Source organism: Castanea sativa, chromosome 6 (genome assembly GCF_040712315.1).
Source record: "Castanea sativa cultivar Marrone di Chiusa Pesio chromosome 6, ASM4071231v1".
In the NCBI taxonomy this organism is placed as follows: domain Eukaryota; kingdom Viridiplantae; phylum Streptophyta; class Magnoliopsida; order Fagales; family Fagaceae; genus Castanea; species Castanea sativa.
Window position 1 is genome coordinate 44,645,951 of NC_134018.1, and position 72,089 is coordinate 44,718,039.

The following is a 72,089-nucleotide window of genomic DNA, read 5'->3' on the forward strand; positions in this document are numbered from 1 at the left end:
AAAAAAAAAAAGATAAGAAATAAAGGTAAAGGAATATCACTCCACAATACACAATCTAAATAATTATAATCCACTTAATAATATAAAATTTACAAAAGAAAAAAAAAGTGAAATTTTTTTTTTACCTAATACTCAATTTCTGGAAAGTAAAGTACTATACAAAAAGAAGAAAAAAAAATGTTAAAGATAAATCACTCCCCTTCCACACTCTAAATACTAATTTTTATCTTAAATATTTATAATACACTTAATAATATAAAACTTACAAAAGAAAAAAAAAAGTGCAAGAAAAAATTTACGCAGTATTTATTTTCTTAAAAGTAAAGTACCATTCAAAAAAATAAAGATTAACCACTTCACAGTTCACAATCTAAATATTAATTACTATCTTAAATATTTATAATTCACTTAATAATATAAAATCTGCAAAAGAAAAAAAAAGTGATAAAGAAAATTACCTAATAATTGATTTCTTGAAAATAAAATATCATACAAAAAAAACATAAATCAATTCAAAGTCCACAATTTAAATATTAATAACTATCTTAAATATTTATAATCCTCTTAATAATAAAAAAATCTACAACAACACAAAAAAAAAAAAGTGAATATAATTTACAAAAGTTTAAAAAAAAAAAAAGTGAAAATAAATTACCTAGTAATTGATTTCATGAAAATAAAGTACCATAGACAAAGAAAAAATAAATAAATAAATTACTTTGCAGAACACACTCTAAATACTTGATTTATAGAAAGTAAAGTTCAATACCAAAAAAAAAAAGATAAATCACACCATAGTCCAAAATCTAAATATCAATTACTATCTTAAATAGTTATAATCCACTTAATATTATAAAATTTACAAATGAAAAAAAAAAGTGAAAAAAAGTTACCCAGCACTTGATTACTTGAAAATAAAGTACCATACAAAAATTTAAAAAAAAAAAAAGACAAATTACTCCACAGTCCACCATCTAAATACTAATTATTATATTAAATATTTATAATTCCCTTAATATTATAAAATTTACACAAGAAAAAAAATGAACAAAAAATTTCCCAGTACTTGATTTTTTAAAAATAAAGTACCATACAAAAAGAAAAAGAAAAAAAGAAATCACTCCACATCCACAATCTAAAAACAAATTACTATCTTAAATATTTATAATCCACTTAATATTATAAAATTTAAAGTTGAAAAAAAAAAGTGACAAAACAATTTACCATTACTTTATTTCTTTAAAATAAAATACCATACAAAAAGAAACAGAAAAAAAAATGATAAATCACTGCACAGTCTACAATCTAAATACTAATTACTATCTTAATATTTATAATCCACTTAGTAATAAAAAATTTACAAAAGATAAAAAATAAAAATAATAAAAATAAAAAGTGAAAAAAGAATTTACCCAGTACATGATTTGTGGAAAAGTAAAGTATCATACAAAAAGAAAATGATTTTAAAAAAAAAAAAAGATAGATCATTACACAGTTCACAGTTTAAATATTAATTAGGAAAAAATGCAAAATTGACCCTCTAACTTTCACATTTTTTCATTTCAGTCATCTAACTTTTAGTTTTGTCAATTTAGTCCTCTAACTTTCAATTTTTGTCAATGCAAGACTCCGTTACATGGCTGTTAGTGGCTGCCATTAGAACCACTGAAACGACGTCGTTTTGCACTTTTTTTTTAATCGGAATTAAAAGAAAGATATGAAAAATCTGGAAAAACCAAGCAGAGGCCCAATCCTATCGCTTGGATGGTCTCTCGTCATCCTCTCCACCATCATCATCGTCATCCAAATCATCTTTATCCGACCTCTTTCTGTTTGCCGGAACATCAACCTTCCCACCATCTTCGTCTTCATCCCCTCATCGATTTCTTCCTCCTCGTCACCGTTCTCCTGGCTCAAAATCACTAGCATCTTCCTCATCCTTGGCACGAGCTATTGGCCTAACAAGGTACTCGGTTCCCAGATCCTCCTATAGATTAGTTCATAAATGTCATAGAAAGTTTACACAGAAGAAGTCAGAACATAGGAAATATAAACCAAGAACTGAACAAAAGGGAAAGACAGAAAACATGTATCAGAGCAGAGGTGGATAGCAACACAAACCAACCAACATACAAATAGACAACTGAGGAAAATTACATTAAGGTTCAGAAATTTCTTCAACAAACTACCCAGTACAGTGCGTGCGTAGTTTTCTTTTTAATGGGTTCTTCAGAGATGTGAGATTTTAAAGGTCAAAGATTCTTAATCCCTTCAACCAAGTCAATAAAGTAAGGATTGTGTTTCTTCAAGAAGAAAGCTTCCAGATCCAGATTTTTCTTATTTTCTTTTAATTCCAAATTAAAAAAAAATGCAAAAATGGTTCAAACGGCAGCCACTAACAGCCATGTAACGGAATCCTGCATTGACAAAAATTGAAAATTAGAGGACTGAATTGACAAAACTGAAAGTTAGAGGACCGAAATGAAAAAAGCTGAAAGTTAGAGGGTCAGTTTTGCATTTTCGCTTATTAATTATTATCTTAAATATTTATAATCCACTTAATATTATAAAATTTACAAAAAAAAAAAAAAAAAAGTGGAAAAAAATTTGTATCCAATACTTGATTTCCTGAAAATAAAGTACAATACAAAAAAAGATAAATCAATCTACTGTCCACAATCTAAATACTAATTTTTATCTTAAATATTTATAATCCACTTAATAATATAAAATTTACAAAAGAAAAAAAAAAGTTTACCCAATAATTAATTTCTGGAAAGTAAAGTTCTATACAAAAAGAAAAAGAAAAAAAAAAGATAAATCGCTCCACATTCCACACTCTAAGTACTAATTACTATCCTAAATATTTGTAATCCACATAATAATATAAAATTTACCAAAGAAAAAAAATGTGAAAAAAAGAATTTGCGCATTATTTAATTTTTTAAAAGTAAAGTATCATACAAAAAAAATAAAAAATAAAAAAAGATAAATCACTTTACAATATACAATCTAAATACTAATTATTATCTTAAATATTTATAATCCAATTAATAATATTAAATTTACAAAAGTAAAAAAAAGTGAAAAAAAAAAACATTTACCCAGCACTTGACTTCTTGAAACTAAAGTCCTATACAAAAAGAAAAAAAATGATAAATCACTCCACATTTCACGATCTAAATACTAAATACTATCTTTAATATTATCTATAATCCACTTAATAATATAAAATTTATAAAAGAAAATAAAAAGTTAAAAAAAAAAAAAAGTTTACCCAGTACTTGATTTCTAGAAATTAAAGTACAATACAAAAAGAAAAAAAAAGATAAAGATAAATTACTCTACATTCCACACTCTAAATACTAATTACTATCCTAAATATTTGTAATCCACTTAATAATATAATACCGAAACAAAAAAAAAAGTGAAAAACAAATTACGCAATATTTAATTTCTTAAATGTAAAGTACCATACAAAAAAAAAATAAAGATAAATCAGTTCACAGTCTACAATCTAATTACTAATTACTATTTTAAATATTTATAACCCACTTAATAATATAAAATTTATAAATAAATTAAAAAAAAGTGAAAAAAAAATTACCTAGTACTTGACTTCTTGAAACTAAAGTCTTATATAAAAAAAAATAAAAAACGATAAATCACTCCATAGTTCACAATCTAAATACTAATTACTATCTTAAATATTTATAATCGACTTAATAATATAAAATCTACAAAAGAAAAAAAAGTGAAGAAACAATTTACCCAATAATTGATTTCTTGAAAATAAAATACCGTACAGAAAGAAAAAGAAATAAAAAAGAGAAATCACTCCATAGTCCATACTCTAAATACTAATTACTTTCTTAAATATTTGTATTTCATTTAATAATATAAAATTTACAAAATAAAAATAATGAAAAAGATTATCTAGTAAATGATTTCTTAAACATAAAGTACCATACAAAAAAAAATATATATATATATATATATATATATATAAATCACTCCATAGTTTACATTCTAAATAATAATTACTATCTTAAATATTTATAATCCACTTAATAATATAAAATTTACAGTATAAATAAAAGTAAAAAAAAAATACCCAATACTTAATTTTTTGCAAATAAAGTGCCATATAGATAGAAAAAGAAAAAATAAATAAATAAATCACTCCACAGTCCACAATGTAAATGTTAATTACTATCTTAAATATTTACACTCTACTTAGTAATATATAATTTACAAAAGACTAAAAAAAAGTGAAAAAGAATACCTAGTACTTGATTTCTTTAAAATAAAGTTCCATAAAAAAAACAAAAAATATAAATCACTTTGCAGTCCACACTCTAAATACTAGTTTTTATCTTAAATATTTATAATCTACTTAATAATTAGAATTTACAAAAGAAAAAAAAAGTGAGAAAAATTTTCCCAGTACTTTATTTTTAGAAAGTAAATTACCATGCAAAAAGAAAATGATAAAAAAAAAGAAGATAAATCACACCACTTTCCACAATCTAAATACTAATTATTAACTTAAATATTTATAATCTTCTTAATATTATAAAATTTACAAAAGAAAAAAAAGTGAAAAAAAAATTTATGTTGTACTTTATTTCTTAAAAATAAAGTACCATATAGAAAGAAAAAAATATATAAATCACTCCACACTCCACACTCCACAATCTAAATACTAATTACTATCTTAAATATTTACACTCCACATAGTAATATATAATTTCCAAAAGAATAAAAGAAGTGAAAAAAAATTATCTGGTACTTGATTTTTTGAAAATAAAATACCGTACAAAAAGAAAAAAAATTGATAAATCACTTCACAGTCCACACTCTAAATACTAATTACTATCTTAAAGAAAAATAAATGAAAAAGAAATTTACCCAGTACTTGATTTCTAGAAAGTAAAGTACCATACAAAATGATAAAGATAAAAAAAAAAATCACTCCATAGTCCACAATCTAAATACTAATTACTATCTTAGATATTTCTAACCCACTTAATATTGTAAAATTTACAAAACAAAAATTACCTAGTGCTTGATTTCTTGAAAGTAAAGTGCCATACAAAAAAACAGATAAAGATAAATCACTCCACAGTTCACAATCTAAATACTAATTACAAAAAAAATAAAGGTAAATCACTTCACCGTCCATAATCTAAATACTAATTACTATCTTAAATATTTATAATATACTTAATAATATAAAATTTACAAAAAATAAAAATAATTTACCTAATACTTGCTTTCTTGAAAGCAAAGTCCTATAAAAAAAAAAAAAAAAAAAAAGATAAATCACTTCATAATCCACAATCTAAATACTAATTACTATCTTAAATATTTATAATTCACTTAATAATATAAAATCTATAAAAGGAAATAAAAAGTGAAAAAAAGTTACCCAATAATTGATTTTTTGAAAATGAAGTACCATACAAAAAGAAAAAAAAAAAAGATAAATCACTCCGTAGTTCCTACTTTAAATACTAATTACTATCTTAAATATTTGTAACTCTTTTAATAATATAAAATTTACAAAATAAAAAATAATGAAAAAAATTACCTAGTACTTGATCTTAAATATTAATTACAATCTAAATACTAATTACGATCTTAAAGATTTATAATCCAAATTTTAATATAAATTTACAAAAAAAAAAGTGAAAAAAATTACCCAGTACTTGATTTTTGAAAGTAAAGTACTCTATAAGAAGAAAAAAAAATGATAAAAATAAATCGTTCCATAGTCCACAGTTCACAATCTTAATACTAATTACTATCTTTCTACGGTACCGCAAAAAATATGGGATACCGTAAGATGACCCCAATTTAGAAAATTGTTATCTTATATGGCATTGCGATCTAGAGTATATACTACTGTAGGCGCACAATTGCGCCTGGACCCAAAAACACACGTGGGCTCAGGCCCAATGAGCCTTAAACAATGAAATTTGTAGAGTGTGGACTCGCAATCTAGTTTAATGATATTCGAAACTTGATGAACAAGCTAAAATATTACAGTGCTTACAAATAAAAGACAAACTGGGCAAAATAAACCTCCTCGGACATAAGCCGAGTACAAATTATATATTATTTGTCTTTTTTTTTTTCTTTCTCAAAGGGCACAATTCTTAATATTCCTCCCTCCTTCTTCTTTGCCTTCTTTCCTCCTTAAATACTTCTTCTTCTTCCTTCTTTATCCACGTGTCACACAAATCACCCTATTAGCCATCTATCCCATCCACCACCTTCTGGGAGTCTTTAAATAACAGCAAGAAGGCTGACTTCTACTATTCAAGGGTCACTCCCCCATTAATGCGGCCAGGGAGGTAGGTGTAGGGTCTTTAATGTGGAGGTAGCAGCCTTTTCATAAGATATTTCCCTCACACCGTTGCGTCTGGAGGGCGCCTAAGTCCCCCTTTTAACCAACGGTTTTTACGTAACCCTGCCTTGATCTTTCTGGCGAATCTCAGGGTCATCGTGGGTCTGTCCGAGAAGATACTCGTCCTCGAACGAATCCTCGGACTCTCGACTCCTGGGCCAAGTTACAGTTCTAAGAGGCTTTTAGTCTAAAACAAACTAGCGCCCATCAACAAAGCCCAATGCCCAAACACTTACTTAGGTCCTTTTAGTCCCCACAATAGCCCCTCAAAACTTTATTTTTCCTCATCCGAGGAGAAAAATAGGGTTTTGATCTGACCAGAGCTCCCTCCACACGTTTCGTACATCACCATGCGTGTGGGGGTCAATTCATTCCTAAAAAATGCCGTTTGGCACTTCAATTTCCAGAACGCGCGCATTTATGACTGTAAGTTACACCCTGTTCCCCATGTTCAACGGTGAGATGAACATCCAACGGTCCTCATCACCTCCTGAAAATTTGGGCGAGAAAAATCCAACTTCAAGGCCGCCTCCCGCACATCATGACGTTTGGAAATCTGCGCCCTCATTTATTTCTTCAGAATTCAATCACATTAACGCGTTAATCATCATCTTTTCTCTTTAGAAACCCGTGGAAACTCGCATAACTGCAAACTCGTAAGTCCTTACTTTCTCTACCTTTTTCTCCTCAGATTCTGTCCTCGGCTTCCTTCTTAACCATATTCCTTCTTGAAACTTGCCTTTTCCTTTCTTTTAGATGGGTAGATTTAAGTGTTTAGTTGATACCGCTGTTGGGATGGAAGGCTTTAGGGCCAAATACCGCATTCCCAGCGACGTGGGTTTGAAATATTGTCCGGCAGAAGCCGTAGGTGATTCTAGGAAAACGGGAGAGGTCATTATCCCCATTATTGCCTTCATAGAAGGTGGGATGACCCTCCCTATGAGAAACGTAACTAGGGAATACCTTCGCAATCACAGGTTGTGCCTAGACCAATGCGCACCCAATGTATTTAGGGTCTTAGGAAGCGTCGACGCTCTAAATGAGCAGATGGGCTTGAACCTCACTTGGCATGACGTCATCTTCATGTATGAGTGTCACAAACTTACAAAAGTAGGTTACTACATTAAATCACGGTCTAGTGTAGTTAGGCTGATTTCCTGTCTGCCCAAGTCTAATAAAGGCATGAAAGACGACTACCTCATCGCCTCAGGCAACTGGCATGATGGCCCTCACTGCCCAGTCGTATGGGGAGACCCAGGTGTGACTCTTTAGGAGTCAATTTCTCTACCCCGTACTTCAACCTCAAAATTTTCTATTTGTTCATTTCCTTTTACACATCATCCAATTCGATTTCTCATATGCATTGCAGATCTAACCGTGCTTGGCTTTGTTGGTATTCTTTCTTACAGATAAACAACTCGTGCGCCCTCGTTTAAGCCACTGCAACGTTGCTGATCTGAATCGCGTCCTGCGCTCAGAAGTATTTGTGAGTGAAGACTTGCAACTTAGAGCGGCCCATTTAATACTAGGGTACGACCCAATATCCTCAGATTTCCAGGAGATAGAGAACGCGATTATCGTGGGGGATAGGAGGCATAAGAGAATAAACGTAGCAAGGCCGCACTTTCTTGCCGACCACGACATCCCCGACGACCCCAACACCATCCTATACACGCAACCCATCGCGGCGATCCCTTTCTCGACGCACTCTCAAGCAACTGCTATTCCGGAGGTGAAGGAGCAAGTATCCTCTTCGCACACGTTGGACGACGAGATAGACCGGTTTCAGCTCGAGGACGTTGAAAGACCTCGAGGGAACCAATTTGTCGTGCTATCTAACGAGGAGGAAAAGCCTACCGAGGCCTCCGGAGTTGCAGGGTTAGTTGTTGCCCATCCAGAAGACGATTCCGAAAAGGAGGACATGGACAAGCTTCAAGGCCTTCTAACTAAGAGAGGCGAGAAAGTTGCTCAGAAGAGGGCGGGAGGGTCCCAAGTTCCTCCATCTTTGCGACCTCCTCCTCCTCCAGCCGAACCCAAAATTCCAGCTGAGGAGCCTAAGAAGAAAAGAAAGGGGGAGGCCGAGGAGACTGGTGGCGAAAAATAAAAGAAGCCACGACAACAGCCATAGCCAGCTCAGCAGCAGAAGCTAGACAAGGGTAAAGGACGGGCTCGTTCAGTTGAGAGTGGGGAGATCAGAGACATGGCCGAAGTGCGCCGAGCACCGGCTACCTGGTCTCCTGACTTAAGACTGGATGGAGCACCAATTTCTTGCCAGTCCAGTATTAGGGCAGTCCAACAAGGCCATGCCCACCACCTGGCTGACGCGTTGGAATGCCCTCTTCTGTTGCCCAAGGATATGGAAACCTTGGAAAAAAATGAGCCAACCTCAACTGTTCCTGTCCTTAAAAAGGGAATTAGCCCTTGTAAGTTTAACTTTTATGAATATTTCATTTTTCATAATATTGGATTATTAATGAGTGTTCTGCTATATCTAATTCTCTAACACTTTGTCGTAGGCTGTTCAAGAAGTCTTTGTAGTCGAGAACTTTGTAGAGGACTCTCAAAAGAAGGCTAGAATGGAGGCTGACATTCAGATGGAGACTAAGAAGTCCCTAGGCCAGGCCCTCGTAGAAAATGAGAAACTCACCTCTCAGCTGGCTGATCTGAAAAGAGAAAGAGACGGTGCCAAGGCCAGCCTTAGAACTATGAGGACCCAAGTAGAAGGGCAGCGCAAGCTTCTCCACCAAAAGAATGATGAGCTCTCCCAAGCCCAAAAGGAACGCTCGAACTTGGAGAAGGAGCTCGCGCAAATGAAGGAGGAAGCCGGCACATTCAAGCACTCCCTGGAGGCCGCCAAGCAGGCGAGTTATGAGGAAGGGGTAGCTGCAACAGAAGACCAGCTGACAGAGGCTTTCGCGGCCTTGGGCCGAGAATACTGTCAGCAGGTCTGGGGGGAAGCTCTAAACGTAGCAGGGGTTCCTTCAGCCTCCGAGCTGAGGAAATCCGAGAACGTTTGGCTTCCTCTTGACATACAGGAGATAGAAAAGGCTCCTGCTGTTGCTCCTGCCCCTGAGGCAGCTCCTCCTGCTCTTCCTCCTATGGTCCCAGAGCTCGTTCCAGATCCTACAGAACCTTCAGGTTCCAATAAAGAGAAGGAAGGGGGTGGGGATATCGAGAAGGGCTTAAGCCAATGTATGGAGCTTATCGTCACTCCAATCACTGCAACAAACAAAGGAAAAAAAGTCCTGTCTGCCTTTGAATTGGAACTGAAAAGCACCGAGGCTAGCAGTACTTCTCAGCAAGACCCCCCTCCACGAGCTTAGGGCCGAGCTTAAGGCTTCTCTTTCTCTATATTTGAAATTTTCCATGTAATGATGTATATATTGACATGATTAATGGAAGACAATTTCATTTGATTTTCATTTGAGTTATGTTTGTTTCATCTTTTCATCTTTATGTTTACCATAAAGTTCTCATTAGCACACAGCGAACAGAAAGAACGAGATAAATAGGTCCATTTTCAGCGGTTTGGAACAATTGAAATATATATCAAACTTCTGCCTATCACTTAAAGATATATAACTTAAGTCTCAATTTAACCAGAGTTCTGTCCGACAAAAAATCAAAAATCAATCTTAACAAGGCATGTGGTCAGAGGACCTTACAAAACCAAGTTTCTATTTGATACTTAGTAATAGTAACTTAAGACGTTAATTTTTCCAAAGTAGAAGGCCCGAGGACCCGGCATAACTAAGGTTCTGTTTAACAAATAATAAGATATCAATTTTCACAAGGTATGTAGTCCGAGGACCATGCAAACCAAGTTTCTGTTTGATACTTAGTAATAGTAACTTAAGATGTTAATTTTCCTAAAGTAGAAGGCCCGAGGACCCGGTATAACTAAGATTCTGTTTAACAAATAATAAGATATCAATTTTCATAAGGTATGTAGTCCGAGGACCATGCAAACCAAGTTTCTGTTTGATACTTAGTAATAGTAACTTAAGATGTTAATTTTCCCAAAGTAGAAGGCCCGAGGACCCGGCATAACTAAGGTTCTGTTTAACAAATAATAAGATATCAATTTCCACAAGGTATGTAGTCTGAGGACCATGCATAACCAACTTTCTGTTTGATATTTCAAGAGTTGTAATTGATAGGTCCATATACATTTATAATTTAAATCACAAACGACAATAGCGCCCTTTATTAATAATAATACCTTCGAAGGTTGTTTACATTCCACGGACGTTGTACAACTCTTTCATCTAGATCAGCTAGTCGATATGAACCCATACCTGCTACAGAAATAATCCGATATGGTCCCTCCCAGTTCGGTCCTAATTTATCCCAGGCTGGGTTTCTAGCAATACCTACAACCTTTCTCAGAACCAGATTCTCAGGTGCAAGTGGTCTGAGCTTCACATGGGCATCATACCCTCGTTTAAGCTTCTGCTGATAGTAAGCCATTTGGACCATAGCTGTCTCTCGCCATTCCTCAACTAAATCTAGGCTCTTCTCCAGGAGCCCGTTGTTATTTTCTAGGCTAAAAGTACTCGTCCTCAACGTGGGGAAGCCAAACTCTAAGGGTATGACTGCCTCGGCCCCATAAGTCATAGAGAATGGCGTTTCTCCTGTGGATCTGCGCGGCGTAGTTCGATACGTCCATAGAACGTGTGGTAGTTCTTCTACCCATTTGCCCTTCGCATCGTCCAGCCTTTTCTTGAGTCCACTAACTATCACCTTGTTAACGGCCTCGGCTTGCCCGTTTCCCTGAGGATAAGCTGGAGTGGAGTATCTATTTATGATGCCCATGTCACCACAATATTTCCTAAAAGCTCTACTATCAAATTGAACGCCATTGTCCGAAATGAGTGTATGTGGTACTTCAAATCTAGTGATGATGTTTTTCCAGACGAACTTCTTGGAATCAACATCCCTAATATTTGCCAAAGGCTCAGCCTCTACCCATTTGGTGAAGTAGTCGGTCCCCATAAGCAACCACCTTTTGTTTCCCACAGCCCTCAGGAATGGTCCTACTATGTCTAATCCCCATTGAGCGAAAGGCCAAGGACTGGAGAGGGGGTTAAGGATTCCTCCAGGTTGATGGATGTTAGGAGCGAACCTCTGGCATTGGTCACACTTTCTTGCATAGTCCTGAGCTTCCCTCTGCATATTGGGCCACCAATATCCTTGTGTCAGTGCCCTATGAGCTAGGGACCTTCCCCCAGTATGGCTCCCACAAATTCCCTCATGCAGTTCTTCCAAAAGCGCCTACGTTGATTCGGGGTGCAAGCATAACAAATATGGTCCGGAGAAGGACCGTTTATACAATTTCTGATCCTCGGACAACCAAAAACGCGATGCCTTTCAACGGATCTTGTCTGCCTCAGACTTGTCATCGGGAAGAATGTCGTTCTTCAGAAAAGATATCATAGAATCGATCCAATTAAGTCCAGGCCTTATCAAATGGATCCGAGCTACTCCAACAATGGTAAGAGCTGGCGCTAGCAAATCTTCGACAAGGATAATCCTAGGCAAACCTTGAGCCGAGGACGACGCTAAGGCAGCCAAGGAGTCTGCATGTGTATTCCCACTTCTAGAAATGTGAGACAAGATAAATAAATCAAATTTGGATTGTAAACGTTTAACCTCGGTCAAGTATTCTTGCATCCTGGGGTCCCTAGCCTCCATGGTCCCCGTCACCTGACCGACCACTAATTGAGAATCCGAGAGCATGTGAACTTCCTTTCTGCCCATCTTATGTACCATGTTCATGCCGACCAAGACTGCTTCGTACTCGGCCTCATTATTAGTAGCCGAGAACGCCAACCTTAAGGATTTTTCGAAGATAATCCCTTCGGGGGATACCAGGACGAGTCCGATGCCAGACCCTCTCTGGTTAGCTGCCCCATCAACGGATACGTTCCAAGTCAAAGGTCTTTCGTTCGTAATCATGCCAACTAATTTCTCATCCATGTGTGATTCCTTCAAAGTTTCTTCCAACATTAGTTCAGCAAACTCTACCACCAAATCTGTAAGAATCTGGCCCTTCACCGAGGTACGTGGCCTGTATTTGATGTCAAAGGCTCCTAAAATAGTTCCCCATTTAGCCACCCTTCCAGAATAGTCGGCACTATGCAACACTGACTTGAGAGGCGGTTGGGTTAAAACTACAACGGTGTGGGACTGGAAATAATGAGGAAGCCTCCGCGTGGCATGAACTACGGCTAGAAGTGCTTTCTCCAAAAGCAGATAACGCACCTCGACATCATTCAGCGTCTTGCTGACGTAATAGACCGGTCTTTGCACCCCACCGTCGTTCCTTATGAGGACCAAGCTGACCGCATGGACGGCCACTGCCAGATACACAAATAGGACCTCATCTTCTCAGGCCGAGACATAATGGGTGGCCGGGAAAGATATTCCTTAAGTTGTTGGAAGGCTACAACGCACTCTTCGGACCATTGGAACCCCTTCCACTTATTCAACAGTTGGAAGAAAAGCCTGCATCGATCAGCTGACTGGGAGATGAACCGGCTGAGAGCGGCGATCATTCTGGTTAATTTCTGAACTTCCTTTGGATTCCGAGGTGGCTGTAAGGTTTGAATGGCTCTGACCTGTGCCGGATTCACCTCTATCCCTCTATGAGTGAAGATATAACCTAAGAACTTCCCAGAACTCACACCAAAAGAACACTTCGAGGCATTAAGACGCAACCTGTACTTTCTAAGTACTTGGAAAGTGTCATCCAAATCTTTCAGGTGTGCAGATATCGCCCTGCTCTTCACTAGCATGTCATCCACATATATTTCAATGGTCTTTCCAAGCTGCAATTCAAACATCCTGGTCATCATCCTTTGGTAAGTAGCCCCGGCGTTCTTCAACCCAAATGGCATCACCTTATAGTGATAATTCCCTGTTGGAGTAATAAAGGCAATTTTCTCCTGATCTTCTGCCGCTAGCGGAATTTGGTGGTAACCCTGGAAGGCATCCAAAAAACTCATCCGAGGATATCCGACTGTGGCGTCCACTAGCTGGTCAATGCGGGGCATCGGGAAAGAGTCCTTTGGGTAGGCTTTATTCAAATCTGTAAAGTCTACACATACTCGCCATTTTCCACTCTTCTTTTTGACCAAGACCGTATATGCCAACCACTTTGGATAAAAAACTTCCTTGATAACCCCAGCCTTCTTAAGCTTGAGCACCTCCTCTTTAACGGCTTCGGAATACTCCTTCGAGGAACGCCGAGGGGGCTGCCTTCTAGGAGGAATAGCAGGATTGACGTTCAAATGATGACAAATGAAGCTTGGGTCAACACCCGGGGCCTTATAGGGGTCCCAGGCAAAAATATCAATGTTGTTCTTCAGAAACTCCACTAATTCCATCTTCTCCTAGTGTGGTAAACATATCCCAACCTGGAAGAATCTTTTGGGATCATCCGATATCAAAAACTTCTCAAGGTCTTCGCATATGGCCTCCTCTGCTGTCACCGCGTCGGGCGCATCCAGAGTCGTTAATTGCTATAAGTCTTTCACAGCCGAGGTCGAGGACTGCGGTTCGGTCTGATGCAGTATTGCGGCCGATATGCATTGCCTGGCCATCAATTGGCTGCCGAGAATCTCTTCAATGCGCTCCCCCGAAGGGAACTTCACCTTAACATGCAAGGTGGAGGAAACGGCCCCCAGAGCATGCAGTCAGGGCCGAGTGAGGATGGCTGTGTATGGGGAATATGCATCGACCACAATAAAATCGACCTCGACCGTCTCGGAGCTAGATTGCACGGGCAACCAAATCTGTCATTTTGGAATAACAGTCTTCCCTTCAAAACTTATTAACGGCGAGTCGTAAGGGGTGAGGTCCTCTAATTTCAACTTTAGCCCCTTAAATAGGTCAGGATACATGATATCTGCACCGCTGCCTTAATCGATCATTACCCTTCTCACATCATAACTCCTTATCCTCAGAGTAACCACTAGGGCGTCGTCATGGGGTTGGATGGTCCCCACCTTATCCTCCTCTGAAAATCCCAAGACGGGCACATTTAGCTTCAATCTCTTCGGCTTGGAGCCCCGCTCCTCGGCTTGGGAGTCCAAGATGGCCATCACCCTGGTAGGACATGTGCCAGTCCTACCCGGCGCAGCAAAGATAACGTTGATCGTTCCCAAAGGAGGCTGAGATGAGTTATTCCTCTGATTATTCGAGCCAGACTGACTGCCCTGCCTGCTAGGTTGGTACAGGTGCTGCTTTAACTTTCCTTCACTAACAAGCTGCTCTAAGTGATTCCAGAGGGTCCGACAGTTCTCGGTCGTATGACCCACATCTTGATGGTATTGACAAAAGAGATTTTGATTCCTCCTGGCAGGATCCCCCGCCATCTTACTGGGCCATCTGAAGTAGGGTTCCTCACGAACCTTCTCCAGTAGCTGGTGCACCGGCTCTCGAAATACAGTATTAACTGTCTGAGGTGCCGTCGAGCCAGACTGCCCGGAGTAATCTCTTCTCGGCTTGTTGTTGTGATACCTGTCCGACCTAAAATCCCTTCTCTCTAGCGGGATAACCTTTGCCTTACCTTTCCCCTGCTTTGATCTTCCTCGACCCTTTTATATTCGTCAATACGGTCCATGAGGCGACGTACACTCCGTACGGGTTTTTTGGTCAAGGACTTCCTCAAGTCATGATCGGTTGGAAGGCCCACCTTAAAAGTATTGATCGCCACCTCATCAAAATCACCATCTATCTCATTAAACATCTCCCAATACCTGTCGGAGTATGCTTTCAACGTCTCGCCCTCCTTCATAGCCATAGAAAACAGTGAGTCCAACGGTCGAGGAACTCTACTGCATGTAATAAACCTTGACGCAAATGCTCTGGTCAGTTCCCCGAACGAACTTATAGATCCTGATTTGAGACCGTTGAACCACCTCATAGCAACAGGTCCCAAGCTAGAAGGGAAGACTTTGCACATCAAGGTCTCATTGTGAGAATGCACAACCATTCTCTGGTTAAAGTGGCTCACATGTTCCACCGGGTCAGTCCGGCCGTTATAAATGGTGAAGGTGGGCTGGGTGAACCTCCTGGGGAGCCTCCCATTCTCAATCCTGCGCGAGAATGGCGATTTGGAGAGCTGGTGCAACGCCCGGCTCATGGCATCGTTCCCTAAGCCCCTGGAGGGGAGCTTCCTGTTCCTATGACCTGATAGGCTATCCTTTTCGCAAGAGGATGTTCTGCTGGGGGGCGACCATGATCTCGAACTGTAACTACTTCCCCAGGATTTCCCGGAAGAGGTACTGGATGAGGGTGAAGCACGCCTCCGCCTGACGCGACGCAGCTTCTTCTTAAGGTGATCAATCTCCTTCTGCATGGCTTTAGCACCATCTTCATGGGCGGTACTGGCGCCTCCACTGTAAGTACGACTCGTCCTAGGATACTCAGTGTGAACGCTACCCTCTCGATCCCTCCGGCATTCAAGGCGCTCGAACAGATTCTCCGGTTGCGATCCCTGAGATTCTGCATGGTGTGAGCCTAAGCCTGCCATAGTGTTCCAGTTCCTTTTAGCACTAGATTCCCACAGACGGCGCCAATTGTAGGCACACAATTGCGCCTGGACCCAAAAACACACGTGGGCTCAGGCCCAGTGAGCCTTAAACAATAAAATTTGTAGAGTGTAGGCTCGCAATCTAGTTTAATGATATTCGAAACTTGATGAACAGGCTAAAATATTACAGTGCTTGCAAATAAAAGACAAACTGGGCAAAATAAACCTCCTCGGACGTAAGCCGAGTACAAATTATATATTATTTGTCTTTTTTTTTCTTTCTCAAAGGGCACAATTCTTAATATTCCTCCCTCCTTCTTCTTTGCCTTCTTTCCTCCTTAAATACTTCTTCTTCTTCCTTCTTTATCCACGTGTCACACAAATCACCCTATTAGCCATCTGTCCCATCCACCACCTTCTGGGAGTCTTTAAATAACAGCAAGAAGGCTGACTTCTACTATTCAGGGGTCACTCCCCCATTAATGCGGCCAGGGAGGTAGGTGTAGGGTCTTTAATGTGGAGGTAGCAGCCTTTTCATAAGATATTTCCCTCACACCGTTGCGTCTGGAGGGCGCCTAAGTCCCTCTTTTAACCAACGGTTTTTACGTAACCCTGCCTTGATCTTTCTGGTGAATCCCAGGGTCATCGTGGGTCTGTCCGAGGAGATACTCGTCCTCAGACGAATCCTCAAACTCTCGACTCCTGGGCCGAGTTACAATTCTAAGAGGCTTTTAGTCTAAAACAAACTAGCGCCCATCAACAAAGCCCAATGCCCAAACACTTACTTAGGTCCTTTTAGTCCCCACAACTACAAAACTTTTTTTTTTAAGGATGTAGAAGGAAAATAATCTATATTTCATTATGAGCTGAGATGGAGCCCAAAATTGACCTTCAACTTTGAGTCAACCATGTGCATATCAAGTTACCAAGGATTCAATCACAATATTCGATAATAAAAGATTTTACTAAAATAAACTAACTAGAACCCAAGTTAAGTTTTGAGTTATATAAAAATAAAGTAAATTGCAAGACATATATGATATCTATATAATATCTAAAAGCCAAAATATACCATTTCCTATTGTTACTCTTGTTAAGTCGCATCAGTGTATCATTTTGGTCCATTCAATCCATTTCCATTGTGAAATCTATTAATATATAATTAAATGATTTAATTTGATTATTTTGTCCAAATCTATTAGTACATAAAGTCATTTAACTATTTTTTAAATTAATATTAATCAAACAATAAGATCTTTTAAGTAAGGTATCTTGACGAGTGTTTTCATTTAAATTTTTAATAGTAAAAAAAAACATTTAAATGATATTGTTTACTAACTAAAAAATTTACAAAGTGACATGATTGGTTTACATTAACAACATAATAAAAATATTTTCCTAATTATTTGTTAGTGTACAAATTTTATTATATATAAGTCTTACAAATCTATATCTATATAATATCTAAAAGTTAAAAACGTAACATTTATTATTACTACCCTCCTGTTAAACCACATCAGCGTAGCATTTCAATCTATTTCATTCCAATTTGGTACATCAACAACATAATAAACAAATTCTTAATCATTTTGTTTTTATAGTGATATTATAGTTAGTACAAATTATACTACATATAAGTCTTACAGATCTATATAATATTTAAAAGATAAATATTGTTGTTATGTTCCTTTTGAGTTACATCAATGTAGCATTTTGGTCAATTCGATCTATTTTGGTCCATTTGGCCCAATTCGGTTCTATTTGATCCTATTCAGTCCATTCTGTTCACTTGTCCAATTTGGTCCAATTTTGTCCATTGGGTTATATTCGGTCCACTTCAGTCTAATTCGGTCCTATTGGGTCTACTTTGGTCCACATTGGTCCTATTCGGTTCATTTGATCCATTCTATCCACTTCAGTCTTATTCAGTCTACATTGGTCTCTTCGGTCCACTTTAGTTCTATTCAGTCCACTTTGGTCTTATTCTGTCCACTTTGGTCCTATTCAGTCCACTTTGATTCCTTTCGGTCTATTCAGTCCAATTTGGTCTTATTCAGTCCACATTGGTCCTATTCAGTTCACTTTGGTCCCCTTTATTCCTATTTGGTCCATTCTGTATACTTTGGTCTTATTCGGTCCATTAGGTTCTATTCGGTCCATATTATTTTATTCGGTCAACTTTGGTCCTATTCGATCCAGTTTTGTGCAGTTACGTACTGATACTACGCTCATGTTAAGCCATATTAACGTAGCATTTCAATCCAACTAAATTTAAGTTAATGTTTTTCTAAACATAAAGCTATGAATATACAAATGTAATATTTAGGGCAATTGCTCAATGACTCTAACGTCATTACTTTTAAATGAATTACATGGGTTTGATCATATTTTCAAACCAAATATATAAACATATATATATAATTTTATTTAACTATCCCATGCAACGCACAAACAGTCACTAGTGTCTTTAAAAAAGACATGCATTAAAACAAGCTTGTTCAAAGTATAAATTTATAAATAAAAATAATAATTTACAAAAAAAATCCAATTAAAGAATAGGAAATAGATTTCAAAAAATGAACTGTATTTATATCCTTTGATTCCCATATGGAATGGAACAAAAATCAAGTAGACCAACTACAATAGTGATCTTACGTCAAAAACAAAAAACATCTAACAAAAAAGTGAGGAAAAAACACAGAGCTGGTCACGTTATTGACTTGCCCAATGCCCACTTTTCTTGTTATCACTGTTTTCCAAGAGACCAAATAATTATCTTACAAAGAAAACAAAGGGATCACATTGTTGAGTGTTGTCTAGTCTAGTGCTTGTAATTAGGGTTGTCACGGAGACCAAGTTTAGAGAGAACCAAGCAGTAGGAATCCCAGTCAGTTCTTCGGAGATACTTCAATATCCTCTTCCTCCACTGCACCATTGCTTGAAGACCCTTTATAGAATGCTTATCCTACAACATTATAGTTATAATAATATACAAATAAATAAATCTAAGAAGGGAAAAAGAGAAAGTAACAGCACCTACAGTACTTACACTATGCAATCAATTAAAAGGAAGACTTCTTAGCACTTTTATTATTAATTTTTGGCACCCCACTCATCTGTAATATATTGGCTGTTGTACTGAAGGCAACTTCAACTAGTAACTAATTAAAAATGTCAAACACATATAACTTCTTGCTCCCTAATATCATTCAGCTAGCTGGATGCCAGTCGTATCCTGCCACATCAATTGCCGCCTTGATGCAATATTGCATTTGCTTGAGTCAATTTACCAGATAAGTAAAGCAAAAAAATGACATTTAGTTGTCATGAGTTTCATTTGAATGATATTAACTTTCACTAGAGTCCAATGTGCTCATGCATTACAGCACACTGCAAAAAATGTGGCAAGATTCTAAACTGATGTTGCACAACTTGCACTTGCACCAGTGGTGGTTAGTTTTGGTCTGTGTTCTTGGTTTCATGAACAACTGTAAGTGCAACTGATTAAATATTTCTTATCCACAATTTCAAGCTCTTGAAACTTATTACGCCTCTCCTCTCCTCTCACTTCATCTTCCTCCATTCCAAACATACACTAAAAGTATTAGCTAGAACAATCTATACCATGTTAATCACCTCAATGCCCCTAATTTATTGTTAACTAGGCGCAGGTAGATAACAATATTTGTAATGAGCAATAATCAATTTCTTGTTCAATCAAGGGATTGATGTTACCCCCCAAATAAAACTATGTAATGCAAGACTGAATTCAAGGAAGTGTTAAAACTAAACAATACAGGACTAAGTAGTAATATAATGAAAACAATCTAAATAATAGACTTAAGTAAATAGATACTTGGTTCAACTGTCACCCTCTTGTGTAAAACTGATGATAGATGCTTGATCTTAGTTGTGAGTTGTGCCACTGCAAAGAAATCAGAGAAAGGAAATCCATAATCATAGCCAAAAAAATGATTGCAAGCTTAGTATGTATGGAAGAAGTTTAAAGGATCAACGAAATTTGCACTTCTCGCAAGCAAAAAGAACGAGGGTATTTTCATTTCCATTAAAGTTGTTTGTTGCACCCGCAAAAGGGCAAAAAGACATGATCAAAAAGATTATTGAGAGAGAGAGAGAGAGAGAGAACAACCTCATATTTCAGGGGTTCAAATGGCTCAACCTAATTTTATATTCCATCTAGCCACAACAGGGATTTCTAATAAAATAGAAATTTTCTGGTAATGTCCACAACAGAACTTTGAAAAAAAATACATTTATGCCGTCCTAGTCTAAACATATGCTCCTAAGTACTTTTTTTTTTTTTTTTTTTTTGATAAGTAAAAATGATATATATTCAAGAACACTACCTTATGCAGAAAAACATAAGGCAGAAGGAAAATTACAGAGAAAAAAGATGAAGAAAGAAAAAGGAGAGGAAAGATACTAAATACAAAGGAGAGTGCTAAGGAACATAGGGAGAGAGTCACTGGAGGTGAGTCCCCAAGCCTTAGACCAGTCAAATAGAGAGCCACTGAAAGAGGACAATAGCTTATCATCCGAGCTTTCCCTGTCCTCAAACGTCCTCCAATTTCGCTCCCTCCAAAGACACCACATTAAGCATAAAAGAACTAAATTCCAAATGCTAGATGAATGCTTTCCAAGCCAATTCCACCAACCAAATAGAGTATCCACAACCGTTCATGGCAAGACCCAAGAAATCCCAAAAAATCTAAACACCAAACTCCACAACCTATAAGCCTTACCACAATGAAGTAGCAGATGATCCACCGTCTCCCCATTACAACGGCACATAATGCACCAATCAACAAAATTCATCCCTCTACCCCTCAAATTATCACCTGTAAGGATCTTATCCCAAACAGCAATCCACACAAAAAATGAGGCACATCGAGGAGCCTTAACCTTTCACACACCTTTCCAAGGAAAAATAAAGGGCAAAGGTCTTCTTAACTTATTATAAAACGATCGGATATCAAAATCCTCATTCTTTGTCAACTTCCATCGCATGCGATCTCCATTCTCAGTGGAAGGTAAATTTGACCCCAAGGTGCGGAGAAAATCATCCACACCACCCATTTCTCAATCATTTGGTCTCTGAATCAAATGAATATCCCAGCTTCTCCGTTCCTCTATCCCCAACCGTTAAAGAGAAGAGGCCACCGATGCCTCTTTATTGGACGCAATTCCCTACACACTCAGAAAAGTTGATTGAAGTAGAAAATTCCCACACTATTGATCTGTCCAAAGCTTACGATGATGTTAACACATTTATTTTTACACATCAACAGGATAGAAGAAAGGCAAACTCAAGAAGTCTTCAAAAGTTGCTTTTTCTTGATCTCGGTCAAATTGGCCAAACCGTAAACAGTAACTAATCTCCTCAAATTTAACATCTAATGGGTCCCATTATCATTATAAATTGCACCACATAAACAGCAGCATGGCTTACCTCATAGCTGCTCAATGATAGATTCATATTTACTTTTTTAAGGTGTGAGTTAGACATCATTCTGAAACGGTCTCCACTTCACCCTCCACATATGACAGCATTCTCTCAATACAAAGCTATTCAAATGATATATTAAACTTTAGGGTAGAAGGAAGTAGGAGGTTCCAAGAAAAAGAGATCATGTTATTTTCAAAAAAATTTTACGTGTGCACCACTTTTTTTTTATTTATGACGAGGAACCCCCTCAAGTTATGGGCCAATGGGACCACCCCTAAGGTGTAAAACTCCGTATGAGTAGGCATCAGGTAAATCACGAAATGCCTCAACTAGGAGTCAAACCAAAGACTTCTAGGTTTACAGATAGTTCAGGCACTCTCCCTTACTTGTGCACCACTTTTATGATTCCTTTCCCTTCATTTTCTTTAATTAATCAAATATCCCAAGAAAATATAGGTTCCCTTCCCCTTTATCCCCCTCTCCCTCCCTCCCCTCCCTTTCCTTTCCCTTGCCATTGAACACCGACTTCAAATAAACCACACCAATCAGATCCAGCTACGTGTTTGCAACCTCATGGAAAAGTTCGAAGCTAATTTAGATAATAGCTACCTGGTATCTCTTGGCTAGCCAACTCAACTGCTACTCATTTCTTAACAAAATCTAACCTCATAGGAAAGTACGAAGCTAATTAAGATAATAGCTACTTGGTAGCTCTTGGCTAGTCAACTCAACTACTACTCATTTCTTTAAAAAAAATCTATTTTATACTGTGTTTCACCGAGATTTAATAAAAAATATCATACTTGGTATACAAAGCTCCCACTTTTGCAGGATCTAAAAAAGGTCATGGTAGGCAGCCTTGTCTCCAATTTTGTTTGGAAAGGCTAATTCTCGAACTTGAACCTACAACCCGTCTTTTTTGGTGGAAGGCACTTGCCATTGAAGCAAGGCCCGACCTCTTCATTGAGATTTAATACAATGGAAGAAATATATACTTTTGGAAATTTCAGGTTTAATAGAGATTTAACTGACTAGTAATTGGAGTCGACAAACTCCTTTGATATCTTTTATACTTATAAGTTATATCCCTAGCTGAGAGAACCCTAGTTGAATCAGGTGGAGGTTGAATAGGCATGGAGAGTTCGACATTCGCTCCTATTGTGAGACATTGATAGGCCCATGTGTTGTAAGTTTCCTGGAGTCCCTATAGGAAATGGTTCAGTCTTAAATGGCAATGTTTCAATCATTAATGGCAAACCCACATGGGCTTTCACTTTTAAGTTGACTCCTGGCTTTGAGAGTGTTTAAGTCTGAGGGCAGGAAACGGACTGTAACTATGTTGGGTGTAAAGGATGTTAGTTGGCCCAAGGCTTTAAGTAGCGGGCCTGATAAAAATAAACAATCTGGTGGGCTTGTCAAAGCCCAGCCCGTGGATACAGCTATTCCACTTAAAGGCACTTTGGTCAAACCAGTTTTATTAAAAGCCTCATATGAAGGTCAGTCTTCGGGGGCCATAGGGGAGAGCTCGAGAGGAAGACCGGAGTCTGTTTCCGGGTTGCCGGCGGTGACGGCGAGTGCGACGGAGGGGCCCGATCTTGGGTTTTCCGGTGTGGCGATGACAAATCGGAGGGTGAGGGACGAGACCCATACTCCGATAGCTGGTGTTTTGAGGGTAGGGGCGACGGCGAGGCCTATGGGTCTTGGGTTTGATGCCCAAAACTCTCTCTCCTCTGTCAGGTCTAGGTAGCGAGGAAGGTCTCTGTTTTGGGAGGAGAGATGACTCCTTGGTGGTTTCAGGTGAGAAGGGAGAAAAAATGAGCAATCCTATTGCTGAGCCAGTGTCGCCGAGCCATTTGGATGGGGTTGAGCTGTCACAGGATGGGCCTGGGCATCTTTTGATTCAGTGGAAGCACAGTGAAGTTAATCCTAGTGGCTTTGTTCACGAAGAGGATGAGATTGGTTTTTTGGAGTGCTCACCTCTATCTAAATGGGATCCCAATGATCAAAAGGTGTTGGAGGTGATCTAGGATGGTGATGAGGATGAGGTTCAAGGGTCAGCGGTGAATAATTCGAAATGGGTTAGTAGCCTGATGAAAATTTTTTGTAGAATTGTGGGTTTTCCTATTGTTAAGCACGAAGATCAGTGTCTGGCTCTGTTTCTTCTTCTTGAACAAGACTGTGTTGATGTTGTTAGTGTTGGGTCTGCTAGAGGTATTGTGAACTCAAAGCAGAAAGGGCTTAGAGAACTCAAAGGTTTAATTTCTTCTATTAATTATGATGGGGTAGCACCTAAGGGGAGGAACAAAGACTTTTCAGAAGGTATAGGGGTGATCACCAGTTTTAAATGAGTTTACGGTTGTTATCTTGGACTGTGAGGGGATTAAATAATCCTCAGAAGCGAGAGGTATGCAAAAAACTTCTCAAGGAGTGGAAGTGTGATATAGTTTGCTTTCAATAAACTAAGTTGTCCTCCTTAAACTCTTCTGTTGTCCAAAGTCTTTGGGGTAGTCCGTTCCTTGCCTGGGTTGCTCTAGATGCAGTCAATACTGCAGGGGGGTGTTATTGGTTTGGGACAAGAGAGTTCTTGAGAAAGTTGATAGTGTTGTTGGTTTGTTTTCTGTTAATGTTTTGCTGAAGGGGGTTGTGGATGATTTTGTGTGGGCTGGTTCAGGAGTGTATGGGCCTAATGATGATAATCAGCGGGGTGCTTTGTGGGAGGAGCTTACAAGGATGCATTCCAGGTAGAATACGCCTTGGTTTGTTTTTGGGCACTTCAATACCATTCGATATCCGAGTGAAAGACTTGGTTGTGAGATTTTTAGTCCGGTTATGTTTGCTTTTTTAGACTTTATTGAGGCTAAGTGCCTGGTTGTTTCAACGTTTTCAACCCAAAAAGTCCGTTTTGAAAAAGCAAACCCAAAAGGCCCGTTTGGTTAGTTATAAAACGCAACTTTTTGAAAAAAGTTGCGTTTTGGGTTCGTGAAGAGAATGCACAGTGCGTTAAAGGAGCTCTGAGGTGCATTTTGGAAAAAGTCTGTGCGCGTTTTCATATATCCGTTGGACGATCTTGGTCAATTACCAGATTACCCTTCAATAAATTAGAAGAGATCAAGCAGCAGTGGAGAGAAGACAGGCGGCGAAGTGGTAGGGAATCACGCAGTAGAATCATGCAGCAACTGTCCGCCCAGTCAAGTGCAAAAACACAGTAGAATCACGCAGCAAAGAAAGAGCAGTACAATCACACAGAAAAAAAAATAAAAATAAAAATAAAAAATAAAAAATAAAAAAGCTCTGCGGAATGAAACTGGAGGAAGATCAAGCACAGTAGAATCACGCAGCAAAGATCAAGCACAGTAGAACTTGTAGACAAAGTGGTAAGAGGAAAAAAAAAAAAAAAAAAAAAAGCTCTGCGAAATGAAAAGAGAAAGGAAAAAAAAAAAAGCTCTCTGCGGAATGAAAAGAGAGAGGAAGATGAAGGAGGAAAAAAAAAAAAAAAAAGAGCCCTGCCAAATGAATGTTCTAGAGGAAGTGGTAGGGAAAAGGGAAAAGAAGGACAAAATAGAAAAGATGAGGGTACATGTGTGGAGGGGAAAAAAAAAGGGAAAAAAAAAAAAGGGTACGTGTGTGTGGAGGAAAAAAAAGAGGGAAAGAAAAAGGAAAAAATAAGGAAATGTTATCACAATATTTTCACAATAAATTTTAAGTGGTAAGTGATTATTAGCTAATATTGGTGAGAAAAAAAATAATTTTTTTAGAAAGAGAAAAAAATAATTTTAATAGTACGTTCAAATTAAAATCGGTATTAATTTTTATCACAATATTTTCACAATATTTTCACAATAAATCTTAAGTGATAAATTATTATTAGCTAATATTGGTGAGAAAAAAAATTTTAGAAAAAGAAAAAAAATAATTGTAATAGTACGTTCAAATTAAAATCAACATCAATTTTTATCACAATATTTTCACAATACTTTCACAATAAATCTTAAGTGATAAGTTATTATTAGCTAATATTGGTGAGAAAAAAATATTTTTTTTAGAAAGAGAAAAAATCATTTTAAAAGTACGTTCAAATTAAAATCAGTATCAATTTTTATCACAATATTTTCACAATACTTTCACAATAAATCTTAAGTGATAAGTTATTATTAGCTAATATTAGTGAGGAAAAAATAATTTTTTTAGAAAGAGAAAAAAAATTGTAATAGTACGTTCAAATTAAAATCAATATCAATTATCACAATATTTTCACAATACTTTCACAATAAATCTTAAGTGGTAGGTTATTATTAGCTAATATTGGTGAGAAAAAATATATTTTTTTAGAAAGAAAAAAATAATAATGTAATAGTACGTTCAAATTAAAATCAGTATCAATTTTTATTACAATATTTTCACAATAAATCTTAAGTGGTAAGTTATTATTAGCTAATATTGGTGAGGGAAAAAAAATTTAGAAAGAGAAACAAATCATTTTAATAGTACGTTCAAATTAAAATCAGTATAAATTTTTATCACCATATTTTCACAATACTTTTACAATAAATCTTAAGTGATAAGTTATTATTAGCTAATATTGGTGAGAAAAAAATAATTTTTTTAGAAAGAGAAAAAAATAATTGTAATAGTACATTCAAATTAAAATCAATATCAATTATCACAATATTTTCACAATACTTTCACAATAAATCATAAGTGGTAGGTTATTATTAGCTAATATTGGTGAGAAAAAATAATTTCACAATATTTATTTAAGTATAAAATAAACTCTCTTATATATACATTGTCCTTTTTGGTAATTTATCCCTCTAACTACCACTTTTATCAGTATTAACCAAACACTCAGCTTTTTCATTTTTCAAAAAGCAATTTTTTACCGTTTTTACCAAACGCTCAACTTTTTGAAAAAACACTTTTTCATACTGCACTTTTTGAAAACTCCACTTTTTCAAAAAGCCCAGTTTCAAAAAGTTGAACCAATCTCACCCTAATTACCTTGTGGACTTACCTCTTGAAGGAGCTTCGTTTACTTGGTTTAGAGATTCGGTGACAAATTCTATGTCAAGAATTGATAGAACCTTGGCATCGATGGATTGGGTAGATCCCTTTGGTAATGTGTCTCAAAGGGTACTCTCTTGTGTAGTTTCGGATCATTGTCCTCTTTTGGTGGTGGCTGGTAGTGTTAGTAAAGGTTGAAGTGCCTTTATGTTTGAGAATATGTGGTTTAAAGAAGAGGGTTTTGTAGAGAGGGGTCGACATTGGTGGAATGGGTATTGTTTTTCAGGTTCCCCTAGCTTTCTTCTGGCTCATAAATTAAAAGCTCTTAAAGAAGACTTGAAAAAGTGGAATAAGGAGGAATTTGGGGATCTAGCCTTTAGGAAGAAATGTCTTTTATCTGAATTGTTGGGTTTGGATGCTAGGGAGGACTTGTCCGATCTTTCTTAGGAGGATCAAACTCGTCGTATTCAGATTAAAGGTGAGATTGCACATCTTGCTTCTTTGGAGGAGATTTCTTGGAAACAAAAGTCTCGAATGTTATTTGTGAAGGAAGGGGACAATAATGCTCGCTTTTTTCATCGGATTGCAAACTCCCATAGAATAACTAATCATATTAGGGGTTTAGAGGTGGATGGTGTCCTCTATGAGGACGAGGAAGAGGTACGGTCGAAGGTGGTCCATTTTTATCAGAGTTTGTACACTGAGTCAGATACTTGGCGCCCTTCTATAGATGGTTTAGAGTTTGCTAGTATTGAGGAGGACCAGCGGCTCGAATTAGAGAGGGATTTTTCTAAGAAGGAAGTGATGAAGGTTCTTCAAGAGATGGAGGGGGGAAAAGCCCCAGGTCCTGATGGTTTCACTATGGCATTTTTTCAAAAATGCTGGAGTGTAGTGGAAATATATGTCATGGCATTTTTAGATCATTTCCATATGAGCTCAGAGTTTGAACAGTATCTGAATGCTTCTTTTCTATCCCTGATTCCCAAGAAAAATAATGCTTTGAATATCAAAGATTTTAGGCCTATCAGCTTAGTGGGCAGTGTGTATAAGCTTTTGTCAAAGGTTTTGGCAAACAAATTGAGGCGGGTGCTGGATAATCTTATCTTGGAGTCACAAAATGCTTTTGTTGGTGGCAGACAGATTTTGGATACAGTGCTTATTACTAATGAATGTTTAAACAGTAGACTGAAGTGTCTTACTCCAGGGGTGGTGTGTAAGTTAAACATTGAGAAAGCATATGATCATGTGAATTGGGACATTTTATTTTATTTGTTGGAGAGGATGGGCTTTGGGGATAGATAGAGAAGATGGATAAAGACTTGTGTCTCTACCATTCGCTTCTCAGTTCTGGTTAATGAATCTCTTGTTGGTTTCTTTGATAGCTCTAGAGGTCTCAGACAATGTGATCCTTTGTCTCCCCTGCTCTTTCTTTTGATCATGGAAGTTTTAAGTCGTATCCTGAAGAAATCTGAGGAAGATGGTCTCATTCAGGGTTTTCAAGCAGGTCCTATTAATGCTACTGGTATCCGTGTTTCTCACCTTTTATTTGCTGATGATACCATTCTTTTCTGTGAGGCCTCTAGAGAGCAGATTCTTACTATTAGGCTGGTTTTAACTTGTTTTCAAGTTTTTACTAGTTTGAAGGTGAATGTGAGGAAAAGTGAAATTATCCCTATTTGGGAGGTGTGTAACATTCAATCTTTGGCTAATATTCTTTGATATAGGGTGGGCAGTTTGCCTATGACTTACTTGGGTATGCCATTGGGAACTTCGTATAAAACAGCATCTATTTGGAATCCAATCCTTAAGAGGATGGAAAAGAAGCTTTCAGGTTGGAAGCGGCTTTATTTGTCAAAGGGTGGTGGTAGACTTACCCTGCTGAAAAGTACACTTTCAAGCCTTCCAACTTATTACCTTTCCCTTTTTACAATCCCTAAAGCTGTGGCGACTAGATTGGAACGTATTCAGAGGAACTTCTTGTGGGGTTCACTAGTTGAGCGTTTCAAATATCCTTTGGTGGCTTGGGAGAAGGTTTGCTTACCGCGTGAGTTGGGTGGTTTGGGAATTCGAAATTTGGCATCTTTTAATCAGTCCCTTTTAGGGAAATGGCTTTGGAGGTATGGCCATGAAACCACTCATCTGTGGAGAAGGGTCATTGCCATGAAATATGGGGAGGGAAAAGGGGGTTGGTGCACTAGAGCTTGTCGTAGGGCTCATGGTTGTGACTTATGGCGGAGTATTAGTGAAGGGTGGGATACTTTCGCAAAGCGTATCTCTTTTGTGGTTAGAGATGGTTCTCGTATCCTTTTGTGGCATGATAAGTGGACTGGAGATGTTCCTCTTAAATTGCTTTATCCACAACTATTTCTGTGTTCAGCCAATAAGGAGACCTATATTTCGGATGTGTTAAGCCCTCCTATGGATGAGAATGACAAAGTGTGGAGTTTAAGATTTTACAAGGGCTTTAATGAATGGGAGTTAGCTATTTCCTACTCCCTTCTTCATCTCATCCATACCCGTACTCCTAGGGGCGGAGGGTGTGATAGGCTTAGTTGGAATCTTAATGGTAGTGGGAAGTTTGATACTCGGTCTTTTTATCATAAGATTCGTGATGCAGCTCCTTCCACTTTTCCTTGAAAGGGCATTTGGAAAGTTAAAGTTCCTAAAATTGTGGCTTTTTTCATGTGGACAGCAGCTCATGGTCAGATTCTAGCCTTGGATAACCTTATGCTTCGTGGTCATCCTTGGGCAAATCGTTGTTGTATGTGCTGTTGTAATGCGGAATTTGTGGATCACTTGTTACTTTTTTGTCCGATAGCTCATTCTTTGTGGATGTATATGTTTTGGTTGTTTAGGATCGTTTGGATCATGCCAGGTTCAGTTGTGGACTTATTATTTTGTTAGCATAATTGGCTTGAGAAGCATAGTTCTGACGTTTGGAATTTGGCCCCAAGGCTATTTAATGTGGACTATTTGGGCTGAACGGAATCAGCGATCTTTTAAGGATGATGGGAAAACTGTGGTTCAGTTATTAGAGTCTTGCCAGCAGACCCTCTTTGATTGGTCTCGATGTTGGGGTTTCTCGGATTGTTCTACCCTTATGGATTTTCTTTCATCTATTAGGATAGACTAGGGGCTGCTTTTGTCCTTTTGTTTCCTTTTTCTTGTGTTCACTACCGTGAACTCTCTGTATTTTTCTCGCTTTTCTCTTTAATAATATTCTCTTCTTACTTATCAAAAAAAAAAAATTTCCCATGGAAGAGTGTGGTGTTCCAAGGCACCAAAAAGAGTCACGATGACCTCACCCTCCACTTTGGTTTTACAAAGGGCTAGAACCCATTGGCGTTTATCCTTTTCTTAATGGTCCTATCCTTTAACATGTTTGGGAACATATAAGGGCAGATGTAAAACAATGTTAAAAGAGGGTCATCATCTGGTATTACAAACAGGACATGGAACCAAAATATAAGACCAAAAACATGTCATTCAAAAGAATTATATTAAAGCAGGTAAATTTCAGCATACTTTCATTTTATAAAATAAAAAAAAAAAAGTGAATCTAAAGATAAAGGTTATACACATGCACCACAAAACAGAAATCAGAAATATGCAATCTATCAAGATGGAAAAGTGTAATGGAACTAAAATGTAAACCCCTTTACCTTGAATGCGTCCAGATCCACAATCTGAATCTGACATTTTAAATTCATCTCTAACTTTTGCAAGCTCAATTTTCAGTTTTTCTGCAGAAGACATATTATCCGGATGGAAATACTGCATTAAACATTTTTCAAAAGTATTAGAGCATCAAATCCCTTTCGACCTTAGAAAGGTAGAGTAACTTCTGTGAAATCTACATAAATGCAGGCTTTAAAAGTTTAAATTTTTTGATTGGTAAAAATAATAACAAAGTCATTAAAAACAGTTGTGCATTAAAAGATTCATACTGGGCTCCGTTTAAGAACATGCACTTCCTTGGGGGGCAGAAGGGGGGGGAACCCCTCTATAAAGGACCCTAAGTATGAATAATTGATAACAATACTGTAAGGTTAAGTTACTTAGTGTAAATTCACAGTTAAGGAATCAATATATAATGAAATTGATTCCAGCTCTTTTGGAAAAAAAATATTCATGGAGTGAAGGATAGGATGTACAAGGGAATTTAGCAAGGACATATTGCAGATGATACATGTCACTTGTAGTTTATTTCAGTCGTTAGGAGTACCAGAGTGTAATTTCTTAAATTAAAGAATGCAACAATAGTCACAAATATGTGAAGAATTTGCATTTCGCAAGATCATACCATCTGAAATATGCAGCAAAAGATAGACTTAATGACATATTGCAGATGATACATGTCACTTGTAGTTTATTTCAGTCGTTAGGAGTACCAGAGTGTAATTTCTTAAATTAAAGAATGCAACAATAGTCACAAATATGTGAAGAATTTGCATTTCGCAAGATCATACCATCTGAAATATGCAGCAAAAGATAGACTTAATGACATATTGCAGATGATACATGTCACTTGTAGTTTATTTCAGTCGTTAGGAGTACCAGAGTGTAATTTCTTAAATTAAAGAATGCAACAATAGTCACAAATATGTGAAGAATTTGCATTTTGCAAGATCATACCATCTGAAATATGAAGCAAAAGATAGACTTAATGAGAAACACTTCCAACATATGCAGGCTCTTCAAGCTTCATTCTTTTCCATCTTGAGGAAAAGTAAACCACAAAAGGCGCCCTTGTATTCGAATTTCTACATTTACTATACTGCCACTGAACAGTGTCTTCCAGCAAGAAACATAAAGGTTTTACAAATTCTCTCTCCTTATTAACAAGATCTCAACAGATTTAACCACAAGTGAAATTACCACTTAAAAGTATAATTACTTCTTAAAGAATTCCACATTTAAACATCAATAAGAATTTCTAGAGAAGAACTTATAGGAATGGACTTGCGAGTTCTCATTTTAGGTGGTCCTATCATCCACATTATCATCTAGTGCTCCAATTTTTTATGCACATGAGATTTTCCACTTTTTTTAATTAAAAAAACTGATCTAGTTAATGAAACATCTTATTCAACCAAAAAGATATCAAGAATATAGAAAAGCTAAGAGGACATTTTCCTTTTCAACTAGATGCTCCTTTGGAGGTTGAAGCATAAAGTAAGGAGTCTGTCTAACTGACCCAAGATATCAAGTCTCTGAACTGAAAAAAAAAAAAAAGAAAAAAGAAGAAGACCAGAATAAATAGATTATAGGAAGATGCATATCGTATCGTATCCTATTGCGGGAAAAATTAAAGCTGGAGAAGTTTAATCAACCAAAAACCATTTTTAAGTGAGATTCAATAACTTGAGACACATTCAAACAAGTATTGCATGAAAGTTAAGAAAATTAATATGATAAAAAATTATTATTATTATAATATTAAAAAAGTTATAAAAAAATATAATTTAAAAAAAAAACTTAAGATTGGGCTAGAGCCTTTTCTTTTTCTTTTTGATAATTCAGTAGTTACAATGGGGGAAAGGAAATCTGAACCATCTCTATCGGAAACACCAGGAAGTGCCAATTGAACTACAAGGTTCTTGGCAGCTTGAGCCTATTTTTAGTTGTGAGAAACACAAAAATTTTCCTTTGAAAAATAACAAACAAAAATAGAAACTGCAGAGTTAATGAAAACTCAAAGAATCCAAGACACACAAGAAACTTGCGACCGAAAATGCCATATCCCCAGCAATAAATAAGGACTTCAACAATAAATATTTCAACTTTGCCTTACTTAATTCGTGCCACTCAAAGACCTTAGCATACCGCTCTCTCCAAAGATACCACATGAGACACAAGGTGACTGACTATCATATCCCCCATCACCTCCTCTTCCAAACCCTTCCTTTTAGAACTCAAACACCTCTCACACTGACTTAGGCATAACCCAAGAATCCCCAAACAAACCAAATACCATAGACCACATCTCTTAAGCCATAGCACAATGTAAAAACAAATAATTTACATCCGTGCATGGTTTTTGCACACGAAGCACCACTCTATAATAATTATACCCCACTTCCTTAAGTTACCAATTGTCAAAACCCTTCCTAAAGCCACACACCATAAGGGAAGAAGAACCAAAAAAAAAAAAAGCCATCCTCATTGGAGCACTAACTTTCCATATACTTTTCCACGAGAAATCTGCAAGACTCCCCCTCAAAACACTGTAGTAACTCTTCACTTAGAAGCCTTTTGGCAAAGGGAACCACGCCAACTTGTTAGCACTCCCAGACTGGACCTTTGTAACATAAAGATCCTCCAACAAGTGTGCCACATATTCTACTTCCCAATCTGCACCGTATGAATAGACACCAAGATCCAATAACACGTCATTTCAAATATCTACATAATCTGCCACTGTGGCATTACTATCTCTTGCAATGAGAAACAAATTGGGATCTCTCTCCTTATGAGTACTTTACCACCACCACGCATTATGCCAAAATTAAACTCTAGTGTCATCTCCAACATAGCATCTAACAAACCACACAAAGCTGTCCCAACCACTTCTAATAATATGCTTCCACAGTCCCACCTCATATAGCCTCCTCACCTTTCTAGTACACCAAAACTCACCAGTGGAACCATAGTTCATATATATTACCCGTCGCTATAATACCATGTCTTCAAATACATATCACCACAACACCCAACAAGGCTTTATTAAATGGCAACTTTTTTATCCTAAATCCGCATGGCAAAGAGGAATGAGAAAGGAAGGACTATAAATCTTAGATACTTCACTATTTGCAACTTAGGAAACAAAATTCTTCACTTGATCAAGCCAAATTCCAAAGTGTAGCCTGGCAATGTTATGACTGCTTTGGAAAAAGAAAATCAATAAGACTAGGGACCCAACCTTTTTCACAACTAACATGGCCTATCGTGATTGGTGTATTATAAAAGTGGTGTCAATGGCAAGGACCCAAGTGAAAGTGATGTTACTCCAATCAAAATGTCATGTCAGCAGTGATGAAAAATGTTGTATCCCAAGTGTTACTCCAAGAAAATAATAACAGGACACAGAATAGAATACTCAGCATCCAAGCATCTTTCACAGCAACCAAAGCTCAATTTTCAGCAACAAGGGCAAAGGATTTTAAAGTGGTGTCAGACAGCCAAAAATGGAACCAAATCTATCATTTATCGTCTTTAAAATCATCGAATTTAATAACTTAAGGTGGACTGGCTTCTATATGATAACTGAACTGAGAACAGTCAAATAAAATTTTATAGTATACTAAAAAAAATAGAGAACACTGTGATCACTGATCTGTGCTGTTTAATACAGCTTCTTTTCCAGCTTTTTGAAAAAAAAAAAAAAAAATTATCTAGAAAAAAATTGAGGTTTTAAAAAAGCTATAATTTGAAAAGGTGAGGTTACTAACTGCTGAAACAACTGATATTCAAAACTCAGCTCCTTTTCCTTCTCCACAATCTCAGCAACCAAAAGAGAGTCTATGTCCTCCTATCATCAACCATCCACATAATACCAAAAAAAGCACAATGTAATACACTGCACAGGAAACACTCACTTGAAAACTTCAACGCACCCCCCCTCCCCCTTCCAACAATTTCACTATCAAAATCTGAAAGCTTTTTGTTCATATATTCTTTACCCTTCTAGGGGTTTCAAGAAGGGCGCGACATTAACCCAAAATTGAGTAATTCAAGGCACTACTTTCTTATTCTTTCTCCAATTTTCTAAAGAACGAATCAGAGAACTATAATATTTCAACACCAACCAACCAAAACAATTTTCCATTATTTTTTATACTCAATTCCAAATGCCGACAATTTTCCTAAATTTCTAAGCAACTAAAACAGAAAGTACATAATCCAATCATCTGCCATCCAAATTATAAAACACGCTTTAAGAAAACTAGCAATTCAAAAAATATCACTTTGAAACCATGATACTTAACCCGAATTTTTCTTCGCCTTCTCAAGTTCCAGCTACCTCATCCAATTCAAGCTCTCCCTCAAGTCCTTAAATGAAATTCTGCCAATCCTAGACTCGGTATCCTTCTCCTCCATCTCCCTTAACTTCATCAGCCTCTGATTCAACTCTGAGAGAGAAAACCACAAAGTCTCCCCTTCCTTCTTCCCCTCCTCCACAGAAGGCCTAAGCTTCCTCAGCTTTTCCCCCAACTCCCCATAGCTATACATCTTTACAAAATCTGTCTTCATAGCCGTTGTCTCAATCTCCCCTTCCTTTTTTTCCTCCCCTTCCCAGACATCAAAAGGGGCAGCGTATCAGTCCCACCAATCACTGGGCCCGAATTTGATGTTGGCTTCAATTTCAAACTATTCTTAAATGCTGATAAGGTCATGGGGTCCCACTCCTCAACTGATTTTGGGGCGGCTCAGTTTTCAAATGAATCTGCCTCAAGTTCTCTCAAATCGCTTCAAAGGAAAGATTGCGGCCAGTGCCACCACCACTGAGCTTTCCAAGGCCAGATTCAGTGTTATTGGGGGTAGCACTCTCGTCTGCCTTTGCAATCACATTCCATTTGTAAAGCTCTTGAAATGAGATGTTCTGAGAGGAGTGTGCAGAGTTGGGTTGAATGGTGGAAGGTGGCACAGAGGATCAAGTGCGGAACTCAGATAGGTTCTTGCGGATTTCTACAAGGGAAGCGGCTTTGGAAGGCCTAGAAAAAGATGAGCTTAAAGGGTTTGAAGGTTTGGATGGGTTTGTGGGGTTCCTTGAAGAAAATGGGGAAATGGGTCTTTGTTGTTTTTGGAGACTAGCTTTGACATCAGAGAAATGGGAAGAAAATGAGGATTGGGATTGGGATTGGGACGAAGTGGAGGATGGGTATTGATCAGTGGTGGGGTCAGGAGGAGGGGGTGGACGAGGTGGAGAAGAGGTAGATGAGAGAAGGGTTGTGGAGGGTTCTGTGTTTGGGTCTAAGTTGGAGAGCAGCAGCAGCAGCCATGGGAGCAGCTGAGGAGGACTGGGACTGAGGTGTGTTGGAGATTTATTAGGGTTTGGGATTGGGAGGTGAAGAAGAAGAAGAAGAAGATTGGAGTGGGGGTTTAGAGTGCGACTTACAAATTGGGTTTGGTATTTTTAAAGTTAAAGCTTCTAGCGTTGATAAAAACCCAAGCTGAACCCAAGCTGGTACCTGCACCCAACCAAAACAAGAACTGATGATAAATTTCAAAATTAAAGTGACAACAGCTCAGAGAAAATGCAGCATTAAAGGATTGTAAAACCCAAGGAAAAAAGCACTACACAGGGACTTCTACAAAATTTCAAGTGAAACCAATATGCTTACACATATAGTTTAAATTGATCATATACCACACCGAACATCACTTGATGGTGACCTCTTTCAGCTGGTGTAGAACAATGCAGATTCATTTTACTGCTGACAGAAACTGACCAGCTGACTTTGAAATTGTTATAAGTCTGTATAACACTTGAAACTTTCAGGGAAGGAACTGAACACATGGAACTAGCATTCTGTAAAACTTAATGTGATTCCAAGATCATTTGTAGCATTAAAGAATTTAACTTAGTGGTTAGAACTATAGAGTGTGGCATAACTAAGCAATAAACTTTGAGTGAGCTGAAACATCAGATAGGAATGAGCCTTTGTGATGAAATTTGGTATGATAGCATCTCTGATACTGAACTTAAAACATCTAGAAACAGCTTCTTCTTTTTTCTGCCAAAAATAGAGCTTTATCAATCTACAGAAAAAAATAACTGTCACATAAACACCACTGAAACACTATATTGGATAAAGCCCTCTAGAATTACAAAACAGCTGACTTCACCATCTGTTGCAAATGCAATTCACAGAGTTCCATCTTTGGGATAGCCCAAGACAACAAAGCCCCACATTCTAATACTGGTTATAACGTATCACACCACTTAATTCCAAAATACATCTTTCAATTTATGATACAGAAAAGAAAATAAAGCTCAATACAGCAAATTTTATCAATATATACTCAAAAACATTTTGCAAAAAAATAGTAAATTGACCCAAAACCACCTACTCAAATCAATAATGCATTAACAAAAGAAAATTCCCAAGCATATGCATAATTACAACAATCATTTCAAATTGTACTCAAAGTTTTTTTTTTAACTACTTTTTCGTCATAATTATCAAACCCTCGACCATTTCATATACACAAAACCAATATGAAACAAAATTATATCAAAAACATCCGGAGACTACTAATTGTATTGAACCACAAATTCCAATACAAATATACCACTATGCTACTTCCATTGCCTTGAACTGCAAAACCAACAACGGACTTGTTTTTAAATTCTGATGAGCAATTTGTTGCGCAATGGACTTTTTTGTAATGAGTGTGGAATTCCTTAGTTTCTAAGAGAACTTTTCACAAACACCTTTCATAGCCTTTTCACACTGAAAGCAAATCAGCCTACACACACAAACCATATAAGCCCTTCAAATACCCACATCAAAAAACGAGTTGAAAATCCATATATAGGCATATTAAGCAACAGAAACAAGAAATTTTCCAGTTTTTACACAGTTTCTCGGCAACCAAACAGTGTCAAATTAAGAGAAAGTCAGAGAGAGAGAGAGAGAGATTTCTGGCCTTTGGCTTCGATGGCAGTGTTGTGAGCTGCGGTGGTACACTACGGAGCTGAGACAAGCAGAGGACTGCGGCTATGGCGGTTTGAAGGTGTAGCTAAAGAGTGTGAGAGAAAGGCGGGCAGAGATTAGTTTTTTTTTTTTTTTTTTGAAAATAATAATAATAATAGTTTTTTTTCTGACAATAAAGAAAGAGTGGCCCAAAGTCACCGATTCTAAGGTGGGCCTAGCTCGTATGCTATAGGAGCTCTTATGAAGCCCTATGGGCTGTGATAATCATGTCCCTGCATCCTGATCCATCCCAGAGCAGCAAACTTTGAAGCCTAAATTTTTTTTTTTTTTTTTTGAGAATCAGAAGCCTAACTAAATATAAAAAGGAAAAGGGTTTCTTTTTACATCTGTCATTTTTAATACAATAAATTTAACCAATTCATGTTAGTGGTTGAACTAGCTTAAAGTGATGTTACTCAAATCAACCTATATCAACCACGGTAAAAAAATTTTTAAAAAAAAAGTTATTTTCTTAGCATTATTTTCTTTAATAATGACAAGTATGTTATTATACACTGTTATGAAATATTAGGACAATTAAGGGTTTTTCTTTTCTCTTTACAAGTGAGGGATTCAAATGAGATTCTTCTCATGGAAAGAATTGGTTATTGTCATTGTGATTTAGTCACAAGATTTTTGGCTAAATAAATTTGATATATAATATAAATGAAGATTCTACTCAGTTTTTTTTTTTTTTTTTTTTTGAGATGGAAACTGAATAATTTTATTGAGTTAAAATGGCCAAATTAGCCTGCAATACGGAATAAAATTGTGGTAGAATATTTTCCATCCACACTAACAAGTCTGGAATATTAATAGTATATCTAGCCAAATTATAAGCAGCAAAATTACCTTCTCTCTTTGTATTATAGTAAAGTAATTGACCAAAAACCTTGAGAAAGAAACTTTAATCTTCAACCAACAATCCATATGGAGCCAAGGAGCTATATTCATCTATCAGAGCTTTGAAGACAACCAACGAATCTCCTTCCAGCACTGTTTTTGTTATTCCCAGCTTTAAAGCAAAAGAGAGAGCCTTAGCCGCTGCAAGTGTTTCAATTCCCTCATAGCTAGGTATAAGCTTGGGACAATTTTTCGGAACATGAGGCAATAACCAAACCAGAATTGTTCCTGATAATCAACCCCAAACCAGATTTGTTCTCTTTGTAAAAAACAACCCCATCATAATTTATTTTCATGAAATCTGTTGGTGGAGGAAGCCAGCGACTCCTGGTGCGTGGTTGACAAACAACAGGCAACGATTGAGAAGATAGAAATTCAGCATACCTTTCTTTATTTCTTGATGTCAAATAAAAGATTTGAGTTAAATTCTTCCTAAAAGACACAAACATGCATACATTACTATTTTAACTTGATGGTAAAGAATAATTATATTAAAACAAACACCATAAATTTAAATCTTATCCTAACCACCAAAATCTGAATTGTATAATAAATCTAACAATATAATGTCAATATATATATATATATATATATATATATATATATATATATATATATATATATATATATATATATAATTGTGTAATAAAAGACAAGATGGATTTAATTGTGTGATTCATGTATTATAATTGGAGATTTGAACTGTCAACTTTTTTATTTACACTTGTACAACAATATTTTTGTCTGGTTTATGATCTCTTTGACTTGAATAATTATTGAGTGTAGGGATGACAATGGGGTGAGACTAGGCTGGATCATGCATGGGTGTTTCACCTCTACCCCACATGGTTGTTATCTTACCCTGTCCTTGCTCTACTCTCACAAATTGGGGCGGGAAAGCCTAAATCCATATCTACCCCACTATTCATGGTGAACCCATTATTCTTGTAAAAAGAAAAAGTAGACATTTATTGCATTCTAGCACTACTAAATAATTACACCTTTGATCATGGTTCATGACCAAACATTTAAAAGCTAAGTTGTTTCACCTCTAGTTTGAAAATTCTAAAGTAAGATTAAGAGCATTATGTCTTGAAAATATTATTGTTTCCAATTAGGGGGTTTTTTTTTTTATGAAGAATTTCATCATGGTAAGATCGCCTTCATTTATCTACTATCTAGAGCTGAATATTTTATCCATTATATATCTTCAAAAATGAAGCTCTTGTTTGGACCCATGTTCAGTAAAAACCATTTGCGAATCCCTCATCAATTCTTCTGGTCCAGAATCAGACTGGATTTATACTTAATTGCATGTATTGTACAGGAAAAAAAATAAATTATTATAGCATGAAAAGCTGTTAAAAAGTTTTTTAATCCCATTGCTGACATTTCCTAAAATTCAGAAGAATTTGTCAACCCACATCAAATAATTTTATATGTTCTTCAATTTTGCATAGTCATGTTAATCTGCAGGTTCTTTTAAAGTCAGTGTGTAGAGTTTTCCACATTTTTATGTATTAAGCTGCCTAGTTTAATATTTTCCAAAAGGGATTTCTCGTGATTTTATTTTCCGTATTGAATAATGTAAGCAAGACACTTCCACGAAATATTCCCCACAATTACAACCATTTTTCTCTTTCTCACTCTCTTATCGAGATTCGGGTGCAAACATGTGCCAAGGACAAGGAGAGTGAGAAATGCCTAGACATTGGTCAACTGGGTGAGTTCTTATTGTAATGTATAAAGAAATTTGTTAATCATAAATTGAACTTGAGTTTTTCTTTCTTTATAGGATTAACTGTGGTGTGACCTAGCTAGTTACATTTAATTTAGAGCATGTTTGATAGAATTTAAGTAATATTAAATTTTTTTCTCAAAAAAATTCATATTTAAATATATAAAAAGTTTCAAATCAATTTTCACGTAAAGCCCCCAAATGCATCAAGCCGCCCTTGCTTCCTTTTATCTATCCACTTCAAGATATTAAGGTTTATATTAATAAGAGTGTGCAATTGACCATAAAGAGAATGTGAGTAAGAAATTCATGATGAACCTTTGTTCTGGTAGGTGACTATATTGGAAGACACGTTTTGGAAATTCAATTAAAAAGAAATAAAAAATCGAAACTAGTTTTTATTATTGAGTCATATTAAACTCAATACTGTAGAGGTGCTTTATTATCAATTTACTGATTTATACTGAAATATCGTTTATTTAAATCCCTTCTAAAGTGGCTTACTAAAAAATTATAAAAAAAATTCCAATCCTACTCCTAATGTCTAAATTAGCAATCAATTCTTCTCCACATTTGTTAACTTATATCAGTGATTTAGTGGATCGTAAATACAAGTAAATGTCAATTTTGCCGACAGCTTCAAGGAGGAGAAAAGAAAAGATTCCTGACCAGGATGGATAGTGAAATTACATGACAATTTGAAACTTAAATTGACACACCGAGGTTTTCTTCATCATCACTAACTTTATATATTGTACTTTCTTTTTCTTTTTACTTTTTTTCATGAGCACTAACTTTATTACTTGGTTTCTTAATCACTGAATTAAACAAAAGTATTGCCTAATCCTAAGTTTAGATTCTAGGCATAATCCATTTTGAGTGATGCTACCACCAATACAAATTTTACTTTATAAACTTTACAAATTAATTTATCAAAATTTTTAACATAAAATAAAAAAAATTCAAAATTTTATTTATTTATTATTAATGTAAAACCAATTATATTTACTATCACATTAATTTGTAACTCTTTTCTTTTGTTTATTTACAATGAAAGTTGGCTATTGGGTCATTAATCATTTTTGGTAATTAAATAAATTGATTGATATAGGTTTACTAGAGTTATGTGTGTGTGTGTGTGTGTGTGTGTGTGTGTGTGTGTGTTTTCGGATGTTTGCAAGAATTTGAGTAATCTAAACATGCGTGCTTGCTGAATAGGGAAGACCTTGGAAATCTTCCCTTCACATGCAACGACAAGATCGAGACTCGAAATAAATGAAGTTTGTGCTAATGATATAAACAAACTTAACATAGTGTCAGCTTGGCTTAATTACTAATTAACTAAGCCAGCCTACAAGTACATATTAAAATAATTTGTTTGCATTTGTCAATCATGAACATAAATTTTAAATGTTAATCACCTTTATTTTAGAACAATTAACAGTCTCTCTTGTTGAATCAACATAAAGGAGGCCACATGATCTTTAGGGAACAAAGAGAAGGAGGATCAAAATTCTATGAATGATTTTAAAAGTGGAGTTATACAAAGACTACGAGAGATGCCACTATATTAAGCAACCATGACACAAGACCAAATTCCATCACATCTATGGTTTCTACTTTCTAGAGACTAGAATGACAGAGAGATAGATTTAATTAAAAAATTAATTAAGTATACAAATAAAATAAGAAGATGTATATTAGTGAAGGCAATGAAGGTCCCCATAGCTTTCTTCCTTAATTAATTATATATAATTTAGATTTCCTCTTTCCTCTTTCCCACTCAGGTCGAAATCTACACGCCAAGGAAACCCAACATTGAGAAAACAATCTATAGCTGGCAAGACCATTGACTATCCAACAAATACATACATCTACTTCATAAAATGCTGTAGCTAGCTTCAATAAGTAGGACGATATATATACATTATACTTATGAAAATAATGGCCCTTACTTAAGGGAAGCACTAACACTACCCAATGACCATTGTTACTTGTCAAAAAATTTCTTATATCATCCCAAATTTATAGTCAATATTTTCATCAAACTAAGAAACAATTGATTTAGATATGGATTCTAATTTTTTGATAGGTTTACATAAAGTGCCAAATTATATTCAACATTCTTAAATATTTGAACTAATTCCTAAACAAGCAAGTGGTCCTTTCTTCTAGTGCCTTTAACAATGTCAAAGATCTACTGCATTATATTTGATAACTATTTTAAATTAATAACTGTAGATGACTTCTTGGAGTATCGAGATTTTGAGTTGAAATTTACACGCAAGGAACAAATCTTGGATATTGCTACAAGAGTTTAAAATATAAGAAAAGGGAATAAAACCTTCTTCTTTTTTTGAGAATCGAATAAAACCTTTAGTTAAGAAGGTTAATTAACAAGGATTATATCTATAGTTGTTACTTGTTAGTTTGTTACAATTGAGCTGAAAAAAAAATATTATGCTGATAGAATAAGCATAGAAAGTATTTAATTAATCGAACTAATCCTTTTTCAGGCCTATAAACTCATTAACAACACTCCATAAACGAATGAGATCTAGTTTTAGATTGATATGATATCAACCTTTTTTTTCTTTAGTCTTCTTTCCATTTAAATTTTCTTGTCTCAACAAAATTTTTATTTATATTTTTCTTGCTCTCACCACGTGTTAAAACACATGCCTAAAGAAATTTTTTCTTTCTTTTTTTTTTTATATTCATTGTTTTTCCGCCTTAAGAATCAAACTTTTTTTTCCTCGCAGAAAAGGCTGAGTTTCACCACATATGGTACTAGAGGGTACATTTTTTGTTTTGTTTTGTTTTAAGTTTAGGGTCCTTTTAGCGGTATTAATTAAACTCCTTACACTTTATCTTTGCGGTCAAGCTGAACAAAATGTCATTACATTTAAAAGTACAATGAACTACATAGCACGCAATAAGGTAAATGAAGTGAAAGGTCAAGAGTGCATACAATCTTTCAGGTTCGAAATCAGTAAGAAGTGTTGGGCGATTGTTATTACGATTTTTGGTGTTGTTATGTAGCTGTATATGAGAATGGATAATTAGGGTAATTGTTGTTAGCCTGAGTTGGTAAGGATTGATGTTTGCAAAGTTGTGAATGACATACAGGTGTAGAAATTACGTGATAATACGTCACAAGTATATATATATATATTCCCTATCATTAGTTTAAATACTAAATTTAGGAAGAAAAAAAAAAACAATGATGAAAAACGTGGTTTTGTGAAGACTTTTTGTCAGCTATTGTCATGAACAATCACAGTACCTTACAAGCAAACCTTCATTTAAAATTATATAACTAAGTGTGACAAAAAAAGAATTTGTACATATACTAGCTAGTGGGGGTTCTAAATAGTTGAACTAGGGAAATGAAAAAGGTTTAATGGAAAAAGTTAGAAATAAAGGTCTGAAAAGAGAAAATTTATTAGTATTAAACTATGTAACATACTTTAACAAGAAAAGAATTTCTAAATAATTTTAGACACAACAAAATGAAAGAATGAAAATGTCTAAATCAAGGAGTTGAAAAATACCAACAAACCATTATCATCTAAGCCCCCAAATATGGTTTTCATTTAGTAAAGATGACTATGATTACGTTTACGTAAAATGTTCATAACAAACCATAATATTTTCTATCAAATGATATCACGTCATCCATATCATTTAATAAAAAACAAAAGAATTCTAACAACCCATTAACTACACAGTATAGTTAACTCATGTGAAGAGTGGAACAATTGGCATAATATATTTGTTGCATTTATGATTTTCAAGCATGAAACAGAAGCTTCTAACCTACATTGGGAAGGTCACACAACCATGCCTTCTGTCTCCCCCAACATCAAAACAACAGCTCAGATCCTTCAATGTCACACACTAACATGTGCAAACTATTTATGTAGTCAACTTGTCCTGCATGTGCGATTACTCTACATTTTAATCCATTCCCAACACAATACAGAACTCACCAGAGCTACGTACGTCGTCGTCCAGTCCACAATTTTTTCCCCGATCCAATGAAGCCATATATGAGAGAGAGAGAGAGATTTCTATGCCTTTCTTCAGCTTCTATATATTTATAAAAATCTTAGTAAATTTTTTTAATTAAATAATTTGATAATTACAACGGAGAATAAATTTAAATCCTAAATATCTTAAAAACAAAAATAAATATCAACTAATGAAGTTACAAAATATATATCTATACGGTGCATTGGGTAACCAATGCTCCTAATTCCCATGTAGTTGTAGCTCTAATGACAGGGATATGAAAAATGAAAGGGATATGGGAAGAAAGAAACACATTAACCAACAATACCTATGGACCCATTTGGATTTATATCATAGATTAGGACAATAATAAACTACTAAGTAAGAAACCCACCAAGAACCATGCACTCAATATTAAAATTCTCTTACTCATTTATTCAAGTTGATTCATAGTAAGGAAAAATAAATGGGATTCTTTTCTTTTGATCAGTCTAGAAATTAAATTAACCAAAATAGGAAACATTATCACTTGAAATGGTGCTATAATCGGCAGCACTAGTAATGGTTTGGTTGTACATAGAAGAAGAAGAGGAATTAAGAGGAAGAGGAGGAGGAGGTGGTGGTGTTGTTGGTGGCGGTGTTGGTGGAGGTGCAGCAATTGAAACAGCCCCAGAAGAAGTAAGCAAAGCCAAATGATGATGATGATGATGAGAGGAGGGTATGATATTTGCTTCCCTATATTTGTACTTAAGTATCTCAGTTCTTACTGCATTGAGTTCAGCTTGTAATGATTGAACTTGTTGTTGCAAAGCAGAGATTGCACCCATGCATCCATACACCGGGTCTCTTAGCCTCACATTGGCCTCATAAACAAGACTATTTGCAGCATCAGCTCGTTGACTCTCTGGTACCTCCTGAGTTACCATTACCAAAAAAAAAAAATTTGTTACTTTTTAATCAAGAACAACAACCATTACCTAATGATCTTACTATGGAAGAAGATCATTGGAAATATAATAAATAAAATTATTTGTCCCGCTTTGAGATCAAAACACATTATATACTACAGTAAACTAGTTGATGGAGTATAAATTAAAGTAAAATACAAGGATGAGACACAGGACTTTGATCTGGAATATAATGAGGTTGTTACCATTAGCATCTTTGAGACGTTGCTGGCACCAAAGACTTTGTGAACAGAAGCAAACTTCTGGGGCTCATGGGGAGAGAAATATGGAGAAAATGGACATTCTTGTGCACACCTTCGTCTCAATAGCTTACAAGCAGCGCATGGTGTAATGGTGTTTAGGGTTCCAGGAGGACCTAACATGTGTCTTCTTCTCATTTGAGAAGAAGCATCGGTTTCTCTCTTGATCCTCTTGCCTATCTCATCATCAAATCTTTCCCTAGTAAGAAAAAGTAAGCGAAAACACAAATCATAGTTACAAAAATATCAAAAAATTGGGTAGTAATTATAGCATGTTAACTGCCTATTAATTATCTCTCTCAGATTTTGCAGAAGAGGAAATTTGTGTACTAAGACGACCTTTTTAGGTTTTATTATCTACTACTATTTAGATAGAGAGTGACACATGTACTTTCTTACCTTTCTCTGGACATTCAGGCATGCTCTCTGGGGATGGAGGTGGACTTGCTCAGAGAGAGAGAGAGAGAGAGAGAGGGTATGAAGGGAAGAAGAGAGGAAAATGAGGAAAGAGTAGAGTGTGCTTAAAAGGCAAGGTATGGAGAGAAATTGGTACAGTTTTGTTTACAAAAGAAATAGACAAAAGGGATATAATTTTTTGTTTTTGTTTATTGGTGATGTTATAGTTATGGAGCTCTCTGCTATATGTACGAGGATTTCAGAAATTACGGTTTATCAGATCACACTGAGATAGAGATCATCGTTCATCAATGGAGAGAGAGAGAGATAGAGAGAGTTGTATAAATATTGCCAGCTCAATGAATACTTGCTCACGTGTGAGTCCTTAAATGTGCTTTGACTTTTTTGAATCAACCATTTGAATCCATTGCTGCATGTGGGTCTTGCTTCTTTCTCAGGGGAGACCTTTAGTAGTCTTTTATATTATCATATAGGAGTAATAAATAAATTGGTGAGAACATGTTTATGTTAATCACCTTAAACAAACCATTAATGGTGTCTAGGAGAAAAAAGATTATATGTTCATAATTAACTGTACTTTACTTGGCATGTTAGTTTCTTGTCAAAATCAAGACCCACCTTGATTAAAAAGACCATATCTGGATCCCAGTCACGAAAATGAAATTTAATATCAGCATCATCTCGCCGTGTAGAAACGGCAATCTGTTCTTTGAAGAAGGTTAAGACTAAATGCAGGGTCACTATATATGAGCACTCAAGCATGCATTATCTTAAAGAAAATGGATTTCCTTTTTCAATTAGTACATATTGAAATGTTCTATCGTGGTTTTTGACTTTTGTTTTCAATTGGGAGGCATTGAACTGTGGAAAGGAAGCAAAACTGAATTTATCAGAACTATGTTTTTATCTATTTTTTAGTATATATAGTATTAGAGTTTTGTTTTTATATTTTATACTATGAGCAATAATAATTGAGACTAGTCATTTTCCTAAATCCGAAGTTAATTCTCATTATTTTGTTTTGTTCATATTTTTTAATAATTGAATATTGTCACTGACTGATCCTTACTGTCAATAACTCCATCAAATAGATTGAAAGTTAACTAGTGCCACTCGAAAGAGCTTACTCTATAAATTACACAACACTACATTTTCACGTGACGTTTAGAGAAAAAGATTGAACACCCTTCAAGATAAGTTGATTATATTTTGTGAAAGTGAGTTTTATGAGGGATAATCTGATAGATACAACTGCTGATTTTTAAGACACATCTCACCCACATTATCATGTAAGGAAAGCGTTGTGGTTATTACAAAATTTTGATTGGTTGTTTGATTTCAACAAAGTAAAAATTTCCCACTTCTATATCTAGAGTGCTGTTGTCTTTTTTTGGGAAATCTTTTAGTGTTGTCAACGCCTTAGTGTGTTTGCTTTTCATTTACTAATCAAGTTTTGCTTTAGTAACTTTAATAAGTTTAGAGACAAAACATTTTTTTCATAACAGCAGATATGATTTTTTATGATTGGTGTATAATAAAAATGATGTTAATGATAGATTTAAGTAAAAGTAGTGTTCCAATAACAACAAGCTATGTCAACAATTATAAAAAAATATAATATCCCTACTATCATCCTTAGTCACTTAATCAACTAACATGTATGTTAGATTAATATTTGTTTTAAAAGTTTATGTTGTACATGAGAATTTAAATAGGAAGTAGAGTGAAAAAAACAATGATCAAACTTAAAACTTCTTGTCCCTGATATCATGTTAAATTAAGGATTGTTTCAAAAATTTAAACTATTGGAATATGATAAATATAATTATTAAATCACATAATTCTAACACTAAATAAGTTCTTTAATTAATGCACCATCTTACAAAAGCTGCATGGATTAGCAACAATATATTGTAACCTTCTTCATTAAAAGGAAATCCCAGTACATAAACCAAGTTGCAATGAACAATTGTATATTAACATTATAATAAATTATCAGTTATCCCGAAAATTTAAACAATCAAGAAATTATAAATTTTAGTATCATTTAACTACTAACAAGTAAGGCAGAAAGCATCTAGTGCTTGATGGGATTTTTTTTTTATTAATTCTTTTTTTCATGGAGAATAAAAGGTCATTGCTTGGTTGTGATTTTGAGGAGTGTTATATCAAAGTTGGTGGTGAAAAGGAGGGAAAAGGAAGAGAAGGGTATATTTGGAGGTGATTAAATAATGTGAAAAATTTGCTTAGATTGTAAGGAAATGGCACCATCCATTCTTGTTTGACCCGTAATTTAAGGCTAACAAGTCGCCTCTTTGTTATCTCGACCTCAACCTAACTTTCTCATCTCTCTGCCATTTTGCACCAAAACCAAAACCACCACCCACCCACTTCCACTGCTACTGCTAGTACATGCAGTCAATTACTTGACCTTCTTTAAACCCTAAATAAACCCTCAAGAACAAAAAAAGAGGACCTCCATTTTCATGGTCTTCAAAAATCCCACCCCAAATCTTAGATCCAAGACGTGTTACACATATTCAACTCTTTTATACCAAACAAACATTCGTTTCAAACCTTTAAAGGTCAAATTTCATGGAAGCCATGTCAAAAATTAAAACCTTTACTTGTGCATGAACTTGGGGCCAAAGTGTAACTATCATGTACATTAAATTTTCAACCTCAAAACCCCACGAACCAAATCTCTCTCTCTCTCTTCATTTGGGGGAGCGAGGTTTAGGACAAATTAGGACTATTACGGCTCCATTTAATTATTGGTACAATAATTCTATTTAATTGGTCTTGATATCCAGGTTTAGTAGTAGTATTTTTTCAAAGTGTAGCATTTATTTAGCAACACTAATTAATGTATTCTGTTGGGTTTTCTAAAGAATTGTTTTCTAGCTAGGGACCACGAAGCTACCAACAATATTTGTCTCTGTGATACTTCTTAAGTTCGTATATATAGTACCAAGTCTACTTAAGTCTAATTAAGAATTACCCCAACCTGTATTTGTGATTAATTATGAGTCCACATTTTAAGTAAATCGCCTCATACCTCTACAGTGAGTGAAATATTCTCATAATCATCTCATAGCAATTGCCTTCAAACCTCTCAAACGAGTGAATTATTACCAAGGTCATAACATTTAAGTATTTTACTTCTTTTTTCAAGCAACTCACTCTTTCTTTAGTGTTCGTAGTTCTCTTATTTTACACGTATTAGATAATTACAAGAAAAATTCTTTGAGGATGGCCTAAAGATGAATGCTAGTTATAAGTTTCATGAAGCCTTGGAAAACACTACTTGATAGTAGTATCAAGTATCAACCCATTAGGTTAGATAATTAATCACTTATGTTGTAATCAGTGAAGGAAATTGATAGCTTAATTATGCGATAGGGAAGAGTTGTTTCGAAGATGATGCATATACTTCTACAATTATAGGAAATATATTGCATTTTTGTGACCCAAGTAGGTACTATTTTGAGTATTAAATCCTACCTAACTTAGACCCCATGCCATCAAGCTAATATGCCAAATTGTTGACTCTTTCATCATTAAAGTGAGCCTTTTCTTCTTTTGGCCAGACATCACCGAAGTGAGCTGTAAACATGAGCATTCATATTAATTCACAACCCTTTAAGGATTAAATACTAGAAGATTAGTTGTAACAGTGACAAACCCAGATTAGAGGAACATGCACATTTCTTTTTTCTTTTCTTTTTCTTTTTTTTTTTTTTGTTATATTTTCCTTTTCAAATTTTTTTAGAGGATTGTGCAAGAAGTGATAAATTTATGATAAAATATTTAATAAAAAAATGCATTTTTTATAGAAAAAATGCATATTATACGTGCTTAGAATGGGCCAATGAGTTCCTCAAAAAAAAAAAAAAGAATGGGAATATGAATGAGTACTTAAATATTTGAGCTATCGTTTAGATGTAATAGAATATGGTCCAACCAAATTTATCTTGAGAAACATCTTCTTCTTTTTTCTTTTCTTTTTTGGAGAAACATCTTTAATTTTGATCCTAATCATGAGAAGCATCATGATAAAGAGTTTCAAGTTAAGTGATAGAATTTTTCTTTAAATTGGTTTGGAAGAAAATTCATTCAATCCTCTCAATAACTATTAAAATAATCATCTATGTATACTTTTAAGTACATGATATATTTGATAGTTATATAACCAATTTAAATACTTTACGGATTCATGTGATAAAAATCACATGTAAATACAAATTTTAACGTATGAAGGGTTTTTTTTTTAAGCATGAACGGTTTATTAATAACCACATAGTAAGTTGAAGGACCAAATCAATATAGGGGACAACCTTGATCAACAATGACAGACCCTAGGTTTTATTATCAAATGGGCCTGCACACATTTACCGGTGTCCCAGTTGTGCACTTGTTAGGCCTGAAAGCACGCATAAAATAAAAGCAATCAGCAACAATGGGCCTATTTTAGTCCAAAATATACTGGGCCTGTTTCAGCGTAAGCTCTTATATGAGGAATGGTTCTTTATAATATAATGATCATTAGGCATTTGGGCTAGAATCAGGTCACGCGAGGCAGAGAACTCAGACCAGGTAAGAAGAGATGTCATATGACTCAAAATGCTTTTTTCTTTTTACAATAAGTTAGGGAGGGGACTTCGAACACCGATTATCTTCATAAAAGAGACTAAATAATGTCACTATACTTCAGTGCTCATAATTGGTTTTTTTTTTTTTTAATTATTAAGTGAATGATAGAAAATTGTATTCGATAAGTAACTGAAAATTACTTCATATCACGAATCATGGGGAGTATTTCACCCCTCCATGTTCGGGCAAGGTTACAAAAGGCATATATTGAGCCAGGTGCTTTGCTTGAGCTTTAATAGTGTTCTTTGCAGATATTGTGTTTGTGTGTATGTGTGTTACTTTCATTTCAACACTCCTTATATGTTCATCTGCTATAAAGACTCAATACGTATGGTTGGACATAGTACGGCTCAAAAGACCCAAACAAATTGTAAGTCCGTGCACTTGTAGAATAAACAATTTAAACTTGGGTTAGTCTAGTTAATCCAGAGGTAATCAAATATTCTATAGTATATAAGCCCTATGTTGGGTTTATTGTAAAACAAAAGCTTAACATTCGTAGCGTCAAAAACTTTTCACAGTGAACACAATCTGTTAAGTTGAATTACGTAAACTTTTATATTTACACTCTAGTTTCACTCACAATTACACAACTTTAACACGCACATAGATGTTCCCTTTAGAGTTTAGACTATTTCAACTTTTCTGAACCCTCTGGGCAGTATCGAATTTATTGGTTTGATTTGCTTAAATGAGCTTTAAAAACACAACATATGAACAAATAAGTTACATATAAAAAAAAAATGTAAATGCACATTTAATTCCCAACTCTGTCATTTGACCATGGTCTAATCAAAGCTGATTGATCCAAGCTGACAGTAATCTGAAATTGGTCTATCTCGATCCATAAATTTCTTGGCTTTGATAGTGGTTGGATATGGGGGTGTTTAGTTGAGTAGTTTGAGATGAAATTTTTGTAATTTTTTTAAATACGTGTAGATAAAAAAATGTGTGAAAAAATATATAATATTATTTAAAATGTGAAAATGTGAGTTTGAGAGTGAGACCAAACAGGCCATAGCAATTGAGTTTGAATTCTGGAAATCATGTACAAAATGAAAAGCAGATCATAAGACGTACTTTGAGCTAGCTACCTTGCCATGGTTAGGTGGTAACAAACATGAATGGCATATAAATATCACGTACGCCAAAATATAAATTTCATTCCATAATCGCTCAGGCAACTCCCAGTAAATCAAATTCAAATTTGGATCAGTTTAATTCCTTTAAAAAAAAAATTATTGGATCAGTTTCAGACCCACACGCTTGAGTCTCAACTGCAGTAATGGATAGTGAATATTAATGGCAACACATGGTCATTAAATGACAAAGGAAGCATTTCTCGGACACGAATGCTATTTTTTCCCCCTACAAACACTTTAAATAAATGCCGTGGGAAAAGTTTATTTTTAAAGCATGAGTACTTGGTAGGTTAGAAATACATAGGATTTTGAACAATGTTAAAATTATGGTTAATTTTACTATAAAATGGTTACGATTTAATTTAAACAAGTTTAATGACCTTGAAGAATATGCTGTAAATTTTGAAAGTCTTAAATTCAATCTACCATACAATACATACATACATATACATATATATATATATATATATATATATATATATATATATATATATATTAGAGACTAGCCTTTGAGCACGGTAAATATTAATAATTTATATCTATTATAATTTAGAATTTTTTTTTTTTCAAACAAATAAAAAGGAAAAACTTTAGAGATAAACGCTAACCGTAATTTCTTTTTTGGATATAAAGGGAAAAAATCCTAAATTTTAAAAGTTTTTTTTTTTTAATTCAAAATGAAATTTGTTATTTGACATTTATGACCTTATTTTTAAATGAAATTACTATTTATTAATAAGGATACTTTTGAGCCATATAAAAGCCCAGTTAAAATAGAAGAATTTTCTTATATATAGTATAGATATTTCAAATTTTATTACTCTCTTCTCTCACAAACTTAGATGTGTATCAATTTTTAAACACAACACAAAAAATCATTAATAGATTTATTCATTATAATATTGTATATATCAAAATAGACCACTGGGGTGGGCAACATGCATGCACTCTTCTTATTTACAGTTCCAAGCCGATCGATGACAACTTAATTTGTCGATAATTCACGCATAAAATAAATAGTTATGTGGGTCACTCATAGTCATATCGCCATTGTATATATGAGAGAGAAAGAGAGAAGATAAAGTTCTTAATAAGATTTGCTCAAAAAAAAGTTCTTAATAAGATTAGGCAGACTATATTCTATATCTTCGTGAGCCTCACCTTATCGTCTCAGGACTCTTATCACTTTAGCAAAGAGTGGAACGTGCCTCTTAATTTCTAGGCTGTATGATATATCTACGTGAGCCTCACTTCTTATCTTCTTATCACTTTAGCAAGAATTGAAGTATTGAACCCTCTTAATTTCTCATCCTAAGCAATAATTACTTTGACAGAGTAATCTTCTGCAACCATTTGGCTAAGTAATCTCAAAGTTATATTTTCTAAACAATTAAAAGTATCTTTGTTTTGGTGTTTTTGCAATCAGCTCGACAATATTTTCTATATCTTTTGTAACTCTTCCCATAAAAGTCAAGGGTCAATGGTGATAACAAAGACTCGTCTCATTTTGGGATGAGACTATTTTTATTAATTTATTAAACTTAAAAATAAGCTGGAAAACATACAGTTGTACATCAAAAAAGAAATAACAAAGCTCCAAAAAATTGTACATAAGCTAAATAAGCTATAAAAAATAAAAAATAAAAACTCTAACAAACGAGCTTAGAAAATTTGGAAACATGAATATCAAGGAGACATCGTTGGCAATATCATGAGAGATGACATTGAACACGACGAAGCCAAACACGTAACACTAAGACCCCTATAATATAGATCAAAGTTTCTACATGATTCCAAAAAAGATAAACATCCAACATGCATATTCTAAGCAGTACCTTGGCCTGATCCATGGCCTACAATGGACAAGAACGCGTTCTTCATGCTCCAAATCGGATAGCACCCTCGATACACCTTTGATCTTTTATGCTTTTTTGCACTAAAGCACAATGTTGAAGTGGGTGATGATGGCGAATAAGTTGATGATGACCATGATGATAGCGATGATGATGATACAGATGACAATGATGATGAAGGAGACACAAGGGCTTTCCTTGGAGTTACCTTAGGGAAAAGGGTGTACAAAAGGTTTGACTTTGAGTTCTTTTTCATTGTTTTCGATGTGGGAGTGGAGTAATAAGAAGGGGGTGGTGTTAGTGGAGGAATAGAGGCCTCAGAAAAGGTGTGCTTTGGAGTACCTGGTTGTGACTCCCACATGAATGGAATAGCACCTGAATTTCCTCCATAGTAAACCCTGAAAGAAGGGTTGGCCACAGAGTTTTCCTTTGACAAAAGCCTAGAGAAAAGCTTGCTGCCATTGTCCTTGATGTGGAGCTGGGACTGTTCAGCAAGGTCAAGGCTGTGATCACTCAGCATTTTGGACTGAGGGAGTAGTTTCTTGGGTCACTGTGTATGCCTCACTTCTTGCAGATCTGAAAGGTTCAAGATCCGAAGATGAAGCGGCTAAAGAATAGAATATTATAACTAGTAAGCAGGCCTTCGGTAGTAGTTGTCGACTTGTCCAAGAACTAGTGGTCCACACCACGAAAGTTCATTAAAATATAAGAATGTAGCATACACAATATTAAATAGCAGTAAAGGGTATCAATTTAATTAAGATTAAAGTTAATGAAGTAGGACTTCCTCAATTAATACCTAGGTAGCACTTTGACGCTGTCAATATATATTAACTGTGAGGAGATTATTAGATTTGCAATAAATTTTGTGATATTAAAGGATATTTTCTATATTTTTGGGGAATGTTAACCTATGCTCTAAAAAGTATTGGTATAAAAATTATTTTTAAAAATATTTTATGAAAAAATGATAAAAGTAATTAATTTTTTTTGATAACTTTTTATATTTCTTATGAAAGTAGTGTTAAAAATTTTCTAATACAATTTATTAACAATTACTTAAAGGAACTCATTAACGTAACTCTTTTTTCAAAATGTGAAATTGTTGCAAACCAATAAATTTATTTCCAAGTATAATTTTATTTCAAAAAAAAAGTGTTTTATAGTTCAAAATTGAATATTTATTGGTATACTTAAACTTATGCCCTTTTAAGTATATGTAAGAATAAAGCATGCACAATATTCGATAGCAAAGAGGATTTCAATTTAATTAAGCTTAAAATGAATTTAAGTAAGGCTTCCTCAATTAAAATCTGGGAATTATTTTGATCTTATATCATTTAATTGTGATGAAATTATTAGCCATGCATGCGCTACATTTTACGATAATTTTAACACTAATCATTAAATATGGTAGATGCATATAATAAATAATATGGGGAAGATTGTGGGACCCTGATGAGTGGATTTGATTTGGACCGTGGATGATAACAGCGATGACGACGAGAAACAGTTGAGAGCATTGAGGGGATTTGGTTAAGGGGAGAGGCAATGTTTATTAAATGAGAACTTGTCGTGGTCCATGACTAAGTGTAAAAGCAGTATTAATTGGTGGGGTTGTGGGGAAGGTAGATAGATACCCTAGATGCTGCATATGCTTCCTCAAGTTCTTGTCTCGTTACACCTCCTTGAGTCCCTTTTTTTGGTCTTACTTGCATGAGCAATTGGGACCTCATTATTGGATTATCTTGTTAGGACAGTAGAAATATATATAGTTTCTCAGCGTCAAGCTCAAGAGTCTTGTAACTTAATTGATTCACACTGTTATTTTTAATAAGAGCATTCAAGGTTTAATGAATCCCCCCTCTCTTAATTATTGAATTAAAAAAAAGGTCTTCATCAAGTGACCTGGTTTTCACTCTATATCCCTCTCAAATGATGTGATTAGTCATTGCTAACAATTTGAGCTCATTAAAAACCAAGTCAAATACAAAACAAATCTTTAAGTCAACAATTAATTGATCAATTGCTGCTATAAGCTGGTAAGTGTAACAAGCTCATTAAGAGATAGCAAAACTTAAGTATATAATAATTCCTAAGATGTTGTGACCTTAAATCTTTAATCAAATTTAAATACATAACTATATTAGAGGTGAGTAAAGAATTAAAATGTTTCAGTTGAAAATACCAAAAAGTACCAATTAATTAAATTACAAGACTTTTGACATATATAAACATATTGATCAAAGATAATTAAATTCAACTATGTGATTTATTGGTTAATGCAATTGCATGCAATGCACAAATATAGGCATGTATCACATTTCATAAATCACAATCAAATGAAAGTGTGTGTAAAGAGTAAAAGCATCTCAAGGTCGACCCCAGCACCATAAAATTTGTACTATTTTGTGTACAAATGAGTAAAAGCTAATGGACCACGCCTTTAAAAGAGTGTATCACTAAAACTTTGCCATGCCAAATTTCCACTGCACAACGACGTCTATTTAATGCGTGAATTTTTTGTTCTTTAATGCTGTATATATAGGATGGCGCGCACAATTATTCTCAGTTTCCACATATTACTATTAAACTGAAGCAATATTTATTAATTAAAACAATATTCCAAAGTAATTTTTGATAATCTTGTTCAAGTGTGTGTGAGCATTTGCGTGTGGATTAATCCAGTGACCGTGTCTTAGTGCAGATTCCACGGGAGCAGAGACACTTATCATGTGCTCAAACCTCGAATCACGTGTGTTTTTTTTTTTTTTTTTTTTTGTCATGAATTTCATTTGTTTCCTGCACTTTCTCTTCTATTGTATCTATTTCTTTCTATATTTTTTTAAGGAAAATTCTAATGAATGTCCTTAAGATATTGGTTAATAATTTATTTAAAGAAAATTTTTACCGGAAAAGAAAAAAAAATAATTAATTTTTTAACAGTTTTTTTCATTTCTCATAAAATTGGTGACAAAACTTTCTTAAAATAGATTTTTAACTAATACCCTAAAGGCACTCGTTAGCATGACCCTTTTTTTATTGGTCTCTCTGTTGAATCTATTTCCTCAATCCAGAAAGTGAGAAACTTGTACTGCCCAAAAGATTTTATTTTAAATGGTCAAGTTGCTAATTAAATAATAGTATTAAATAAATGGGTCAATTTAATACTAATTAATTAGCAACTACATAGATCTATTTCCTCAATCTATGTAGTTGCTAATTAATTAGTATTAAATTGACCCATTTATTTAATATTATTATTATTATGAAGTTTGAAAGGAACTGCATCATGTGCTTAAAGAAATATATCGTGCTAATAATTAATAATACCTGTCTACCAAATACCAATACCAATTCGCGTTAAAGAGAATTCTTTAGTACCGTTAATATAAGATAAGATACTGCTATAATAATAATAATAATAATAATAATAATATTCCCTCTCATGACCCATTAACCTAAGTTAATAATATGATGCATTTTTGTATTGATGGGCTGCACAGATATGAGTATCTCGACCCATAGAGGAATTTTCCTGTGCACGAAGGGGTGAGAGGGTGAGTGAGTTTTCAAAGGAATGTCGGAGGATTTACATACACTTTAATGTTAAGAAGGCCTAGAAGATTATATGATCCATGAAATCATATGCTTTAGCAGTCTTATTTATAGACTAAAAATTTGGAACTCCTATAGGCTACAAGCTTCTTAAATAAATGAAAGCATGGCACTACTCTTCTGGTGTTTTCTTTTTTATAATTGAACTGAATTCATTTGGTCCCAAAGCCAAGGCTCTTCCTCTGCAAAAGGCACATGAATGACAGGCCGTTTGAAAACATTATTTTAGTAATATTATTTACATTTTTTGAAAATTCGTGAGTGCAAAAATATATAAAAATACGTGAAATGTTGTTTAAAAACTGAAAACATGTATTTAAACTCTTATACCAAACAACCCAGTATGCTAGATATCTTTTGCAAAATGTCTCCAGTGCACTAAAGCTAACATGATGTGCATTGCAAAATTTGGACATGTGTCCATATCGTGTTAGCTTTTACAACAGGATAAGAATTAGTTCCAGTGCAGCCAACACAATGTGAACACATGGCAAAATTAGGACGAGTCTGTATGGTGTTAGCTCTAAGCCGTGTCATTTACAACAATGCTCTCAATCACTAAAAAATTTGGAGACAAGAGAGTACCTTGCTGCTGCTACAAATTTGGAAATTTGAGAATATTCTAAATTGCGCAAATAGTAATTCAACCGTTGCTTAGGATTTAAAAACCTCTAAAGAAAAGTTAAGATACCCCATACCATGACCACATTTAAAGGCTGTGTTTGAAATTTTATTCATTCACCATGTACTACAGATAAGTTACAGTATTATAAATGAATTCCCAAAACAATTCCAAAGGGAAATAGTTACAAACAAATTTTGCTTGATAGCCTTTAACAAAACAGGTTTAAACAATGTCATCAAGAGCCAAACCAGTTCCATTATTGGTTAATGGCCTACAACATGAAAGTAATATGAACAGACTGGGCAGCCTACACAGCCCATGCCTAGCCCTGTAATACTCGACTTTTCTTTTCTTCAATACCTGACTTTGAAAATCTCTGCCGGAGAACTTGCATAACATCTTCCATCTTCACATCTCTAAGTGCCAAAAGAACCATAGCATGGTAGAGGACATCCGCCATCTCTGAGGTAGTACGTGACTTATCCTCATTCTCCTCCAGTGTTCGACACAACTCATCTGCCTCCTCCCTGCACAGGAAAGTTCAGACTCATAAAAAATCTTAAATTGAAGTATGTAAACACACAAAAATGGTCAAAATGTTCCAAAAGGATGATAACATGAATAGTCTAAATAATCAAGAACCTGATTTTGGAGCACAGAAGGTGATTGTCCAGTAATAAACGTTTTGTCCATGAAGGTTTTCCATTTTGTTCTGCTTCTTCAGATTTGCGTTGCAAGATTGTTGACTCTAATGAGTACAAAGTGGTTAATGCCAACTCATTTCCTTCAACCTGCCAAGAATGATCTATATCACTTCAAAACTAGCTGAAGTTTGTATACAGTGATGCCGGGAATGGATATGTTAGCAACTTAGCATTGCTTATCAAATGGTTGAGTGTGCAAACCTGTTGGCGTTCTTTTAAATCAAAAACTGATGTATAATAACAAGTTTCTGATCCTGTGTGGCATGTAGGCCCATCAGGCTTTCCAAGGTATATTATCTGATAAGAAGGTGAGTGTTATCTGAACCAAATCTAAGAAAACTATTAATAGCTACAATATTTTTAAACTGAGAGCCTTCAGAAACATACAGAGTCACGATCACAATCAAAAAATATATCATGAATATTGATGAAATTGTTTGAGGTCTCCCCCTTCGTCCACAACATCGATCGTGACCTGCTATAGAATGTTGCCTTCCGAGAGGAAATTGCTTTAACAACTGCATCTCGGTTTGCAAAGCCTTGCATTAGTATGGCTCCTGTATCAACATTTTGAGCTATTGCCACTGCCAAACCTTTGTCATCCCATTTTACATTGTCTAACAATGTCTGAACCTGAAATTATACTTATTGATTAATAATTACCCTCCAATTACTTGTAAATGCAAAATTTCAGTCATTTATAATATATATAAAACTGAAGCATCATAATTGACCTCATAATATTGTTTTGCTTAAACTTTTGAGGTCTCACAATTTTACATGTTATTTTAAATATATAATTAAATTAGATTCTATTCTAATGTATTTTACTTTTGAGGTCTCACAATTTTACATGTTATTTTAAATATATAATTAAATTAGATTCTATTCTAATGTATTTTACTTTTGAGGTCTCATAACTTCACGCTTCATATTTTCTTTAAATGGTAGAATAATGCTAAGAGCTTTGTGGCTCAATTGCAACCTCCTAGAGTTTACCATTGAGATTCCAGAGTTCAAAACCCCTATCCCCCAACTATCAAATAAATGCATATTAATAACTATCATAATTATCCAATTTCATATTTGGACAAAAATTAAAGGAGAGAAAAAGTAATATTATATAAAACTCTCCTTTGGTAAGGGTTACCGACTAGTTAAAATAGAAATAAGAATCAAAGAAATTAAAAAAGAATCAAGAAAAAAAACATTCAGATGGACAAGGATGACCTTTCATATTTTAGAGTTATAAACTACTTTAAAGACTTCCTTCACTGCTTTTATTAAACTGCAACTATGGGGATGGTCTTATACGTTCCATCACCAATATAATGAATTTTTAGTTGAAATCACAAAACTCAACCTTAAGCCATTGGCCTCTGTACCAAACTGCTGCCTCTCCCACTTTGAATCAATCAATTGAAGAGAAAAGAAGGGAAGGGATGGGGGTTTGATTTAAGGCAACTCACACAAATTACTGCTATATTGACATATCATCTCAATAGTTTATTTATTAACAAATCATCCCAACAGTTATTAAAACCCAAGATGCCAAGATGAAGAAAAAATTGTAGCACTAATCCCAAATCAAACATATAATGCTCGTAGAGTTGAAATAAAGGAATTAAGAAAAAAGGAAGAGGGCCATAGGATTCAGTTTATAAATTATGCATTCAGCACAAAAGGAGAAGTCAAATTTGTACAGCTTCATCAAAAGATGAAATCGTATAATGCATGGAGGTGAATTAGATGAAAACTATGACAACTTTTCAGAAAGGCTTAATTAAAAAACAAAAGGACAATAACAAGCAAAGATCATTTTTTTGATAATAGGGATTGAATACACAATTATACATAGGATTCCTTTGTTATAAATTATTGCCAAACTTCCTCTTCTAACAATAGAGATAGAGGTGATGCATGATTTAAGACTGCTGTAACTTCACTCTAACACAAAACAACAATTGTGACAACTTTAATTTAATGAATCTGATGCAGGACAGAAGCCTTAATGGATCTGATACAAATTTTGATGCAGGATTTTTAAAAACTCAGCATTCAGTTAAGGTTCTTGAATAGGGTTTTGATGTTTAAGGCTTTAGGTAGGTTAGGTAATAAAATATTGGATCTTGAATGAGTTTGATGATTGTTTGCCTGTATGGTGTTAAAACAGTGAATAGAACAAGAAACAGATAAGGATAAAGTATAGGCAATCACACCTAGGTTCCCTAAGCAGTTAGATTTAGGAATGAGAAGGGAATCACATCCATAAAGCTTAAAATAAGCTACTGGAATTTTATTAAATTCAATCTATCTCCTTTATTCAATTCATAAAGATTGCTTTACAGATTATTACCAATACGATTCCTGCAAGGACTAGGACTCCTAAATAACCTTTTCCTTTAATCTTGGTTTCCTTCTAACTGTTCATTGTTTGCACCAAAACTTCACCTACAAATGCTAAGTGATAATTCCATCATTGAACACGCATCATGCCTTGGCCATTTGCAAATATCACTTTGAAGTATGAACCCCGATTTACAAATAGGAAAATATCAATTTGAAGATAAGGATAGTCATATTAATTTACCCAAAGAAACAATTCTTCAACCTGACAACACTCTAATGAACCTTCATTTTAATACAACTCTCCTTGATGATAATCTAATAAGTTCAGCTTGAAAGGGTTGACAGCAATCCTCAATGCCAAGAGGCACTTACAATGCTCATCTTTTGCTTTCTTTTGAATTGCAAATTTGAAATCCTACTTAGGCAATATAAACTCGCAAATCCTAGGAGTAGAAGTATGATTTATTAATATATATATATATATATATATATATATATATAACATTTAAAAAACATAGTTAGGCTATATCTCTCTCTATATATAACATTTAAAAAACATAGTTAGGCTATATCTCTCTATAACCTTTAGGGTTATAAGCTTTTTCTAAAACAATTGGATGGTCAATAACTATTTACTATCAAAAAGGATAATATTGTAAATGCACATGTTGAAGGATGCCAACGAGAGCTCATTGGCATTGGGGAGTGTTGGAAACCCCTTAAAGCTAGACTTATTAGATGCCAGATGAGTTAGGTCAGGAGGGGACAGCAGAGTGTTGGCAGGTTAAAGATGTAGACCTATAAAACTTTTTTGACATTTCCTGTTAGTTTTGGACCGGTAAGGTAAGGGTCACTAAAGATCATTTACAGGTCACATTGTTTCCATAGGTAAAGTATGATCATCCTCTTCTACTTCTTCTTTTCTTGCTCTTCTATTTATGCTGTTAAAAAGTCAAACAAGTCCTTATCTTTTTCTTCTTGGGTAGCTATATAAGTACTACTAATGCTGATGAGTAGCTACTATTTCGATTAGGCAACATAAGCAATAAAGGAGGAAGTAACAGTTGAGGAGAATTCCCTTTCAATTCCTATCTAGGGGGAAACTCATGTGTCTGGACAACCTTACCAACATGAATTCCCTGAGATAAACAAGACATTGGTATTTGCTGATGTCACCACTCACACTACCAACTCTGATTGTGTCGCAATTTGCACTCTTTGTTGATGAAGAAGTTACATCATCAATCAGCTTTCAACTTCTTCATATTCTTTAGGTGAGAAGGTGGGAAGTGAATCCACCTGGAACCACCCAAAGTTTACCTAAAGCAGAACTCTTTGGTAGATGTTCTAGATGTGAATACCTTGATTACCAGCCCTTTGGTTCTCCTTTGGACAAACCTTGGGTGGTGACAAACGGGGATCAACCTCCACCATTCTCACCCAAGGAAGAAGAAGGTGAAGAAGCTAAAAGATAAAGTAAATGTCACTTCATGAGAAAAAGCATGTAAATTACGACACAATTCGAACTGGTAGTGTGAGTGGTAACAACACCAACATATACTACTACTGTGTTTGTCTCAAGCAGTTCAGGAGGGGAAGGTCATTGTTCAGGCAAATGAGGTTCTATCCAAATAGGAATTGGAAGGGAATTTGACCTCCTCAATGTATAATTCTACTTCCATCACCTATATTCCTAACCAAAACGATAACTACTCATCTATATAAGAACCTATAGCTATAACTACAAAAGAAGAAAAGGAACAAAAAGATGGACTTGTTCAAACCGTCAAATAGAAGAAGTGGAGGATAGTATTACTTTACCCACATAAACTATAGGACTCGTAAATAATCTTGCAATTCTACCTCTGGTCCAAGACTGACAGAATAGGCCAAAGAAATCTTTTTTTTTTAATAAGTAAAATTTCATTAGAAAGGGCTAAAGGGGCAGCACCGTACACAGGGAGTCTACAATGAGACCCCAAAATTAAACACTAAAAGTACATTGATCAAGCAAATCATGTTGGCCATGTTTCACTCTAATAGCCCCTCCTTTTAACCTAAATCTTCTGGTCATTTATAATGTAATAATTCCAGCTCAAAGCACTTTCCATTAGATGTGATAGAGTCATTTTGCCACCATCAACAACATAAACTTAAGATTACTATTATGTAGAGATTGGTTGGGGACTACGACTACTACTAACCCATTTTAGTAGACAATTTATGCCAAGGGTCTCAATAAGAAATATAATTTTAAAAAAAAATTTTAAAAAAAAAAAAAAAAACTGAGTCATAGTAAACAAATCTTCCTGCAATTTTATCCTAGCTCACTTATCAACTCCACTGGCTAATCTATGTAGCCTAAGCTGCAAAGACATACATACTCCTTAGTCCATTTTCTCTCCTTTTTATGTCCTATCCCAAATTTGGCATGATGCGTCTTCTTCCTTTAATACTAAAAACATGCCTTTTAACTAGTTTATGTTGGTACTTAGAAGATCACAACTCAGTTCTTAAGATATTGCTTAAATGCACACAATACATAATCACACCCAAAAAAAAAAACATCCAGATGAACGGGCATAACCAATTTAGGTAAATTAATAGCGAACAATGAACAAGTATATTCAGGTCACACATAGGCTGCAAAACCAGAGTTTATCAACTCCTATTTTAACACTAAGGAGAAGGGCAATTAGAAACATAAATAGATTATGAATGCACAATGACAAGCACATAAGAGACAAAAAGTAACATTAAGTAGTAAAATACCTTGGATTCAAGACAAAGGTCTTTCTCTGGTTGCCTGGTAGAAGCATAAACAAGATGACGGATCCTCTTCTTATGTTTGTCCCAACTGTAGCCACTATTGGAAATACAAAGATGGGATCCAAAGGACACTCTCAGAGATTGAGGACATAAATAATAGGAAACCGCCATCCTAGACCCAAAAAAAAAAACGCCTCAATGCCAATTTTCAAATATAGAACCAACCAACCTTTTAATATACAATGTATCAAGGAATTTGATTTAATATGCAATCAAAATCCTTCACGAACAATCTAATTCAATGAAAATATACCATATAAAAACCATTCATAAACCAAAAATAAATAAAACCACATATCCACCATGTCTCTCCAAATACTCATTTATGTTTATAAGATTCCTAAAAATGAAACAGAAAGCTAAGACATATCTTTATGCTTAACTGAGAGCAATGCATTCAATTCATTAAGAACAACCTGCTATGACAATTAGCATCCTTGCCTTTCATGAACTTGACAAAAATACAAATATCTTTGATCCCCTACTTTGTTGACATTACACAAAGCAAAAATATCAATTTCCATTAACATCAAATCAGCAGGTGCTTTGAAGATAATGAGAGTTCTCTGCCTAATCTCAAGTTATTCTTTTTCAAAACCTTATTGGACTGGTTGTCAGTGTGGAGAAACCAATCCTTATCTTCAATTGTTGATTTACTTGATTTATGTAGTTTCTGTATTTAATTTGTCCCCCCGGTATACTCCCTGTGTACTTGGTGTCTCCTTTTTTATATCAATAAATCTTTATTACTTAGCCCCAAAAAAAATCAAATGAGCAATCATAACCAATATTAATAGATTCAATTGAGTCCTTTCCCATGAAACACAATATAAAGCATCAAATTCTATCACATACACCTATAGGCGGCTGATGCCAATGAACAGCATTAAAAAGATAATAGAGACACATTGTAAGTTTCAAAATGAAATGCTTACCCTTGAAAGTTGAAATATTTCTTGGTATTTGAAGTAACTACAATGAAGTGTCCTAGATTATTTTTTATAGAAATCCTTACCTGTCTGGCTCTCTGAATATAGAACATGATATCAAAATATTTCTAAGCAAACCCCTACCTTAGACAGATTTCTCAATAGTTGAAGTAATTATTAGACTTCAGGATCCCAAATTATTTTTATAGAAATCCTCATCCATCTGAAATGCAGTACATCCATCCCCCACAAAGTTAAAGATTAGTTTTTTCTTTTTAATTACAACACCCATATAAGTATAGAACTATGATAACAATTTAACAGCAGCAAAATATCATAACCACAAAACAACTAAGCTATCACAAACAGAAAACTAAGAACACAAACTAAATGCCCAATAATTCTATGTAATGTACCTTGTCCGGACATTGTTCTTTGCATAACAAATAATTGAATTTATTTTGACACATTACTTATTTACAAAAAAAAATTCCATTAGAACCTAGAATGGGCTAAAGAACTATACCCAAAACACTAACAACAGTAAAAAAGAGTGAAGAGTAAAGACACAACAAATTAAAACATATCAACTGACCCTATCCACATAAACACACCAACTAATGTCAATCAATCTATTCCTTAGACTAAATATAGACTAAAAATAAAGCATACTAATGCCAAGCATTGAACAGTGGCAAAGGACTCTGGCGCATCTTGTCCGAAATCCCAAGACTTTCCATGAACAAGTGCAAGATGCTCAAATACTGCTCCAAACTCAACTTTTCAAACCTCAAAGCATCCATCTCCTTCTTCATGGCAGACTGGTAGTTCTCCAACTTCATTAACTCTAAATTTTGTCCCTCAGATCCTCTAAGAGCCAGCTCTTTTCATTGGCCAATTTCTCATTCTTATATTTTGCTTCTTTATTCGTGACCACTTTGCGGATTCGCTGTTTGCCAGCATTTTCTTCCATTTTTTTTCTCATCTATGAATGAATCAAATTAAGACCCGTTTTGTGAATGACATTTTTGTTTTTTGGGTTTCTCCCTTTGACTGAATCATCTAAAATGGGCTCAAAAATCGTTTTGCTTAAAGAAAACTGGGAAACAATGCAATGAGAAAAGAATGATATAAAATATAAATGTAGATCATAGTATTAGCATAAATTAACAAAAACAAACATAGTAAAACATAGGCCGCGAAATAACAAGTAGTTAAGCTTAAGCAGTAGCTATAGCAAAAACAAGAAGTGGGTCAGACAGATCACCTTGTAAAAGAATGGCTTCAAAGGATGGATTAGCTTGCTTGCGTTCGCACAAATGAAGCAAACAGATGTTTGGTTATTTGTGTGTCTGTATCTGTGTCTGTGTCTTAGTAATTCAATCAAGCTCAATTCCGATATGGAGTCCGAGGCGCCACGCCCAAAACCCTTGCCTACTACAACAAAAAAGGCATACAAACAACCAAACAAAAATTAGAAGGGTTTTTATGTGAAAAATAAAATAAAATTAGAAGGGTTTTGGGTAAATTCCATTAACCAGCCTGAGGTTTGGGCAAATACCACTCAGGTCCAAAACGTTTCAAAATTGACCAATTATTCCTAAAAGACATATTAGTCCTAACACCCTTAACACCGTTACCCTCCGTCATTTTTCTTTCCCTCACTCAGAACTCTCTCAAGTCTCTTCTCTCTCGTTTCTCTCCCTCTTTCAATCCCAGCCAAAGCCATAACAAAAAAAACCCAAATCCTACCACAAAACTCAAAGCCAAAGCCAAAAAGATATAGAAACCCTTTAAAGAAAAGAAATACACCCATTTGACACAATTCAAAGATCAATCATTTGCACACTCAAAAGCCAAAAGTAAGATGTAAAAACAAAAACCCAGATCCAAAAACAGCTCCAAAACAAGAAACAACACAAAGATCCACTTATTATTCAAGAAAAAAAAAATTGAATGGCTCTGGAAAAAGAGACTCACTTAGAGGCAGAGCTGAGGGTGGAAGCCATGAAGAACGTGGGAGATCTGAGAGTGGAATTTTGCTAGAGATTCATTTGATGGTGACGAGCCATAGCAGAAATGAGCCTCATCCTACACGCTCGAATCTCCTCCGATGAAACCTCGCTGCTGAGCGGCGAAGAGCAGGACACGGAAACAGAGCGTTCGTGGCACTCGTCGTCCTGGAGCTGGAGTGACAAATCCTTGTTTTAATCCCAATCAAATGGAAGCCATGAAGAACTTGAGTTTTGTGGAAAGATTTGGGTTTTTTTTGTTATGGCTTTGGCTGGGATTGCAGAGAGAAGAGACTAGAGAGAGTTCTGAGCGAGGGAAAGAAAAATGACGGAGGGGTAACGGTGTTAATATTATTAGGGACTAATATGATCTAATTGGTCAATTTTAAAACGTTTTGGACTTGAGCGGTATTTGCCCAAACGGGAGGTTAAGGGAATTTATCCAAGGGCTTTTATGTGAAAAATGAAAATTGTATTTGGGCATTCAACCATTCAAATACTTTTGGACTATCTTCTCAAAAAAAAAAAAAAAAAAAAGACTTTTGGACTAATTTACATAAAAATTTTGTTTAGTTAAATGTCATATGATATACTTTTATTTATTTTTAGTTATAAATTGGATAACTAACCTAAGTTCAAAACTTTTTGCTAGCATCTTGAGACCACCCCTGAGTGATTTCTCTCTATAATAACTCAATGTGTATAAGACAAGAGACTGCATATGCCCAAATAAATAATCAAATATTCAAAGAGGTCTTGATACCTTTTATTTTATTTTAGATGTTTTTAGGAACTTACTATTCAACCAATAAACCACTGGTTGAACCAATGAATGAATATTTCAATTGGGTCAATCTACAGTTCAATTTTGATAACTCTTAAGACTTGTATCAGTTGTATGTAATAATTTCAAACTCATCTCAAAATAATGTGATTACATTGTAATATATAATATACATTATGAAACTGTGGATCACATTTACATTCGGTGTGTAAAGGTACCTAAAAGAGTATCTTTCTTTTTGTGGACAGTTGCTAGGAGTAGGATTCTTACAATAGATAACCTTGTTAAGAAGAATTTGCCCCTTGTTAATTGTCTTTGTAGGTGTGATGAGGAAACTGTGGATCGCATTTTGCTTCATTGTCAGTTTGCATCTGCTTTGTGGAGTGAGCTCCTTATTATGTTTGGGGTTCAGTGGATGATGTCGGATACTATTGTTTCTCTTCTTTTTGCTTTGAGGAATTGGTTGGAAACTTACTCTTCTAAGGTTTGGAATATGGTACCAGCATGCCTTATGTGGTTAGTATGGAAGGAACGCAATGCCCGAACTTTTGAGGACATTAAGAGACCTAGAGATATGTTGAAGAACTTGCTTGCTAGGACTTTGTTTAAGTGGTCTCGTATGTGGGGACTTACACATTGTAGTTCCCTGTTTGATTTCCTTATCTCTATTAGACTTTCCTTATGATTTGTTTGTTTTTGTTTCAAGGGCAGTGAGTTTACAATCGTAAACACATTGTTCTTTTCATCAATAAAACTCTTATTATTTATCAAAAAAGAAAAGTCTTTATCTTCTTCTTTTTTTAATTAATAAAGAAGTCTATATCTTGATTTGTACTTTCAATTATTATATATGGCAAGACGGTTTGTAATGCATTATAATATAGTGATATATATATATATATATATATATATATATATATATATATATATATATATATATATATATGCATCAAAACGCAATACAATAAAAAATTAGAGAAAGTATAATTTTGATTTGAACATGAAAATTAATCTTGATTATTTCATGGGAAACCTAACATTATTTTGCATTTTTTTTAAGTTAATAAGCAATCATAAAAACTCATTTTCCATTTCATCACATAATAACACTATTAAACAAAGCTATAATAATTTATATTTTGATAATCTGTAAACTCATATAAGAATTAACTATTACATACTTTTTTTTTCTCCCCAAAACATATAACTTCTCAATCTTCATATGATAACCTTATCCGTTATAAACTTTTAGAACATGTAAAAACTTTCACCATTCTAATCAATTCTAGCAATTGTAAAAAGTTTATGCAGATGAATATAAGGTACAAAAGAAATATGTATTACACTGAATAGGTCTATCATTTTATCAAATAGAGTAGCATGACATAGTTGCTTTCTTGTTTTATTTATATATGTTATTTCTATCATATTTTTGTATATTTAAGGAGTATCATGGATTGAAGAGAAACATATCATTGTAAAATTGACTAAATTAGACCGAATAAACATAAATGGACCGATGTGAACTGAATATGATTGAAATGTTACACTAATGTGGTTTTATAAGAGCAAGTAGAGCAACAATAAACACTACTTCATTTCAGCATGTAAATATTATATAGATATAGATTAAAGTATGACTCACAATTCATATAAGAAAAATAGAGTATTGTTCTAAGAATATTGAATAAAATTTTCATATGTTAAATGTAAAGAAGGTTTATTATTTATATTTAAAGGCACCTTCCTTATGTGATAGGTTGTTTTATTAATTTTCGTGGTGGCTCTACCTCCAAAAACCTTTTGGTCTTTAGGGATATGGGCCCCAAAAATTTATTTATGTTCTTAATTGCGTATGACCTATAATGGGAGGCTCTTAGAATGGTTTTTTGAACAATGGATCAAGATTAAGCTTGGACTAAGGTTGAAACGTGACTAATTTGGCTCGGTCGAGAAAGGTCCCAAGCTGCCCACCTCTTTTCCCGAGAACCAAGAGGGATCCATGCAAGTTACAAACAATGTTCTCACTTCTACTCTCGTGTGTGTCTCCCCTGAATTATGGTCCAACCCCTTTTTCCTCCTCTTGTTACTTTTATAGGCTTGTGTTAGTGGGGGTGGTTATGATGTAGGAATATCAGGTGTGTCAGTGGATCCTTCCATTCACGTAGTGTGGGTGGTTTCTTCAGTTTAGGTTATTGTTCTTTCCTACTGTTGAGGTGACTTCATAGTAATTTGTGCCTGACGCCAAGTCTCGTGTTCGGCCGGTAAATTTCCTCAAGGCACTTCCTTTCATTCTTGGCTAACTTGGGCTTTTGGAAGAGCTTACAGAGGCTAGGCTACCACAATTGCTTCTTTAGATTATCAGCCAACATGGGCCCATCTTGGGCTAAGATTATCCCAGCACCTATGGAGCCCAGATTGTTCGGGAATAGGCCCATTACTCTCTGGCACCCACAATTTTTATTGTAATAATTGAGATTTTCAAAGATAAATTTAAATTTTATAACTCAATTAACATTTTTAATATTTTCAAAGACGTCTAGAATTCAAAATTCATTCCCCCTCCCTCCCCTTCCCCCCCACCATGTTATTAATTATAATAATTATTATTATAAAAAATAAAAGCCAACGGGGTTGGGCTCTGGGCAAGTTTATGGGCTGGGTTGGATTCGGCCACCCCTAAAGTCACACACTCTCCCCTCATCTCATCTTCTCTTCATAGCCATACACACAGTGTAATAACTGTCCTTCATCCTCAATAATGGCAGTGTCCACTATGCTATCTATTACCGGCACCGGAGCCGGAAATCCGTTTACCGGCGAGTTCCGGCCACTGGGTCTCTTTGAATCGAAGTTCTACGAAAGACCCAGAATGGCTTATGGTTCCTCATGCATGAATGGGCATCATTTTGCACACCACAAGTGCATTTGGAGAATACCCAGTAACAGAAACCTCAATTCTAAGTCAAAGGACTCGTCTTTAGTTCTGGCTATTGGCAAAGAGGTAAAAGATAGCTTTTTTATTATAATTTCTTTTTGGTTCTTCTTTCTTTTAGTTCGTTTTGGTTTTGCCTAGTTTGATTCAGACTCTGGAATATAAAGGAAAATGAGTTGGTTGTAGCTGATAACGTTTTGTATTGTTTTAAATTTAAGTATATGGAAGGTTAACTCAATTAAGCTCAATTAGTAGTAGTTTTGTTTCCATCATGTTAGCTAGTTTAATTTCATAGGAAAATTTAAGGTTGTCTTGTGTGGTAGCGAATAGAAAGACAACTTTACCATGGAGTTTGAACGGTTTAAAGTCTTGGGTGGTAGTGAATAGAAATACAACTTTACCTTTGAGTTTGAACGGTTTAAAGCTAATGCTTTCTTCAAAGATGTGTTCCTTTTCACACCGGTTATTCATTTTCTTTGTTAGATGATTCTACTCTATTTTTATTCTAATATGTAAGTCAAGGGTTCATGTACTCATCAAAAGATTTTATAATTGTGGTTCCGCACTAGGAAACACTTCCCTCAGTTGATTATCTTTATCAGCTGATTTGAGACCAATGATAGAGTCAGTTAATAAATTAGAAGTTTTTTTTTTGTTGGTCATATTTAATATTTTAGTTTAGCTACCGCATAACGTTTACAACTAGATATCAACACTTTCACCTTATCCAGGTCAGGCTCTCAGTGGCTATGTCACTGTAGCCAGCGTATCTTTCTTCTATTAAGCCTCTGTTCAGTTAAGGCAAATTATAGATGTATCCTATGAGGGATCAATGCATCAGAAGCTTCAGATACTCTCCACTCAGTTATCTACATTCTGTGATAATAAAGAACCTTGAAAAGGCAAGCCTTCTATTGTAGCCTGTGTGTCTTGGGGGGTAACTTTTTAGCTCAATGATACTTGGTTGAGACTAAGGGATTAGTGAGTGCATCATCAGTAGCACATACACCTTGAGGAAGGTGGAGAGATGGGAAAGTGAGGCTGTTCCCATGAGTGTTCAGGCTGGTGGTTATAATCTAAGGTATCCACAAAGATGCCTTAGTCGAGTCTATGTAGACCTATTTTCTAAGAGGGTAAGCACAAAATGGGTTTATTCTTTGAGTGGTGGTCATGGTCGACTATTTAGGTTTAGGGAGATGATGGAATTCGTAGGGCCATGAAAACAAGGATAATCAAGCAATGATTGATTATTGCTATAATTTGATTGATTAGCATTGAATACTATGCCTAGGTATTTATAGAGGTGAACATTTGTCCTTTAGCTAATTATGTTTTGTGACTGTTGTATAGGGTCCAAATCAGAGTCTCAGAGATGGTGTCAATTGTCACACATCCTGACGAGAAAGGTAGACCACCTGGAGAAACATCATTATGGAATAAGTTCTTAGGCGAAGCCCTTCGTTCTTTGCCCTCAATTAATTCCCAATATTTAATGGTTAAGGGAGGCATGTGCTAATGGTCTGTTCTACTGTAAGGTCTCACTTGACAATGCCAATTGTCAGTGAAGTGTTTAGTCCTTGGTCCTAAACCCCAAGATAGTAGCATATTGTCTTCTTTCAGTCAAAATGGGCAACATGTCTTGTACCAATCGGGAAAATGGTATGTAATTTATAAACCCCTTGTATATTTTCTTGGTCTAAATATTGGCCTACTTCAGCATTTTTTGGCTGGAAGAGCTCTTTCCAACTGAAATAGGAACCACCATGAGTTTGGAATTGCTTCTAACAAGAATTTTGGCTTGAGCAAAAGGAGTAAGTTTAATTGTGGTGGAAACCAACTTGATGAACATGCCAACGTCAATAATTATCTTTGGGTGTTGTTATTTTCATTTCTCTTCCTGACATGCTTGATTTTTGTTCTTTCATTCCTGTTTAGCATGCTGTTATTTTTTAGCATGCTGCCTATTTGCCTTTTTTTTTTTCCTCCTCATATTGATTTTCAATGAAGTTTTTTACTTTAAAAAAAAAAAAATTATCTTCCTCCAGTATGGGAGAGTATTGTTATCAATTTTGGCCATGGCTCCTTCCTTCAACTTCATAACAGCTACGGGGAGAAAGAACCAATCTAATTTTTGTGGAATTATTGATATAACCATAAATTCATTTCGCAAGAGATTATATTTAAAAGGGTAAAGTAGTATTTAGGCCTTACGAATTTGACCTTGTTCTGTTATTATTATTTTTATTAGTAAGTTACACC

At 35.0% G+C, this 72,089-nt stretch overlaps 4 protein-coding genes across 4 annotated transcripts in view; 1 reads left to right on the forward strand and 3 right to left on the reverse strand.

Annotated features, from left to right (window-relative positions):
* Positions 1-18,515: 18,515 nt before the first annotated feature.
* Positions 18,516-36,571, reverse strand: LOC142640028 (uncharacterized). Its single transcript, XM_075814141.1, has 6 exons — positions 35,789-36,571; positions 34,442-35,609; positions 34,407-34,410; positions 30,081-30,192; positions 19,823-19,875; positions 18,516-18,915 (listed from the first exon to the last, which is right to left on the reverse strand). Exons 2-6 carry the CDS (start codon positions 34,669-34,671, stop codon positions 18,772-18,774), a joined length of 543 nt encoding a protein of 180 aa, XP_075670256.1. The 5' UTR covers positions 34,672-35,609; positions 35,789-36,571; the 3' UTR covers positions 18,516-18,771.
* A 7,601-nt stretch (positions 36,572-44,172) lies between these two features.
* Positions 44,173-45,689, reverse strand: LOC142641265 (LOB domain-containing protein 15). The gene is made up of 3 exons (XM_075815662.1): positions 45,380-45,689; positions 44,927-45,179; positions 44,173-44,687 (listed from the first exon to the last, which is right to left on the reverse strand). Exons 1-3 carry the CDS (start codon positions 45,391-45,393, stop codon positions 44,277-44,279), a joined length of 678 nt encoding a protein of 225 aa, XP_075671777.1. The 5' UTR covers positions 45,394-45,689; the 3' UTR covers positions 44,173-44,276.
* An 11,674-nt stretch (positions 45,690-57,363) lies between these two features.
* Positions 57,364-66,428, reverse strand: LOC142638037 (histidine biosynthesis bifunctional protein hisIE, chloroplastic-like). The gene is made up of 7 exons (XM_075812025.1): positions 66,080-66,428; positions 65,367-65,536; positions 63,114-63,282; positions 58,380-58,625; positions 58,194-58,289; positions 57,931-58,079; positions 57,364-57,815 (listed from the first exon to the last, which is right to left on the reverse strand). The coding sequence occupies exons 3-7, from the start codon at positions 63,279-63,281 to the stop codon at positions 57,611-57,613; spliced, it is 864 nt and encodes a 287-aa protein (XP_075668140.1). The 5' UTR covers position 63,282; positions 65,367-65,536; positions 66,080-66,428; the 3' UTR covers positions 57,364-57,610.
* A 3,115-nt stretch (positions 66,429-69,543) lies between these two features.
* LOC142638091 (protein Iojap, chloroplastic) overlaps positions 69,544-72,089 on the forward strand; it is a 6,654-nt gene continuing 4,108 nt past the window's right edge. Inside the window, exon 1 of the mRNA XM_075812090.1 lies at positions 69,544-69,899. Coding sequence (XP_075668205.1) covers positions 69,657-69,899 — 243 coding nt within the window. The 5' untranslated portion in view covers positions 69,544-69,656. The remainder of the gene's footprint in view (positions 69,900-72,089) is intronic.

Coding starts and splice junctions, on each gene's coding strand:
- LOC142640028 (XM_075814141.1), bottom strand. CDS start 34,671: ATGAAGACAGATTTTGTAAAGATGTATAGCTATGGGGAGTTGGGGGAA. Junction 19,876..30,080: donor TGGATCTGGACGCATTCAAG/GTAAAGGGGTTT, acceptor ATTTCTTTGCAG/TGGCACAACTCACAACTAAG. Junction 18,916..19,822: donor CATCAGTTTTACACAAGAGG/GTGACAGTTGAA, acceptor ATAATGTTGTAG/GATAAGCATTCTATAAAGGG.
- LOC142641265 (XM_075815662.1), bottom strand. Junction 44,688..44,926: donor ACGTCTCAAAGATGCTAATG/GTAACAACCTCA, acceptor ATGGTAACTCAG/GAGGTACCAGAGAGTCAACG.
- LOC142638037 (XM_075812025.1), bottom strand. CDS start 63,281: ATGGCGGTTTCCTATTATTTATGTCCTCAATCTCTGAGAGTGTCCTTT. Junction 58,290..58,379: donor TTGATTGTGATCGTGACTCT/GTATGTTTCTGA, acceptor CCTTCTTATCAG/ATAATATACCTTGGAAAGCC. Junction 58,080..58,193: donor ATTTAAAAGAACGCCAACAG/GTTTGCACACTC, acceptor CATTCTTGGCAG/GTTGAAGGAAATGAGTTGGC.